Raw genomic sequence first — 72,089 nt, forward strand, 5'->3', positions numbered from 1 at the left:
GTATTGCAGGCCGGCTTCGGGTCGAAGGGTGTGATGACACTGGGTTACTTGATTGTGTGTGTGTGCATGTATGCACTATTTTGAAACTGTTTGTGAAAGTACTTGAAATTACATTTAACTGTGTATGTTTTGCTATCATGATAACACTCAAATGCCACACATCGATATAACATGTATCTACCCTTACTAAGAGGTGTCTCACCCTTGTTGTATATATATATTTTTCAAGTCCTTTGAGTAATCGGAACTAGTGTCCCAGTGTTGGGAGCATAGTGGTCGGTGTATTGCGAGAGGTACTTGGGTAAGTACTATGACTGTATCTGATTGACTTTTGTGGTTATGGTTGTCACTCAGGTTGTGTTGTATTTTTGTGAAGTTTCACTCCTTTGTATAGACTCTGGTATGGTATAGATTGTGTATAGAAAGACTTATCTTCTGCTGTGTTTCTATTGTGTATGTGAATGTGTATAGGGTGCTTGGGAATCCCACGGGGTCGAACCCTCATTCATTGTACTGTATCTTGATTTTGGTGATACAGTGACAGGTTAGGTTACTTTTTCACCCTTGGGTCCAATTGTTGGGTTTGGGGCGTGACTCATGAGCTCTTCCACAAAATTTTATAAAGATAAGCAAGGCATCCCTGTTGATGTGAAATTATATCATGGCATTATTGGTAGTCTCCTATACCTTACATCTAGTCGACTTGATATCATGTTTAGTGTGTGTATGTGTGCTAGGTTTCAGGCCACTCCTAAAGAGTCTCGTTTATTAGCTGTTAAAAGAATACTTAGGTACCTTGTTGGGACTGTCGAGTTAGTTTTGTTGTACCCTAAGTACACATTATTTGAGAATGTGATTTACTCAGATGCTGACTTTGCCGGTTGTAAAGTTGATAAAAAGAGTACTAGTGGAACTTGTCATTATTTAGGACAATCTCTGGTTTCTTGAGTCTCCAAGAAGTAGAACTCAGTTTCCTTATCCACAGCCGAAGTTGAATATATTGTGGCTAGAAGTTGTTTTGCTCAAATGCTTTACATAAAGCAACAACTTATGGATTTTGGATTGCACTACGATACGATTCTAATTAATTGTGATAATACTAGTGCAATCAACATTTCAAGGAATCCTATCTCACATTCACAAACCAAACATATTGAGATTAGACATCATTTCATTCGAGATCATGTGCAGAAAGGGGATGTGGCACTTGAGTTTGTGTACACTACTGAACTGTGGGATGATATTTTCACCAAACCTTTTCAGGAAGATAGGTTAATACAAATTAAACGTGAGTTAGGTCTAATGCATAGTAGAAAGGCCACTTAGAAACATGATTAAGTGCACAAACTTAGGGGGAGCTACTTGTTCTAAAAATCTATGGCACTAAAATTAAATCTTCCTTTGCTTTATACTTTATAAATTTATTTGTGGTTTGCAATGCATGGCTATCATATCTCTTGAATGTTGATATCTATACTTATGTTTTTTCTATTTTGATCCATACTGGACTATTTGAGTTAGTTATTGTGGATAATAGTAATTTTGAACTTAATCAGGTCATTTCTATACAAATATTTGGGGGAAATGCTCTATTTTTAAACGGCACGCTAGAGAATTTTCTAAAAATCTTCCCAAACCATATTTTGTATTTAAATGATTCTTACTCAATGCCTTACCTATATGCTTAAAATTTATCATGCCCTTTTTTTTCTGTTTCCAAAAGGAGGAGAAGTTAAACGAAAATTGGGTACCTTGAGTGTAAATACCTGCTAAAATTCTATTTATTTATATATTAAGTTAACCTGTGCTGATAACCCCTGATGGAATAAAACATCAACCTAAGCAGCGAGAAGCTGAAGTCAAGTATCTACAACCATATACATATACAATAAAATACTAGAGTGCTAAATACTCCCAAAATATAAATACAAAACTGAACTAGGGCTACACAAAAATACCCTCTTCCCCAAAATTGCTCACCCTCCTAGAGGGGTTACATTGTAGCCCCTTTACCTGCGAGCTTGATCTGCTTGCCTAACTAGATTACTTGAAAAGTATCAATTAAATGGGATGATACGACGCTCAATAAAAAGAAACATGCTATTACTAGGGTGTAGCAAATGAGTCATATACTTGGAAAAATATGATCTGAAACAAGATACTATATATAACAAAACAGAGAAAAACCTGAATACTTGTTATCATATAAAACATGCTTATGTAGCTTAACATAAACTGATTATTCAGAATGTTCTATTCATAATACTGATAATACTTATAAGTATAACTGTCGTCTGTAAAATTGATCATAATATATATAAATAATAACTGTGAAAATTCCTTGGATGGATAACTGAAGTCCTGAATTAACCCCTTATGACAGGGTTGTGCGGTCCGAAGGCGGGACCTAACCTGGCTGGCCGACCAGGGTAAGTCAACTAAACTCTGACAGTCAGATCGGTCCCCTCAACCCATATCTGATGGGGAGCCTGTCCACAACATAGGCACGATCGACTTCTGAATACCATCTATTAATTGAATAGGGGTTGCACTCTGAACTTAATATAGCTACGATATCGTGCTGTACTGCTGTATATGGTCCATTAGGGTCTGATACTATATACGTAACTGATATTTCTAAAATACTGTTTTTACCATGATTCTGTAACATCTGAAATAAGCATAACATCATATAGATTGCTGAGTAAACTGTAATAACTAAGTTTTTGAGATATCTGCTTGACTGAATAACTGAAATATCTGATTTACTATATGAACTGAATGTTATGGTTTTGAAATAGATATATTATAATATTCTAAAAATACTGTAAAATACAAGTTTTTGTATATATACTGTAAATCATGGTATTCTGAAAATTATGGAAATCTTATACTAAACTAATAATAAACTCATGCCACACAATTAAATATTGATATTATCAGGCTCTGAAACCACATAAATAATCTAAATAATAACTTGTTGAAAACATATAATTTATACTGAATCATAATAGGTTTGCCTAGCATAGCATATTTCCCTTAACTGATTCGGACTAAAACCCCCTACTGTATCGGGTCCTACACCTGCAAGGTTTCCCACTCAACACCCTGAAAATCATATATCCCAGAACAAAATATTACTATTTCTACGTCTACTGCATTTCTTACAACTGCTGGAAAGCCAAATTTCAACAAAAGGGCATTACCCAAAATCTAGGATGTAATTCAACTTCGTCCCACCGACGATCCGTTCTAGCAAACTTAGGTGAGAACTTCCCCAGGAGTGTCGTGGTGGCTTCAGATCGTCGATCTGGCGGTCGACGGGCCGAAATCGAGGAGAAAAGGATGACGAGCTGTAGAGAAAAGAGAGAGTGAATTTCTGCCATTTCGACATAAAAAAATGAGTTTCACACTATTTATACTGTGACCTTCGTCGACGAGCCACGTCATCTCGTCGATCAGGTCATGAAGAAGATTCGTCGATGAACACCATCTCCTCGTCGACGAATTTCAGAATTTAGAAAATAGCCTCTTGGTATCTTCTTTTCGACGAAACACACCCTCGTTGACGAGACCCTGTGTTATCTTCATCGACAAATCCCTTATTACACCCAAAGTGCAACGTCGTTGATGAATGTGAAGCATTCGTTGACGAAGTCTACTGCCTCCTTCTGTTTCTGTTTTCGTTTCCCTCCCTCTTTATTATTTAAATACCATTATTCTTCGGGTCATTACATTGAGAAAATGTTTGAAATTTTAAAATCTTTAAAATTCTCATTATGTATTTTGTTAAGGGGAGCCTTTCTTGGTTGTACCCACTTTTGCATGATGTATTTTGCATCATCAAAAAAGGGGAGAATGTTGACCTTATAGGTGATACACTATTTTGATTATGAAAAATACTATAGTATATAATTTCTATCAAGTTTGTGTGCAGGATCATATTGGTAAGATTATATGATGACATGAGGTGACTTAAAGAAAATAAAGTCCCAGAATATTAATTTTCTTTGAAATTTATATTCTTTTCAATTTGGGTTTGTAATATTTAAGTATGAACGGTCTGTAATAATTAATGCATTGCATGGATGATAGGATAGATCAGCTTAAAGACCATAAACTAACTTTAGGTCCTCAAACATCGCGTGACAAGGCCCCTATAACTTAGAAATTACAATTATGTGAATAGGAGTGACTTTAAATGTCAATCAAGACTTAAATACACATTTTTGGTGTGTTTGATTAACTAAACCCAAACCTATATAAACTGTTTAGTCCACTGAACCTCCCAAGGTCAACAAAGTTGACTATTTGGTCAACCATTTTTAAAATGAACTTGACTTGTCTAGTCGACCGAATTGGCATGTGGCTGATTCTGAACGCTTTGGTCGACCGAATGTATAGTTAACAAATGACCCAATCGACCGAACCTCCAATTTTGGTCAACCAAACATATCCTGGTCGACCAAAGCTTGGAGAATCCAAAATCGCACAAATACGGTCAACCGAACCTATAGTTCAAAAATGCCTTGGTCGACCAAACTTGGCAATTGGATCGACAGAACTTAAAATACGGCTGACCGAAAATAAAACAGGGTTAATTATTATTAACCTTACTTAAATTTTTCTGAAAATACCAAATGAGTCCTAAACAGTTATACTTTTTGGAGTGTCTATAAATACTCCCTCATTTGGTTTGATTAGAACTTGATTAGAAAACATCAGTAGCAATATTTTCTTTGAAATTCCAAAACCCTATTTTTCACATTCAAGCTCACCACTTCCATTCTTACTCATCCTTCTTGCAAAAATCATTTAGTAAGAGTGTTTTAGAGATTATATTATAAAGCTTACACTCTTAGTGATTGTGTTTGATTAAGATTGATTTTATTTGAGAGTAAGCCTTGAGTTTTTCTTTGAGACTTTGTTAATAAGTCTTCCTTGGGAAAACTCTTTAGAGCTTGTATTGTGTTTTTTTGTGAAATAATTTTTACAAACTGATTTCAAATATCTTTTGTGGTTGATTTTGAGATTTTTTTTTTTTTTTTTGAGATATTTGCATGTGTGCTTAAGATCTTTGTTATTGCACTTTGTATTGATATTATTATCTTGACTCAAAGAATCCTAACACATACACTCTCACGTACTGACTGCCATACTTGCACTATTTTTTAGCATAGACATATAAACTACATTGAGCTTATCATATCCTATCATACTGTAGTGTGTTGATTATACTGGTACAAATCTGCTTATTGGAGAAGCACATATTTTGTACATGAAATTTGTATTGATTGCTTGTTGTATTCCAAGCGTGGCCTGAGAGGGCGTTAATCTAGCTTGCAAGGAATGGTTGTAAAGGTTGAGGCCAACCCTGTGATAATTTGACCTAATTGTATTTTGATGCCGCTTTACCTATGAAGGGAGCCTTAGTGGAATCCTTGTACTTGTGATCCAAGGCGGGGATGTAGGCACATTTGCCGAACCATGGAACATATCTGGTTTTATCTCTCTTTACTTACTTTTCTGTGCATGCATAATTAGCTTACTTGTGTAATTTAATTTCAACTAAATATATTGATTTGTTTGATATCTACACTATATTGACCCTAGGGTTATGTAATACTACTGTTGGATAATTGACCTAGGGGAGAATTTTTAAAATACCAATTCAACCCCCGTATTGGGATTATAGTAAAGCTAATAGATAGTACTCCTACACAACATGGATTATCTATAGGTTAGATCCAATATAGTATATGAATGAAAAACCATCCTTAATAGGACAAGTAGCTTGGTGTATATGTTGTTAATATAGTACAATATCATCTATGTTAGCCAAAAATCCATAAAAGGGAGTGCAATTGTAGAATATCTTGCAGATTGAGCTATTGAGGATTATGAGCCTATGATGTTTAACTTCCTCGATTAATATATAGATGTAGTAGAACATGTAGAGGATGATTCAAAAGAAGAATGGGTCATGCTTTTTTCATGTAGCATAAAATGCTTTGAGACATAGGGTAGGATCAGTTTGATCTCTTAAGAGGATAGATATTACTCAGTGATCGCTAAATTTTTATTTCCTTGTATCAATAACGTGGAAAATATACGACATACATCCTATGTCTCCAAACTGCATTATATAGAAAGGCAAGGAAGTTGAAAGTGAAAGGAGATTTAGCATTGGTAATCTACTAGCCTAAGGGGGGATTAGGAAACTAGAGAATCTAATGTAATGCCTTATCAACAGTGTATCCAAAAGATGGTGAAAGGGTTTAATGAAACAAAATTCAACCATTGGTCCGCCTTAGAAGGATTATTAGATTCCGAATGCTTTGGCTATCTTGGCAGCAATGTTTAAAGTGGAACCAGGGATAGAAATGGATTTGATCCATATTTAAACAAAGGAACAACCAGTACAAATGTAGGAGATCATTCTTTAGCTCGAAAAATATTGAGGGCATGCTATTATTGGCCTACTATGAAGAAGGACAACTTCATTTTTGCTAGAAAATGTCATAAATATCATATCTATGCAAACCAAATTCAAGCACCGCTACACCACCTTCAAGTATTATCCATGCCTTGTCCTTTCTCTGCCAAGTGATAGGAATGATGTGATCCTAAGAGGGGGGGTGAATTGGATATTAAAAAATTCTTCAAAGTTAAGTGTATTGATTTTTAAACCACAACCAGTATTACACTACTTAGGGACTTTGTAAGCAGTCTCAAATCCCCCGAATAATCAAGTATGCTAATGTTTAAAAAAAAAATATGACATTCTCAACACATTCAAAATTAGCATAAAACCACTAGATCATATCCCATTCATATCATAAAGTGTGTACGTATAACTAATTAAACAATAAAAGCAAACATACACGTGGAACATGTCCCATATAAATTAAATGTGTGTATGCAAAATAATTATAATAAGAAAAGAGCAAGCATACACGTGCGGAATTTAAAGTGTATAAAATAAATGAGATAGAGAGAGAGAGAGACACACACACACATATGATTCGTTATGGAGGTTTGGCCAATCCTATCTACATTTTTGCCTTGGGCGAACTCCTCAAGGACTCTACTAACCTGCTCACTTAAATCTGTGGAGCAGAAGCCGTTTACAATACTCCTTACAAGGCACAGTCTCCTCAACTCAATTACGGTGCTGAGCCACAACCAATTCTCTTTATGAGGTGGAGTCACCTCTGCTTAATTACAGGGCCTAGCCACAACCAGTTCTCCTTACGAGGTGGAGTCTCCTCAGTTCACTTACTAAGCGGATCACACCAGATCTCCTTACAAGGCAGAGTTTCCTTAGCTCACCTAACCGGGCTAGAGCCAAACCAGTACACCTTACAGGACGGTGTATTCCTGTTCTGATCACAAGCTGAGAATACAAAAATAATAAAATTTTTGAATATATAAATGCTTCTGAAAACAAGTGGAGATGTACACAATGAAAGCTTTAACATGCACTCTCAAGTGATATGAAATACGCTTAGTAGAGTAAGGGGCTATTTTCTTAAAATAATTTTTGAAATCTTTGAATGAGATATATATGATAAAAGCTTCAATGATTCAAACCTAATAAATATTTCTCCAATGAATATTTTTTCAATAAAAATGTAAGAAAACCTAGGGTTTGCCTTCGAATGATTTTTGCAAACATAAGATTTATATATGAAAGCTCAAATACAATAAGGCTTTTCTAGCATCATATATATTAGTGTAAATATGTGCTTAAGCCTTTCAAAATCAACCCAAGAATATTTTGTAAACTAAGAGGTGAAGAGTAAAAGAGTGTAAATATACTCTTGTTTTTTAAAGGATGAGTGAAAACAATTTTATGCAATAAAAGCTCCTTCAAGAATCTAAGTGTTGTGATATGGATCTTATAATGAAGATGTACAGTGGAATAAACAACAGCAAGTAAATGTAAATAACACACAACTAGAATAAGATCAACACAAAGACTTACATGATTCGGCAAAACCTACATCCACGGAAGCAATGGCACACAAATTTCACTAAGGAAATCAAAATATACACAATACACTTCTCTAATGATCACATCCTCTCTCAAAATATGCCCAAATGACATATATAGAGGTTCCTCGGAGGTTTCCCCCCATTTTCCCCACCACCCAACGTTCAAAAATTCAAAATTCAAAAAAGTTGTCGTAGCCCAAGCGCCTCTCGTCGACGAACACAAGGCTTCGTCAAGGAGACTAAGAAGAACCTTTATCGACGAATATAGGGCTCTTGTCGATGATGCCAGAAGTCTAAAATTTCTTGTTCTAGGTAATTATTCATCGAGGAGCTTTAGAGCCTTCGTCAACAAACCTCTATTGTTCCCTTGTCGACGCGCATAGGCCTTCGTCGATGAGTCCCGCTGTGCTGCCCCCTTCATGTTTTTCTTCCTTCCTTCATTGCTTATTAAAACAGAAGTATAAGAGCCAAAAATAACAATCTCCACCTTGGTGATTATACGCCCCTTAGGAAAATCTCAAAAACATGAACTACTTCACTTTAAACTTAAAAACACTTGGTTGGGTATGTCTCCTTTCTATCAGTTGGAGACATGAAGTAAGTCCAAGCAATGCTTGAACTTTTCTGAAGTAACTGATTTGGTCAGAATATCTACTGCATTATCAAATGTTTGAACTTTCTCCAACACAAGTTCACCCGAAGCAATCAATTCCTAAACTCTATGGAACCTCACATCAATATGCTTCGTCCTAGCATAGTATATATGATTCGTCGCCAAGTAAGTAGCACTTTAACTATCACAATGCAGCACCACACCATCTTGTTGTAACCCCAGCTCTCTAACTAAACTAATAGGCCATAAGGCCTCCTTTGCAACTTTGGCAATTGCTATATTGTTGACCCTATGAGTCATATCCCGGTTTTGATAATGACAAATATTGGTAATTTATAGCTATCAAGTTTGTGTGCAGGTCTATATTCACAGGTACTTTGATGGCACATGAAGAAGAGCATGAAGACCCTAAAGATCATTTTGTGTTGTAATTCATTATTATTCAATTTGGGTCTGTAATAGTAATTAGGGAAAATGGTCTATAATAATCAATGTCTTACTTGCATGATAGGGTAGGTAAGCTCAAATGACTATAAGGAAGCCAAATGACCATAAGGCACCATTTGGTCAACCGATGCTGGATTTTTTTTGGTGTCCTCAAAAAGACCTAGAATGACCCTAAGACACTCATGCATGCTTTAAATATATATGCTCACATGAATAGGGTTTATGTATAAGGGACTTGAATCGAAATGTATGAAAAATACGTGTTCGGTCGACCAAGTTCTGACATGTGTTTGGCCAACCTCCCTATTGACCGAACCACTTAGTTCAAATACACAGGATCGACCGAACCGCGCGAAAATGAAAAATCGCCTTTGGGAACCTTAGTCTCGTTGACCAAACTTCCAGTTCAAATTTACACAGTCGACCGAACTTTGTCCCTAGGTCAACCGAACCTCAAGTTCGGTTAATCGGTGCTATCGGGTTGGACATTTTTTTTTACCGAGGTTAAATTTTTTAAACAGGGTCAACTTTGCTAAAATGATTTAAATTATTCCTAATAATACCCTACATGTCCCTAACGGTCATAATTCTTCCCATGTCTATATGTACCCCCTCATTTGCAAAAATTAGCATGAGATTAGCAATAATAATTAGCAAATATCCTCTGATTTTCAAAAAGCCAAAATCTCATATTCAAGCCATATACTACTCCTCTTAGTCATTCATATTGCAAATACTTCTTTGTAAGAGTATTCTTCTATTTTATTTTCATCAAGTTTAAACTCTCTCTTGCTTGTTCTGATTGAGATTTATTTTTCACAGAGAGTAAGCTTCTAGTTTTTCTAGGGGACTTCGTAAATAAGCCTTCCGTAGAAAATCTTCTTAGAGCTTCTGAGTTTTGCATTTTCATTACAATACTCAAGAGTTTATATTGTACTTTGGTTGTGAAATAATATTTTACAAATCGGTTTAAAATATATTTTGTGGTTTATTTTGACAAAAATATTTGTTGAAGGTATTTGAAGTGTTCTTGAAGATAAATACTATTTTACAAACCGATTTCAACTATCTCTTGTGATTTATCTTGAGAAAAATATTTTGAAATATTTGTTAACGTGCTAAAGATATTTGTTGCTATACCTTTTGATTGAGATTATCATTTTAGTACAAAGATCAAATAAATATTTTACAAACCATTTTTGAATATCTCTCGTGGTTTATATTGAGAAAATTTATTTGTTGAGATATTTGAAGTGTGCTTGTGATCTTTGTTTGTGCATTGTGATTGAAATCATTTTTTAATATAGAGGTCATATTATTTACACTCTCACGCACTGATTACAATATTTGCATACCTAATTGAAAGTAGACACTTAGACTACACTAAACTTATCAACCCTGTTGCTTGTCAAACATGATGCCATATCCCGATGTACCCCGCAAGTATCTAAGTATCCATTTGATGGCTTCCTAATGCTGTGTTCCTGGATTAAAGAGGAACTTGCTCACCACGCCTACCGCATGAGCCAAATCTAGCCTCATACATACCATGGCATACATTAAACTCCCCATAGCACTAGCATAGGGGACCTTTGACATGTCCTAGATTTCCTCATCCGAACTTGAGTAATCTACAGTAGACAACTTGAAATGATTCGCTAAAGGTGTAAACACTGGTCTTGCATCAACCATGCTAAATCTCTCCAACACCTTTTGCATATAACTGCCTTGAGATAGCCATAATCTCCTTGCAGTCCTGTCTCGGCAAATCTCCATCCCAAGTATTTTCTTGGCTGAACTAAGATCCTTCATGTCAAATTCCTTATGCAACAAGCCCTTTAATTGATTCACCTTAGTTAAATCTCTTGTAGTTGTCAACATATCATCGACATACAATAACAAGAAAATAAGTGAGCCATCATCCAGTTTATTCACATATACGCAGTAGTCATACTCACATCATTTGTAGCCAATTTTCATCATATAGGAATCAAGTTGTTTATACCTTTGCCTTGGAGATTGTTTCAGCTCATAAAGACATTTTTTCAACCTGCAAACAAAATTTTATTTTTCTAGTTCAATGAATCTCGCTGTACCATGTATATTTGTTCCTCCAAGTCACCATGAAAAAATGTTGTCTTCGAGTCCATTTGTTCCAAATGAAGATTGAAATGAACTACCAACCCCAACGCAACTCTAATAAAAGTATGTCGGACCACTGGAGAAAAGATCTCATCATAATCTATCTCTTTCTTCTGTGAGTATCCTTTTGCCATCAACCATGCCTTGAACTTCTCACCTTTTTTTTTTTTATATTGTCTCCTTCTTCCTGTACACCCATTTGCATCCAATCAATCTCTTTCCACCTAGAAGCTCCACCAATTCCCAAGTTTTGTTCTTATGTAGTGATTCCATTTCCTCAATCATTGCTTTCATGCACCTATCTTTCTCTTGACCATGCACTACCTCTTGAAAAGAAGTTGGATCGTTGCAACAAGTAAAGAAAGCATAAGATACTAACTCATCAAAACCATACTTTGAAGGAGGCCAAATAGTGCATCGGGATCTTCTTAATGGAATATCGTTGACTTGCTAGCTTTTCAAGTTAAAGCTCCCTGCAACCACGGGACCATGATCATTTCCATTGCCCTAAGCTTCCAATTCCACATACACGATATGTTCATCACTACCCCAACTTTCTGGTTCCTATTTTAGCTCATCAAACTCTTGAGTATGCTTCACCATAGCCTTCTCATCAAAGACTACCTCTTTACTGATCACCACCTTATTTTCCATTAGGTTCTATAGCTTATACCCCTTCAGACCCTCTAGATATCCTAGAAAGATGCAACGACGAGACTTTGGGTCAAGCTTAGACCTCTCCTCACTAGACACGTGGACATAGGTTGGATACTCAAATACCTTCAATTCAGAGTAGTCTACTGCACTTCCTGTCAAAACCTCTTCCGCCACTTTTCCTACTAGTGATGCCCTTGGTGATCGATTAATCAGAAAACAAGCCATACTAACTGCCTCGGTTCAGAAGTTCTTCCATAGCCATGCATTCAATCTGAGACACCAAGCCCTATCAGCAAGAGTCTGGTTCATCCATTCTACCACACCATTTTGTTGAGGTGTCCGACAAACTATAAAATGTCTCTTGATGCCCTGCTCCGCACAAAACTCCATAAATCGAGAATCAGTGTACTCGGTCCCATTATCTGACCTTAAGTATTTGATTCTCTTCCCTGTCAGGTTTTTCACTTCAGTCTTCCAAATATTAAACTTGGAAAACATACTAGATTTATGATGAATGATGTAAATCCAAACCTTCTGTGAGTAATCATCAATGAAACTCATATAGTACACATATCCGCCTTTTAATGCAACTCTTACTAGGCCCCAAACATCTGAATGTAGATGGTCAAGAATTCCTTTCATCTTATGAGTAGCTAAACTAAATTTTGCCCTATTCTGTTTTCCAAGAACAAAAAATCTATAGAATTCCAACTGACATGATTTTAAACCTTTCAACAATTTTCTCTTGTGTAGTTCTTTCATGTCATGTTCTCCCAAATGTCCAAGGCGCATATGCCACAAGATGGTCTCATCTGATTCACCATCCATGGTTGCAACTCCACCTATAACAGTAGTTCCCAGCAACGTGTAAATATTTCCATCCAATTTCTACCCTTTCATCACAGTCCAATTACCTTTCCATACCGTCAAGACTCCACCTTTGGACTTGTAATTGTAACAATTACAATCCAAAGTGTCAAAAGATATTAAACTCTTTCTCAACTCAGGTATATGTCTTACATTACACAATGTTCTTATAGTACCATCAAACATTTTTATCTTTACATTTCCTATGCTAACGATCTTGCAAGAAGCAATATTACTCATAAGAACTGTTCTAGAATTTACTAACCTGTAAGTGCTGAACCACTCCTTGTTTGGAGTCATGTGATAAGAACATGCCGAGTCAAGTATCCAAGAGTCTGTTAGATTATATGACTCCGCTAAAACTAATAGAACATCACCATCCACTAAATCCTCTTCTTGAACAACATTCACAGATTTAGAAATCCCCTCATGCTTATTAGCATTTCCCTTCTTCCAATCCAGACACTCCGGTTTCTCATGCCCTTTTTTACTGCATTTACAACATTGGATTTCCTTCTTCTTCTTGGATTGATTTCAAGATTTTTGATTAGACCCATTTTTAAACTTTCCTTTTCCTCACTCATTACAACCCTTTACCACAAGTCCTTCTCCTTCATCATATATTTTCAACCTTTGATGAAAATTTAACAAAGCACTTGTTACCTCTTCCAAATCAAGTGTTTCTTTTCCCCATGTAAAAGTGGTAACAAGATTTTTGTAGGTATGAGTTGAGGGCAAAGAATTTAATAGCATCAAAGCCTGATCATCCTCATCAAACTTCACATCAACACTCACAAGATCACTTATGATTTGATTAAATGCATTGATTTGTTGATCTAGACTAGATCCTTCTACCATCTTAAGCCACTATAAACACTGCTTAAGAAAAAGTTTTTTATTGAGGGATTTAGACATGTACCGACTTTCTAACTTTCGTCAGATAGCCACTGAAGAATCCTCCTCCATCACCCGATAGAGATTGTCGGCCAAACACAAGCGTATTGTCGACGCTACCTTTGCTTTCAAAACTACCCATATTGTCTCATCCATTCCTTCTAGATGAGTATCAAGAAAAGCCTTAGCCATTCCTTATTACACAAGAATATCTTTCACTCTCCTCTGCCATAAACTAAAGTTTTCGGTTCCATCGAATTTGACAATGTCAAATCTTGCAGAAGACGATCCCGATGCCATAACAACAATCGCTCTAATACCAATTTATTATGATATGGATCGTACAATGAAGATGCACAGCGGAATAAACAACAACAAGTAAATGTAAATAACACACACAACCAGAACAAGATCAACACAAAGATTTACATTGTTTGGCAAAGTCTACATCCACGAAAGCAATGGCACACAAATTTCACTAAGGAAGTCAAAATGTACACAATGCACTTCTCCAATGATCACATCCTCTCTCAAAATATGCCTAGATGACATATATAGAGGTTCCTCAAAGGTTTCACCCCATTTGCCCAACCACCTCATATTCTAAAATTCAAAATTCAAAAAAACAATCGCAGCCCAGGCTCCTCTCGTCAACAAACACAAGGCTTCATCGACGAGACCAAGAAGAACCTTCGTTAACGAATACATGGCTCTTGTCAATGATGCCAAAAGTATGAAATTTCCTGCTCTTGGTAATTATTCATCGATTAGCTTTACAGCCTTCATCAATGAACCTCTAATGTTCCCTCGTTGATGGGCATAGGCCCTTTGTCAACGAGTCCTATTGTGCTGCCCCTTTCATGTTTTTCCTCCTTCCTTCTTTATTTATCAAAATAGAAGTATAAGAGTCACAAATAACACTAAGCTCAATTTTCTCCAAAGAATATTTTCAAAGGAAAGAGTAGGAGAAAAGCTAAACTTTATGCACTCCAAAAAAATATTTGCAATGAAAGAATGAAATAGAGCTTTGTCTTTTGAAATGAAATGCCCAAAATATTTGAGAGAATTTTTTGGCTAATCAAAAGCGCTAATTAAGCTTATGGATGGGCTATTTATAAATTTTCCAAAATCTAACCGTTAAGGGATATGAAGATCTTTTTATAAATTATTTAATTAAAAATTAATCCTAACTAGTGCTGAAAATTTGCCCAAACTTGAGAGGTTTGGTCGACTGACGAGAGTGTCAGTCGGCTGACCTAAGTTAAAAAATCAAAATTTTTATCGGCTCGGTCGGTTGTGTAAGATGCCAATTGGCTAGCCAAGGTGATTGTTAAGAGACCGAGAAATGACCAGTCGAGTGAATAGTGCTCATCAGCCGGGTGTCGGTCGGCTAGGCATTTTTAACACTACAGGTCAGTTGGATGGGCTTCAAGAAATTGGCCAAAAATAAAGGCCGATCGGCTATGGTTCAGACGTTCATTCAGGTACGGTCAACCGAGCATTTGAAAATTACATATTTGCCCAAGTATAAAGGTTGGTCGATTTGAGCGTGTATAACATTCAAGGGTCGGTCGATCAGGGCTAGTTGAAACTTGCAATTTTAGCTCTATTATGACCTACAAACTTACCCTATGTCTATGAGTTTGGATTTTAGAGTAGAGGGTTTTTCATGAAAATGTTGGGTCCCTAAGGTCGTTCTAAGGTCAGTTTTGAGCTTAGCATTCATATCATGCAAATCATGCATTATTACAGACCGAAATCTAAATGCATTTACAATATCAACTAAAAAATGTCTTTCCCTTCAATTATTCATGGAGTACGCCATGTTGTATGTGCTTCAAGTTCCTTCTTGGCCTCTATTTCTCCTTTACCTTGTGTGTGCTGAATTGTAACCTATTCATGGACTGAATATACAGATAAGATTCTTGTGCTTTGGCAGTATCAAAACAGGGATTGGACTCAAAAAGTCAACAACTCCCCCTTTTTGATGATGAAAAACACATAAAAGCAAAATGGGTGCACTCTGAAGAGGATCCCCCTTATGATATGCATAACTTTAAAATAAACTATGAAGCTCCAGCATATTCAAGAAACAAGACATTACAATTTACAATGCATTTAGATTTTGCAGTGAGGCACAAGCATGTAGTATTTAAAGCTTAGACACTCATCCTATTTTAAACATTTAAGAATGCAGGGTGTATGAAGAGATTAACAACATTTTGCTCAAATAATTCTCCCCCATTTGGCATCAGCAATAGGGCTACGCTAAGTATAAAACAATTTGATCATTAAGCAAAGTTTCTTTGCTTAAAATGAGAACTCCACCTATTTGATATAAAACTTGTGCATATGAAAGCATTTTCATTGATGTTTTGGAAGATTTTGCAAGTAAGTAGACAACAACAATATAACTAGTCATTTAAGATAAAACTAAAATGATAATCATTGTCAGACCAGAAACACCCTCAAATCAACATTTCATAGGACCCATGAAAGATTTGAGTTTAAAGTACACGACACATAATAGCAAGTGTAGGTTTGGGCATAAAATTAGTCTAACTAGTTTGGATGCATTTTTATGTTTGATCAATGAACCGGTCATGCAATGCCCCATAAAAATATTTTGAAATTTCATAGCAAAAAATTTTAACTCAAAACTAGCATATGTCGTGAAAGCATTTAAAGCACATATAGGCAAGAGATAAGATATGTCCTAGTTTAAAGATACTTCTTGCCATAAAAGGTATTTTCTCCTTTTGATATTATTAAGAAGTGTTAGGGATGTGAAAAGTAAGGTGAACTCCCAAGAGGGGGGGGGGTGAATTGAGTTTTTAAAATTTCTTTGCTTACTTTGTATTTAAAAATTCCTCAGTTGAATTTCAATCTTAGCAATATATACTTTCAGCAATTAACCAACAACCATAATACTATTAGGTATAACCAATATTCATTCTCAAGTTCCAATCTTTGATATTGATACTCAGCTAATCAAATTCCAAAAAATCATATTAGGATAGTTTAAAAATAAAATTCATATTTCAAATTCAAAACTCAAATTTTATTCCTTTACTCTAATCGATGAAATATAATTTTCAGATATTTTATTTTTGAAAACTTTTAATATAAAATACCTTGCAGCTATTTTAATATTCAAAATCAGAACTTTGATAAATTTATCAAACCAACTAACTAGCTAATGTATGATAAATTTAAATATGCTTCATGTTAGCTTTGGTGTATTCCCAAGAGGGGGGTGAATTGGAAATTTAAAACTTATTCTTAGGTTAAACCAGATATTAGCAGTATTTCACAATCTAGGGTCTTTCTAGGCAATCCTAAAATACGCAGATAAATATAATATGTGGAAATTTAAATTATGCACATCATTCACACTATAACATACACGTGCAGTAATATAAATTGCGAAAATATAAACAAACACACGATATTTTATTGGGGTTCAGCCAATACTACCTACGTCCCCGCCTCTAGCTTGCACGTTTGAGGATTCCACTAATGCTCACTTAACGGGTGGAGCGACACTGGTTACAACTAGGTCAATTCACGGGGCTCATCTCAATCTACACCTTACTAGGATGGTGCACCTAACTTTACTAACCAGGTTTAAGCCAATCCGGGACTATTCAATCGGGCTAGTCTCCCTCTTTAGGCTCGTGCCTGGAATACAACAAATTTAACCAATAATGTGCATACGCGTAAAATGCTTCTTACACTAAGCAAATATGTACCAATAAGCTGAATGGAAAAATGCACTCACGTATGATAGGATATTAAGCTCAAGTGAGATTTTGTTAACTCATGTGTTAACTCTCAACTAAATGTGTATCAATGTATGTGTGAGAGGGTAAGGCTTTTGATATTAAGCAAATATGCTTCTTGTGTGGATGATTAGACAATCATTATAACCCTAAGCAAATATCACATACATATTTCTCAAATGTAAAGCATAGTAGATAATAGGGTTTTATGCTTGCTAAATATTTTTTCGTCAAGGCACAAATCAAACTTATGAAACTTGCAATGAGGATGCAAGATCAAAAGCCACACAAGGGTTTTTCCTAATCAAATATTTATGAATGAAATATTATGGGAAAACCTTAGCTAACTCTCCAAAAAATCAACACATAATCAAATATGAACAAGGGAGAGTTTAGCTTATACAAATGATGCGAACACACTACCTTCTTTCAAAGCAAGTGGCTAGATGAGTACAAAAGGTAGGTTTTTGGCAATAGGATTAAAGAGATATGAAAGTATAAGGATTTTGGACAAAAATATTTTCAGAGAATTTTTCCTAATCTCAAAACCCTAATCAAGCAAATATTTTATCAAATACAATCATAGTAGATACTTAGGGTTTAAGCTTGCAAAAGATTTATCAAATGAAGTATGCAAGCTTTCAAATATTGCAATATAAACGCCAAGACTAGCAAGCTAAAATCAAGATTTTCCCAATCAAATATTTATGAAATAAAATGCTATGAGATAAATCAAATAAGCAAGAACTCTCAAAATGAATTTTTCAAAACGTATGTGTATGTGAGAGTATTTTCCAAAGGAATGATTTGTAAAAGTGTATTCAACAACCACAATAACTTCCCTTGAACCTTGTAATCGATTTGTAAGAGATGGGAACACGTAAAACCAACACTCAATCAAAAATAATGTTTACAAGAAAGTATGAGTGAGAGTTTTCAAATATATGAGCTTGGAATCAAAAGAATGTAGCAAAAGAGTTTGAAAAATTTAAGAGGAAAATTCCCTAATCACTTTTGCCAATGTGTTGCTAATTAAGTCAAATGAAGTGATATATATAGGGACCATTTTAACTTTGACTGGTTGGGACCAATTTGTCATTTTTGGAAAAGTTTAAATGAGGTTAATAAAAAATAACAGTGTTTTAATCTCGGTGAAATTTGCCAACTCGAGAGCACCGATCGATCAAACTTAAGGTTCAGTTGACCAAGTGGCTGGGTTCCGTCGACCGGGAGAAATTTGAACTAGAAGGATGGTTGACCATACTTGTAGGGTTCAAGGGTGATTTTCCGAATCTGCATGGTTTGGTCAACCAAATCAATTTGAACTATGAGGTTCAGTTGACTGGACAGTTGGCATTTCTCACGTGGGGGTTCGGTCGACCAAAGCGTTGCTTATATAATTCTAGTCGGTCGACCGAGTGGTCAACTTGTTCACTCAGGAAGGTTCGGTTAATTAGGGCTAACCAATATACTTCTAGTCGGTCAACCGAGAGATCAACCTATTGACCCGGTGGGAGTTCGGTTGACTCAGGATCTCAATGTAATTGAGTTCGGTAAATCGAACATGCCATTCTTGGGCATTTAGGTCCTTTTCCTCTTATAAAATTTTTCCTATTCATATTATGATTAATGTTAAGACTATAGGGCATATTTTTATGAAGTATAGGGAGTCCTAAGGTCAATCTAGGTTTTTTAAGCATATACCCTAAAAAATGCAGTGTATCCCTAAGGTTCTGTGGCCCCCTATGGTCAGTATATGGTCATCACTAAGCTTTTATGCATATCATGCATGCAATGCATTAATTATTATAGACCATTTCCTATTTACTATTATAGACCCAAAATGATAAATATAAATTATAATAAAAAAATATACCATGGTCTTCAATTTTCTACAAGTTGTTGCATGCCATCAATATAATTTGGTTAGTATCATCTTGCACACAAACTTGAAAGCAATCAAATACAAAGAGTATTTGTCATTATCAAAATCAGGTATAACCCATAGGGTCAACACTTCAGAATCAAGATTCCAGCACTTCCAAAGGTTTAGCAAGATATAAAGATCATACACGCATTTAATATCTTTGCAAAATTTAAAGAGAGTAAGGAGAAGAGCTTAAAACCAGATTTTTACAAGGTTCGGCCTATAGCCTACATCCTTGCCCCATGAAATCGCTGTGAGGATTCCAACTTTTTATTAGGAAGTTACAACCCCTCTCATTCTCAGGTGGAGATTTCTCTATAATAAGAATACCTCTTATTGTTAGCCAACAATTGAACAACCCAGAATCATCAAATTAAAATAACAAGAAAAGAAAAAAATTTATTGTCGTACAATGAACACTTTTAGTTAGAGCAGATTTATACAAGTTAAAAGTACAGTATACTTCAGCAAGTAAACAATATAAAGAGATAAAACTTGAATTAATTATCATCGGTATTCCTTCTTAGATTGTAAAACTCATGTTGGAATTGGTGTGTGGAAGGGGGTGAATTAGAAATTAAAACTTTTCCTAGGTTAAGCTCAAGTCCACAAGCAATAAATCGCAACCTAGGGTCTTTCTATACAATCTCGAATCCCAACAATATTAAAAGCGTATATGTAAAATGATCAAAACAATAAATGTTCAGACATACATATATGGAAATTTAAGTGCCAAAATTAAGATCATTCAGAACAGTTAAAAATAAATATGTAAGTACTAGAATGTAAAGAGAATAGGGAAAGAGTGACACTGAATATGTTATTGGGTTTTGGCCAATACTGCCTATGTCTCCGCCTCAAGCTAACAAGTAAGAGGATTCACCACTAGTGCCCTCTTATGGGTGAGTGGCACCAATTACAAACATCTCCCCTTACTGGGCAAGGGAATACCCCGGGTTACATTCACAGGGCCGACCCTAACCTTTACAATTACACCTTATAGTGCAACAGGTCCTCCTAACCAGGTCTAAACTATCTAGTACATCTTACAAGCCAATTCAAATCTCTTCCGATGATTACACGTCAGGAATACAATAAATAACAATATATTTTGTACAAATACAATGCTTCTACAACAAGAAGATGATGTACAACATTTAAGCACAAAATGCACTATTTGAAATATAAGCTCAATGTGAGTATGTATTTTTATCAAAGTGATTTTATAATCTTTGAACACTGATATATATATATATATATATATATATATATATATATATATATATATATGATAATGCACTTCAAAGATTAATCCCCAATTAAATCTTTCTCCAAAAATATTTTTCAAATAAAGTATAAGAGAACTTGGGGTTGTGCTTGCACAAAGAAGATTATATGATCTTTGACTTTTACCAAAAGAAATATGTAATAAGTGTTTTTTTTTTTTTTTTTTAAGATCTTGAAGACCCAAAAGCTTTCTATTGGCCTTACAAGGCTTAACATCTTGTTTTGATGCTAACAAACAAGTGAAACTTAACATATTTGGTTAAATGATACCATTTCAAGACTCAACTATGAGAAAGTAAGGTCTAGTGTTCAGAAGGATTCATAAAAGCTTATATTTGAAAGAACGATGATCAAATGAAGCATGGATTCAAAGATGATCTAATAAATATTGAAGCTTAAAGGGCTTGAATATTAAAGAGAACTTGATAAAATTTTAAAGTATATTGAAGCTTGAAGACAAGATGGAGCCAAAGAAAAATAAGCATGAAGACTTAAGTGCTTAGAATATCAAAATCTTAAGTCTTTATGTAAGTACTTCAAAAAAATTCAATATGGATGTATGAAGCTCTTAGGATAGTTTCTTGGACCTAGATACCTTTTAAAATACTTGAAAAATATTTTTATAAGGTCAAAAATTATTTCAAAAGGTTAAAATTATTTTTGGAATGAAAAACACCAGAAATAGGATTTTCCAAATGCTGTCATTTTTTATACATCCACATTGATGTGCATTTTTCTCTATAAAAAACTCCTTATTTTAAAAAGTGTTTAACATGAAAGTTGTGGTATTTTCTTTTAGATTTCTGCTAATACCAAGAACGTATAATTTAGATTTGTATAAAAAACGTTATAACCCAACTACTGAAGGGGGATTGAAGCTATGAGGCTACTTAAGATTAAGTTCAATCTTCTAAAGAATTTTCGGATGAATTTCTGAACAGACATAACACCTTCAGACGTCTGAACTGGGATTTCATAAAACTAAACCGTCAGTTCAGTTGTCTGACCTTGTGTCTAGTTCAATTTTTTCAAAACATTAAGGAACTTTAGAAGACTGAACCCTAAAGTTCAGTCATTTGAACACTATTAACAGACATATTTCTTAAAAGTTTTTAATTCAAATTCGTATTTCTTGTGCTCCAAACTTTCTATAAACTTGGAAAACACTCTAAGCACTTAGGGAACACGAAATAGACTTAATTTTTCATTTATAAATAACCCTCAAGGCTAAGGATTAATTACCCCAAGAAAATATAGCAATCAAACTTTCTTACTTTCAAATCTCCCAATTCTCTCAAAACTCTCTTGTGTAATCAATTTTTAAATTTCACTGCTGAGATTTTGCTGATTTAAAGTTCATGGTTCTTGTATTCTTAATTGAGTTTTGCAACTAAGAAAGAACCTTGGTAATATCTTCTTGAGCTTCATCTTTCCATATTGTGATTTTCATTGAAGTATATAGTTTTAAATTGTATTAATCAACTCTGTTGTGAGAGTGTCCTTGTACACCATATTGCTTATTGTTTCTTGTTTCTTTGATGATTCCAGGTTATTGGATCATTAAATGAGTGTGGGGTATCACTTGGAGAGGTGTTGCTCTAGCCTATTGAAGGAGTGACCGAGTGCGAGGTATCACTTGGAGAGGCGTTGCTCTAGCCTACTTAAGGAGTGCTTAAGTGTGGGGTATCACTTGTAAAAGGTTTGTTCTGCTCGAAAAGGAACTATATGGTGGAATCCTTTGGTGGTATTAGCCAAAGGTGAGGACATAGGCTGGGGATAAGCCGAACCTCGTAAAAAACTCGGTCTCACTCTCCTTCCCTTACTCTCTTTATTTTCAGCATATATTAACTGCGTGGATGATTTAAAATTCCTAATCAAAAAAACTACGTGGATTGGAAATTAAATAAACCAAAGTTTAATTTTGATTGGGAGTACGTTGATTGGTTAACACTCAAAGACAAATTAACTAAGAGTTTATTTAAATTCTGAGTTGTTGGGAATTTGAGTTGTGGTTTACATTAAAGAAACAAATTTCATTACTACAAGGCTTAAATCAAATTTATATACACAGAGCTATCAACAAAAGCTGAGAATTGCTATATAGTTTTCTTGATTGAATATTTGATTGATTGAATATATTGTAGTTGAATGGTTTAAAGTTTTGTTGATCAATTTGTTACTTTGTTGGTATATGGTTATGGATAGAATATTGTTTTAAGTATTTTTTGCTTATTGGATAAATCAACAAGAAGTCAAGAATTCATTAAAAGAATTAAAAGAGGTTAAGGATTCTTGAAAAGAAATAAAAGAAATTTTTTAAACCCAATTTAGCCCCCACTTGGGACTACACCTTAGTTTTCACTTCCTTCTAAAAATAAATATTTAAAAATATTGTTAATGAAAGGTAGGGCTAAAAGCTCAAAAAGATTTTGCAATCAAGAATGTAAGCTTTTGAAGTCTTGCAATAAATGTGCAAGATGCACAAGCTATGCAACGTTTGCTCCCAAAGATATTTATCAAATGAAATATATGGGAGAAACAATAAATTTAATCTCAAGAAAGATTTTGAAAAAAGGTAAGCAAAGTGAGAGTAAAAGATCTATGAAATAATTATATGCCCAAAAATAAATTCTCTCCAAAAGGGATTTTCCAAATAGTAAGTGTAGGAGAGTGAAAAAAACATGAATAAGAATAAAAAATATTTTTGGGAGGATTTTCTCTCTGATCTCTTTGTTAAAAATGGAGTACAGAAGAGGTATGTATAGAGTCTAGGGAAAATCTAATGGTTAGGGACATATTAGGAATTTTTAAAATTGTTTAATAAAAATTAAACATGTTTTAAGCACTTAAAATAACTTGAACCCGAGAAATTCGGTCGACCTTCTTAAAAGGTTAATCGGCCGAGCCAAGGCGATATTCCAAACCTTCGTAGGTTCTGTCACTTGCCCTTAAGGTTGGTTTACCGGTTCATGAGGTTCGATCAGCCGAGGATATTTTTAACTTGAAAGTTCGGTAGGCTGGGGCAGGTAGAAAAAGTCAAGTTTGAAGGTTGGTCAACCGTGGAAGACGCATTCAATTTAGGTCGGTCCCCCGAGGCTTGGTCAACTATTTGACTTTTGGCCTTAAATGTGTTCGGTTAGCTAAGGTGATTTGAATTATGCAGGGTCGGTTGATCAAGGCTTTTAATTGAGCCAAAAAAATCCAATATCGGTTGACCAAGTCTTTGTAAGCCCTGTTTTTGACCTTAAATTATTTTGAAAACCTTTGTAAGATCTTATCTATTTAGGAAAAGGTCTTTTATGAAGGTGTAGGGTCTTTAAGCTCTATCTATGGTTGTTAACTTTATGAGTCCAATCATATTTTGATAATGACAAATCACTTGGTATTTGATATATGCACTAAGAATGTGAGTAGGAACATTACTTAGCATGCACAGAAGGTGATGAAGTCATGGAAGCCACGAGGATTAAAGCATACATAACCTGAAATAATCCATAGAACTAAAAGAGTAGAAGAATGAAGATGCAAGCGTCAAGTTCAATATCATCATAGGAATGGGTATTTAGAATTGATGCATGTACATATTTTATATGATATAGCTAGAAGCTGAAAATATGCCCTACACATGCATCTCATGAAAACCTTCTAAGGTTAAACATGGACTTAGAGAACTTATTTTGAACCCCGGAAAATGTTTTATAAGATATTAAAGTAAGAGAGTTCAAATGATTTTGAAAACTAAACTAAAAATTCTAAAGTTAGTCTACCCAGACGAATGATGAGTACCCTCAGAAGTCTGAAGATACAGTCTCATACGACTGAAGTTTACTTTAGACGTCTAAAGAATTTCCTTAGAAGACTGAAGAATTAGTTCAATCATCTGAAGATTTAATTGCTGAAACACTGAAAAGGGACTTCAGTTCAGTCGTCTGAGTTAGGACTTCAAAAGATTGAACCCACTGTTTAGTCGTCCGACCCTGTGTCAAGACTATATTTTTTAGTGCTTTAATGAACATTAGACTTCTGAACCCGGAGCTCAGTCATCCTAACCTGCGGGAGCTTTAAAAATATGAACTTTAGCGAGAGAACACGCGAGTTATTCACTTGATCAAATTCATCAAACAGTCAGGACTTATCCTAAGGCCGAGATTACTTATATAAACAACCTCTAAACCCTAGTGCCTCACTTTTGGTATATGATTCGGAGCCTTGAACGTATACGCAACTCTGAAAATCGTTGAACTCATTGCTAAGCTCTTGTCTACAATTTCAAAGCGTTAACTACACATCTAAGCTTGGGCTACATTGATTTTCAAAAAGGAGTTCCAACAAATATTGTACAAACAACGTGGGTATTGAGGTTTGGTGATTAAACTAATTGTTTGCTTATTCTCAAAGATTTTTTTCAACTCACAAACTATTCTTGAATATTCATTTTTGAGAAATTGATCTTGAGTTATTATTTATATATACATTTTGTGAAAGATTACTACTTGAGAAAATTTTTTTGTTTAAAACTAAAATCTTGAAGAAAGCGTTAAATATATCTTCATTCAAAGATTTGCTATTTGATTAGTGTAAAAAGTATTTGATTGCAAATCCTAAGAGCTTCTAAATACATATTCTTGAGGATATTGTTTTTGAAACATAGTGTTTAAATCTTTTTCATATTCAAAGTTATATTTATTCAAAGATTCAACTTTATAGATTATTGATAAGAACAATATAGATCTGCGCATTATTAAAGATTATTGACTCACTCGAAAAATGAGTAGCTTAGAAGCTATCCCAAGTATAAGAGTGCAGTCGTATAATACTCATCTCAAAGACCAGATCGTCTCCTCAAGGAATGCATTTTAATTCCAAACTCATGTAATTCCAAAAGAAATTAAGAAAAAAAAAATTTTCTGAACATAGTTCAGATTCAGTTTCCTGTGATTTTTGAGGTTTTTACAATAGAATTTAAATTCTAACTAAAAATTAAATATGCATGAAATAACTTAAATAAATACCAAATTCAATGCCAAAATAATGAAAGAACTAAACCCTACAATCATTCAACTAAATAAAAATATTAACTTTAAACGTAAAGCCAAACAAGAATACACTCTAAATAAAAACACCAACTTTAATACTAAAAATACCTAAAGAAAATAATTAAATCTCTATAAAAAACTTTAAGTAAGAAGACAAATTGCAATTAACAATAAAAATGCTCATACAAGAATTTAAATGCAAGAGAGAGAGAGAGAGAGAGAGAGAGAGAGAGAGAGAGAGAGAGAGATTGAGAGAGATTTAAATAGAAATTTATCTAGTAAAAAGAAAGTTCATAAATTAAACAAATAATTTTTAAACAAAAATTAATCCAAACTTTGAATAAATAAAAAACATAACAATAAAATTTATTTTAAAAAAATTGAGTTCAAAGAAAGAGAGATATGAGAGAGTAAGGGAGAAGAGAGAAAAGAAAAGAGAGAATAGAGAGAGAGAAAGGTGAAAATCTGAGAGAGGCTGAGGGTCTTTTGCTGTCCTGCGTGCCTCTGCCTCCTGCTGCTCCCTTTTCCCTCATAAACCCTCCTCTTCCATAAAATATTCTATTCCCCCTCTAATATTTTGCCCTAACAGTGCCTTCTCTTGAGATAGGCGCATGGGCCATTTTTTTGGAGGCCCAAGACTCCTTTTTTCCTTAAGCACTACACACGGCCCAACGCAGCAACTTCACTTTCAAGCCCAATTTTGACCCCATAAACGTTCGAATTAGCAAATGGCTATTTCACATTGAATTGTAGCTATCTTAGTAATATTTTCAATTCCACTTGAATCGCACCAGTACAATGTTAGATGGAAGAGTTATGATTAAAATACCAAAATACGTTCAAGCTATCTCCTAACGAATTTCAAGCTTAGATTGTTGCCCAGTTTTTATTGCATGACACGGATTCATGTGCATAAAACTCATGTAGTCTTCTCACATGGCACCTGATTCTCTTTTATGTCTTCTTTAATTTTGAAAATTATCACATTGCATAGTACAAATTCTTCAATTTTTATGCACGCACACAGCTTCAAACAACTGCGTGCATGGCTCGTCATTTGCAGGCATGTGGCTCACGGTTCGATCTTTGATATTTGGCTTCATACACATGACCTTGATTTGAACTCTAGCTCACGTACACGCATATACATTTTTAATCTTGGCTTTAATGTTCAAAAATTATCCTGCAATAATAAGTCACCAAAAATTCTTAAATTGTCGAGTAATGATCCAAATATTGTAATTTGAGCTCAATGTTAAATTATTGAACATAATTAATTGTTTAATTAAAAAAATATAATGTTTAATGCATGATTTTAAACACATAATTATGCAATTTAGATGTGTAATCACACCCCCAACTATCATTTTCCTAGTCTCTAACAAATAACGTGAATGAAATCTAAGGCAGTATCCACAAATACTAATTCCAAAAAACATGAAATGACCACACATACGACACAACCATACCGTTTTACATACTAGAGTATAACCAAATTTCACACAAGCTCATCATATATAATGCACGCAACTTTGAAGTAAGTCATTCATGCAAGTCTCCTCGTTATATGGTCGTTAAGAACAACATACTCACATGAAGTTATCCAGCAATACAATTTAGAGTTAATGTAGTCATATAAATCTGAGTATAAATAGGCGAAATCTCAAGGTATGTGTAATGTGTATGACTCGTTACACCCTGGATACCAATGGACACCTACAGAACAGTCGTTTTGAGTTGACCTAACTAGTATACCCTAAAAAATACTCTAAAAAGGATAGGTTCACGCATTATATGTGAGGAGGATTGTTGCGATCAAACATCCCACATATTGCAAGGAACAAACACTAAATGCATGGAGTGGACTAGTCTGAAAAGGATCTAGCCTATTTGTGAGGTGTCGGGTCCTTCACTCTAGCATCTTCTCACCCACTCGCCATGTCCAACCAAGACCACCCTAGATCAACTTATTCACAAACTAGGTGTGAATACATCTGAGGCATTAAGCGGTTGAAGAGTCTTCATATGTGGACAACATGTGTCATGTCCATGAATTTTTATGCATTTCTATGGAGCATGTATTAATCTTTCATTTCATGTGCATTTCTAATTTTCTTACTCTTTCTTCTATTCATTCTTCATTTTTTGTCTTTTCTTGGTCAATTTGGACAATCATTACACTTCTTTTGTTGTCTTCATACCACTAATAGGAATTAAGCTCGAACAGTAGTCCATGAACTAAGTCTAGTTCTAGGGTTGGTTCAACCTTCACATCTTCATTAGGCTACAATACCTTGGTTTCTATCTCCCCACTAGATGTCACCTCTAGGCTAGCAAGTCAAAAACATAGACTAGCGTACAAAGAATATCCAGAAGAAAAAAAAAAGGAAATTTAAGTTTCATGAACTATAAGCTGACGTCAAAAACTCAAAAGAACGATAAATGGCTCCACAATACCTCACAAGGTGTCATAGTCATCACAGGCGCTTTCTCAGTGCTTACAAGGAACCTTAAGTGCTACAAGTCACGTGAATGTGTATTTTTAGTCTCATAAGATACCATGTAAATACAAGAGTTTATACAACCATATTAACATGAATGAACTACTAGTCAACCTACATAGAGTTACAATTCCTAGATTAGCCATATAAAGAGAAACTACACATAAATAACCCACTATACAGCTTAAGTGTGAAACTCCTAGGTTATATGCAAGTGTGTAAAGGGTATCAGTCAGTGTTAATCATGGCCTAATCATCCATATTCAAAAAATAAAAAAAAAAATTGAATGTAATTTATCATTCCCCCCCCCCCCAACTAAAGTGGAATATTGTCCTTAATGTGAAAGCATATATGAAATAGAAAAGATGTGCAAAGGGAAAATTGAGTTTACCTAGGTGGAGAAGTAAGGGGAAAGAAAAAATGAAACTAAGGAAAAATGTACGTAAAAATTAACTAAGAATAAAACAAGGTAAAACAAAATGAAAATAAAGGAAATAAAAACATCACAGTCTGTCTGGCGGAGGCTCTGGAGGAATTTCATCTGGTACGTGTAGGTCTATAAATTGAACCAGTGAGTCTCCAAATTTGAGTTGCCAAAATGAATCTATTTTTTTACCTGCACAAAAGTTAGCCTCAAATAAATCAATATGTTCTCAGGTACCAGACAAAACATGTGCAGATTGCCTTCTCTGTTTTAACAAGAAAGGATCTTTATTTAGCATATTTTCCAGGAAATTCACTTCTTTAAGAACCGGTCTTTGAAGCACAGGTGTCAAAACAGTTACCTTTGGTTCATAAGAAGCATTAACATTAAAAGTTTTACCTAAGTCCTTGAAAGTTAAATTCTCACTAGTTTGCTCACCCTCTATATCGGGTGTACCCACTACCGTACCACTGCGGGAATTTGCTTCGACATTGCACTCCTTAACATTTACTCTAGTAGGGAATGATGGTTCCACGGCTGTCAATCTCTAAGGATAAGGTACCATAGGTTGGTACTCTTTACTGGTCTCTAATTGACTTTTTCAATTCTTGGCTCGCTTCCTCTGATTTTTCTTTGACCTCATCTATGCCAGTTGTAACTTCAAGCGTCGGGACAAGTGTTGGTCTGTCGATGAGTATCTTAGGTTGGGAAACTTCTTTTCCACTTCTCAAAGTAGTAATGGTCTCCGCTGTCTCAAGAGAAATATTATGTATTTATTGTTGTTGGTGCTAGTATTCTTGAGGATTAGGCTGAGGTTCTACTGAAAATTCCCTTTTTTCTATGATATTCAACTGCGTGCTTATCTCATTAATGGTATCCCGCAATTCATGTATAGCATGAGTGTAGTGATAGTTAGTTGTGATGTGAATCTGTATGAATTGTTGAAACATATTCGCCATCTACATCACGCTATCATCAGAAGATTTCTTTACTCGAATAGAAGTTAAATTTGGTTGAAATTGCGGACGTGTGTAGCTCTGAGAGACATGTTGTGGCTAATACTACAACTGCTATGGAGGAGCTACATAAAATTGAGGAACTTGCTGGTACCATGAAGAAGATGGACCAGACTGATCATTTCTCCATGAGAGGTTCGGGTAATTTCTCCATCCAGGATTATAAGTGCTTGAGAATGACTGATTTTGGGATTTGTTAACCCAATTTATTGATTGTACCCGATCAGATCTACTCTCCTGCCAAACTGGTAGTTAATGACAATCGTGAATTCTGTGGTCTGAGGTCTCATAGATAGAGCAATCCTTAGCTTTCACTTTTTATGATTCCATAACCTTTAGTTTCTTAAACAAAGCAACAACAAGAGCTTATAGACTAGTTTCCTCTTGACCTTGTATCTGCCTCCACCACTGATCACTCTGAAAGGTTGTGTTGCCATTGGTGCCCGTTCATGTCTAGTGTTCCATTGTTGCGCACTCTCAGCTAAATAATCGAGGAATGATAAAGCCTCATCCAGTTCCTTGCTAAAGAACTCCCTGTTGCACATAGTCTAGACAAACTATTTGCATTCAGGGGTTAAAGCAGCATAAAAATAATTCACTAGCCTCCAAGATTTGAATTCATGATGTTCACATATATTCATCAGGTCCTTGAATCTCTCCCAGCAAGCCTGGAACGTCTCGTCACCTTTTTGCATGAATCGACTAATATGTTCCTACAAAAAATTGAGTTCTCTGTAAGGGAAAAAATTTATGTACAAATTTGTTTTGCATATCAACCTGACTAGAGATAGAATTAGGCCTAAGAGAATTAAACTACATCTTAGCCTTGTTTTTCAATAAAAAATGAAATAGACGCAATCTAATTGTCTGATTAGTAGTAGTCTCATCTATGAATGTAACACATGCAAGCTCAAAATCTCTTATATGTTGATACAAATTTTAACACTCCATCCCATAAAATTGAGGTATTACAGATATCATTCAAGGCTTAATGTAAAAGTTATGTGCATTCTCAGGAAATATGATGCAAGATGGTTGTGTGGTTCGTGTGGGCTACAAAAAATCCATAAGCGTGCGTGGTGCAGGTGCAGCCATATATATATTTTTTTCAAAACTTATTTTTTTTTTTCTATTTCATGAGAAAAATTAAAATAAAGAAAAAAACACTAGTTTGAAACGAAAACTGACATTCCCAGGCAACGGCGCCAAAAACTTGACTCACTCTAAAAATGAGCAGCTCAGAAGTTATCCCAAGTATAGGAGTTCAGTTGTGTAATACTTAACCCAAAGGCCAGATCATCTCCTCAAGGAATACATTTTAATTCAAAACTTGTGTAATTCCAAAATAAATTAAGAAAAAAAAAATTTAATAAACATAGTTCAGATTCAGTTTCCTAGGATTTTTGAGGTTTTTGCAATAGATATTAAATTCTAACTAAAAATTAAATATGCATGAAATAACTTACATAAACACCATATTCAATGCCAAAACAATGAAAGAACTAAACCCTGCAATTATTCAACTAAATAAAAATATTAACATTAAACGTAAACCCAAGTAAGAATACACTCTAAATAAAAACACAAACTTTAATAATAAAAACACCCAAAGAAAATAATTAAATCCCTATAAAAACTTTAAATAAGAAGACAAATTGAAATTAAAAATAATAATGCTCATACAATAATTTAAATGTGAGAGAGAGAGAGAGAGAGAGAGAGAGAGAGAGAGAGAGAGAGAGAGAGAGAGAGAGATTTAAACAAAAATTTAACTAGTAAAAAGAAAGTTCTTAAATTAAACAAACTATTTTTAAACAAAAATTAATCTAAACTTTGAATGAATTAAAAACTTAACAATAAAATTAATTTTATCAAAATTGAGTTCAAAGAAAGAGAGACATAAGAGAGTAAGGGAGAAGGGAGAAGAGAGAAGAGAGAGGGAGATAGTCAAACATCTGAGAGATGCCGAGAGTCTTCTGCTCTCATGCGCACCGCTGCCTCCCACTGCTCCCTTTTTCCCCAAAAACCCTCATTCTCCATAAAATATCCTATTCCCCTCTAATATTTTGCCCTAGCCGTTTCTCTTCTTGAGATAGGCGCATGGGCCCTTTTTTTGGTGGCCTAAGACTCTTTTTTTCTTTAAGCATTGCACATGGCCCAGTGCGGCAACTTCACTTTCAAGCCCAATGTTGACCTAGTAAACGTTCGAATTAGAAAAAGCTTATTTCACATTGAATTGTAGATATCTTAGTAAGATTTCCAATGCCACTTGAATCACACCAATCCAATGTCAAATGAAAGGGTTATGATTACAATACCGAAATACGTCAGGTTGTCTCCTAGCTAATTTCGGACTTAGATTATTGCCCACTTTTCATTGCATGACACGTTCATGTGCATAAAGCCCACATAGTCTTCTCGCACGGTACCCAGTTCTCTTTTATGTCTCCTTTAATTTTGAAAATTATCACATTACATAACACGAAATCTTCAATTTTTACACACACACACGACTTCAAACAACTGCGTGCATGGCTCATCATTTGCAGGCATGTGGCTCACGGTCCGATCTTCGATATTTGGCTTCGTGCATATGACCTTGATTTGAACTCTAGCTCACATGCATGCATGTGCATTTTTAATCTCGGTTTTAATGTCCAAAAATTATCCTACAATAATAAATTACCAAAAATTCTTAAATTATTGAGTAATGATCCAAATATTGTAATTCAAGCTCAATGTTAAATTATTGAACATAATTAAGCATTTAATTAAAAATATAATTTTTAATGCATGATTTTAAACGCCTAATTATGCAATTTTGACACGTAACCAATTATTTTTGAAAGGATCTTATTTTCTAATCTTGCATAAAGTATTTTGAAATCGAACCATATGTTTCTTCAAAGCATTTATTTATAAAATCATTTTTGGGAGATATCAATTTAAAGGATTGATTTGTGAAGCATATTATTCATATAACGATATCATCATTACATACATACTGAACTTCAAGTTTTATCACATGAATATGTGTTAGGATTTCTATTGTACTCATTGGCTTTGTTAGAAGCAATATTGAGTTTTACAAAATTGAAATTTCATATTGTAATCACGGTTCAGGTTATGAACTAGGTGAGGAGGAAGTTGTGCCTCTTATAAGCAGTGGAGTAGGAGGAAGCTGTGTCTCCTATAAGCAGCAAATTGTAAGGGAAGCTCCGTCCCGGTTAAAAGAGCAGGGATTTAGTGAAATCCTTGAGTAGGCTGCTCAAGGCGAGGACGTAGGCTGAGTTGGCCGAATCTCGTAAAATCGTGTTTGCCTTCTCTCTTCCCTTAACTTTTTAATTTTCACTTGCATTTCATTATTAGCTCTTGCGTGTTTGTATGTTGATTAATATTGCATGCACTTGGTAATTAATTGGGTATAATTGAATTTATTGAGATAATAATTTGAATTAATTCAAGGCCTGCAATTATTTTGTTAAATATTGAAATAGGGATTAAGTAGTAAAATAAACTTAAATATTTTTGAAATACCCAATTCATCCCTCCTCTTGGGATAGCACCATAATTCACAATGGTCATTCTGACTTTTCATCCACGTCATGCATGACATGCAATTATTACGGACCAAAACCAAAAATGCAAATTTTAAATTAAAACAAATATGTCTTCTTCTTTTGCTCTTGTGCATGGAATACACCGGATGTTGTGTTCTTTGGGTTTTTCAAGCTTCCATTTCTTCTCTACCTCATGTGTGTGTTGTATTGTAAACTTGTTCACAAACTAGATGCACACGTAAGATCCTTGTGTTTCATCAGCATCAAAACAGATCGAATTCAAAAAATCAACAATCTCCCCTTTTTTGTTGATGACGCACATGCATGAGTAAAATGGGTTCAGCCTGAAAAGGCTCCCCTAAAGAATATGCATATCATAAAACTAAACAATGTAGTTTAGGCATATTCAAGAAAGAAGACATAAAAATGAACAAGCATTTAGTTTTGTCAATGACGCACAATTACATGATGCATTCAGCTGAGATATTGCTCCAATAATTTAACCCCTTTTAGAATATATGTACCCCCTTACAAAAATATTTTCAAGATATATTTCATTTTATTTAGAGACATTCTCCTCCTTTTGTCATCAGAAAAAGGGCTAGGTTATAAAACCATTTTGGAATTAAAAATTCTCCCCCTTTTTAATATAATATTTGGGCAATTTAATAGTTCTTAGTTCAAGAAAACACCCCCTATTTAAAAATAATTTTGGGCATACAATAAACATAACTGTTTTTGAAAAATATGGCAACTGAGTACACAAAACAGTATAACTTGTCACTAAAGATTAAAAACACATGAAAAACATAGTCAGACAAGAAATATCCACAAACTTTTTGCAGTTCAAAAACACATTATGAGACCTATAAAAAAAAAATTGAAGTGAAAAAGGTACGTCATATGATGGCAAAGGCATGTTTGAGCATAAAATTAGTCTAAATAGTTCGCATGCATTTCATATATATGATTATTGAACTAGTTAAGAAAATGATATATATATATATATATATATATATATATATATATATATAATAAGGCAAGAAAAAAATTAGTTTTAAAAATATTTTTTTTTCCATAAAACAAATACATTTCCCCTCCAAGATTTTCAAAAAATTCCAGGGATGTGCTTGCTAGAAAAAAGATTTTCATACCAAGCTCAAGCAAGCAACAATCTTCTAGTTAAACATTTAGGCACTGCTCATAAAATAACTAGAAAGAAACCACCACATAAATCCCAAAGATATCAGAGAGTTTAAAATTGGATTTATATGGCTAATCTAAACAACATGTGGCTAACGACATTATTTCAATGTAAGATATTCAATACAATCATCACTTTTAAGCACATGAGCCACAGTGAGTTCGTCCTAGATTTAAGCTAAAAATGTTGGTAAGCATAACAAGATGGAGATTTAATTTTAGATGCTTCCCCTTTCAATTTGAAACCTAACTTAGATGAAATGAACTGCTTATATTAACCAAAGATTAATTTCACTAATAGTTCCAAGTCATATAAGCACTATCTTTACAGCAACTATATTGGATAAAGTGTTGGCCTAACTAGGCTTTTCAATTAGTTTTGGACATAACAAACAAAAGATATTTTAACTTGGAATGGTTGAGTTTTGATGTTTCAGATTTGACAAGAAAACAAGGATTGTTATGGACCATCAAGCAAAATGAACTAACAAGTGATCTAAAAAGATGCTTAATACAACTCTATACTGATCAAGGAATAGGAATTTAAAACTAGCTCCAGCTATCATCCAAAGGGATTTCAAAGCAAATATGATGTGGATGATTTCAAGTCTTAGAGTATAAGTTTTAGGAAAAACAATGTAAGTACTTCAAAATCAATATCTATTGAAATATCTTTTGAAGCTTCTTTAGGGGGTTATCTGGACTTAGAGACCTATTTTAAAAAACCCCAGAAAAAGTTTTATAAAAGGATAAAGAAAGAAAGCAAATCATATTTTGCATAGGGATTTAAAAAATTCAGAAAACCACAACATCAAAAGACTGAAATTTCTCTTAGAAGTCTGAAGTGGCAACTTCAGATGACTAAACTCCACGTTTGGAGAAAAAGAGAGTTTGGTTAATTTCATTCTTGAAGCTTCAAAGTATATTTCTTTCTTGATATTTGATTTTTGAAGCACATAGATTTGAATTGTACTAATTTGCTATTTGTATGAGCACTCTTTGTACGGATCCTCTTATTGTTTCTCTTGTAGATTTTGGACAATTTCAGGTTGTTGGATCGTTGACCGAATGAGAGTACATCGTTTGGAGAAGGCGGGCCCTTGCCTTAACAAAGGAGTGTTGTAATTGGTGTTGTTCCGCCCGGTAAAAGAACTACAATAGTGGAACCCTTTGGTGGTTTGCCAAGGGCGAGGACGTAGGCTGTGTTGAAGTCGAACCTTCTACACAAAATATTCTTGTGAATACTAAAGTGCGGGTTGCAGGGCTTGAAATTAAAATTAAAGGAAGAATCTTGATATTGAGAAAGTATGTTTTGATTAACCATTTGCGGAAACCCAAAAGGAAGGACATTGGTTAATTTATGGAAATCTTAATCAAGAGAAGCACAAACAAAGATTTCATTCAAAGCTGGTTGCAAAAATCTACAGGGTAGCTGACAAAAGGATTAATAAAACTTACATGTTTGTTTGAATACTTTGGTTAAATTGGTTTGTGTGTTTAAATTTCAGTATCTTGTCGTGTGGTTTTGGTTGTGGTTATTCGTTGATTGATTTATTTTTCTTGTCATTGTATTAAAACAAGTAAGTTGTCAAAAGAGGTCAAAATATTAAAATAAACCAATTCACCCCTCTCTTGGGAAAGCCATTCTAATTTCAATTGGTTTCAGAGCAAAGTTATAGTGATTCCTAACAAGAAGGTATAAAAAGATCAAATATAGGAATAGCACCCTTTGGTGAGGGCCAATCTTCAACCTGTCCACCAACCTTTGTGGACACAACTATACCTTTTGGAAAAAGAGAATGCAACTATATCTCCAACACATGAATTGGAAAGCTTGGGAAGTAGTTATGGATGGATACCTAGTTCCTACTAAGATAGTAGATGGAAAACAAATCCTCAAAGAGAAAAAAGATATGACCGATAAAGACTATAAGATGCTCCAAATAAATTCAAGTGCTATAAATGCCCTATACTGTGCTTTAGATCTAATGAGTTCAATAGGGTCATGGCTTGCAAGACAACTAAAGAAATGTGGGACAAATTAAAAGTGACATATAAAGGAACTATAGATGCTAGGGACAAAAGGATAGATATGTTAACAAGCAAATATGAAGCATTTAAGATGAATTCAGATGAAACAATATCAAGTATGTACCCCAGATTTACCCACATAATCAATTCCTTAAGTGCCTTAGGAAAAACTAATACTACCTACAAAATGATTAGAAAATTTCTAAGAGGTCTTCTCTCCATATGGGAACCAAAGGCTACAGCTATCATAGAAGGTAGAAACCTTAAGAATACCTCTCTAGATGAACTCATTGGTTCACTACTCACTTATGAGATGGCTTTAAAGGAAAGGGATCTTGAACCCAAACATAAAAGATCCATTGCATTGAAAGCTTCTAGTCACAGCTCAAGTGATGAGGAAAGTGAATCAAGCGACTTGAATCAGGATGAATTAGCATTCATCACTAAGAGACTAGGCATGTTCTATAGAAGGAATAAAAGGTTTCCTAGAAAGTTTAATAAAAAGAAACCTGAAAAAGGAGAGAAAAATAGAAAAGAAAATAAAAGGAAAAATGAACCTCCTATATGCTATCATTGCAAGAAACCAGGGCACATCAAGACGAACTGCCCATTGCTCAAGAAAGACAAGAAGAAAAAGAAGGAAGCTATGAAGGCCACATGGGATGATTCAAGCTCCAATGAGATGGAAAATGAATCAAGTGGACAAGAGATGGCAAATATATGCTTCATGACTAATGACGAAGAGGTAAACTCCTACTATTCCTCTACAAAAGCTTACAATGAGTCATGTGATGAGTCATGTGACAGCATGCCCTCCTATAAGGAATTGCAAAACTGAGTTGTTTTCCTTACATAAAAGATTCATAACAATTTCTAGGAGAAATATAACTCTAAAAGATCAAAATAAAGAATTAATTAAGGAACTTGAATCCTTCAAAACCACTAAAAAAGAAAAAGACTTTTGTATGAAAAAGTTAGAAGAAGAAGTAAATGAAATAACTCGAGAATTAGGCAAAACTCATGTAGATGATTTGAATAAAAAGAATTTAGAGATAAATGAACTTAAAAAAACAGTAGAGGATAAGGAGAAAATTATATATAACTTCACTAAAGGAAAAGAAAATTTTGAAAAATTGATTGGACAACAAAGACTAAATGGAAAAAAAAAAAAAAGGGATAGGTTATAATGGAAAAACAAACAAAAGAAATAAAAAAATTATACATGGGATACTTTGTCGAAGAAGCCAAGCACTATGCTAGTACTTCTTCAAACAACAAACATGAACACACCACTTGCTACATGTGCAAGACTAAAGGTCATGTAATGTTCAATTGCCCATTAAAAAGATAATATGTTAAAGTTCAAGGAGAATGGAAAGTCAATAATGGAACTAAAAACAATACAAAGAAAGTTAAAAGAATTTGGGTTCCAAAGAATAACAAAATGAATCCCTCATTGTAGGTATGCTTTAGGACTACACCATTAACGAATAAATGGTACTTGGATAGTGGATGTTCTAGGCACATGGCCAGTGATAGGACCAAGTTCACTACATTGAAACAAAAAGATGGGGGATATGTCACCTTCGGCGACAATGCCAAAGATAAAATTATTGGCATTGGAAAAACAGGTAAAGAACCTTCTCTCACCATTGATAATGTGCTATTAGTATAAGGGTTAAAACACAATCTGTTAAGCATTAGCCAATTAAGTGACAAAGGCTTCGAAATAACTTTTAAGAAAGAAAATTGTGTTATCCAAAATCCTAAGAATAGTGAAACCTTGTTTATAGCTTATAGGATAAATAATGTTTATTGCATAAACCTTGAGAATTTAGTAAATCAAAACGTAACTTGTTTTGTAGTAATGAATGAAATATGTTGGCTACGACATAGGAAATTAGGACATGCCAGCATGGACCTTTTATGTAATGACCCGAAGAATAATGATATTTAAATAATAGAGAGGAAGAGAAATGGAAACAGAAACAGAAGGAGGCAGCTGACTTCGTCGACGATGTTGCACTTTGGGAGTAATAACTGAGGAAATTTATCAGGTCCTCATTGATGAACACAGAGGATTCATTGATGAGGGTACAAAAGGGCCTTACCGAAGAAGCCAAGTTTCATTAACGAGAAGATACTAAGAAGGTTTTTTTGGGCAACCCTGAATTTCTCAACGAAGGGGAGAGTTCGTCGATGAGGAGCCTTCTTGACCTCATTGATGAGGTGACGTGGCTTGTCAACGAATGCCAATGTATAAATAGCCCAAACTTCATTTTCAAGCATAATTTTCGATGCAGAACCCTCTCTCTCTCCTCCCTTTGGTTCTCCACCCTTATCTCTTTGATTTCGGGCTAGATTTCCACCAGTTCGAGAATCTAAGGCCACCACGATGCTTTTGGAGAAGTTCTCTGCATATCTGCCAGAGCGGATCGTCGGTAGAACTCCATTGAAATTCATCCCTGAGTTGAGGTAAAGTTTTTTATGCCAAATTTGATCTTTTCACAGTTATAGGAAATGATACTTATGTAAAAATATTGAAGTTTAGTTTTGTGAGTTGTTGGTTTCAGGATGTTGCTCGGGGAACCCTACGGGTGTAGAATGAGTAGGTTTTTAGGGGGTTTTCTTTTCAGTACCAGGTAAGGGAATAAACTAAAGCAGTTATTTTCCATACAAATTATTATTATTTATCAGTAAATTAATTTTCAGGAAAGTATGTATTATATTTGTATATTATGAAGGAAATACACATTTGGGAAAATACTGCTATTATGTTGAAATGTATATATATACGTATGAGATGTAAGAAATTAAGATTTTAGAATATAATGTATGATTTTATACAGCAAATGTGTGGCATGAATATTCCTTTATGTGAGGGGTATTATGATATGACAATGTTATAAATGAAGCATATTTTCAGGAATATGAAATAATACAGTACAAAATGATGTTGAAAATACATGATAATTGATTTATTATTCAGAATGATATGTATGAGATATTCGGCGCAAGACCATGATTAATAGCCAGCGCGAGGCCATGTTTTACATATGATTTCAGCGCGAGGTCGTATTTATTAAATGTTCGGTGCGAGGCCGTATTTATGAAATGTTGGGCACGAGGCCGTATTTAAGAAATTATAGAAAATGCTATGAATCCATTTATGTTAAACACTATATTATCATGTATTATATGTTATTAGAACCCGAATATTAGTTTAGTTCAGTTTAGGAGCACGGTACTGTAGCTTATAGATCAGATATCTATGTTTAGCTTGGTGCTAACCACCCTACGAGGGGGTCGGAGATGGATAGTCGATGTGGCTTTCGGTGTAGAGTTGTAGACGTCCACCTGGCAGTCCGGACCATAGTGTGGCGGGCCCATCGTACTTACAGAAATTTTTGACTCGGCAGTGGTTGCCCAACCATTGTCGGGTCCAGCCTTCAGGCTACACAACCTGTCATGGGGGGTAATACATGATATCATCTACCTATTCATCCTGGGTATGTTTTCAGTATTATTAGCTATACCATACAGTTATGATTAGTATGATTTATTAGAAATATGAAAGTATACGTTTTTGCAATTATTAAATGATGAATGATTTCTGGTATAAAGATTGTATTGTGTATCTATATTATCATTAAGTATTCATGTTACCACACAATTGTATTTAATTTATTTTCCCTTAATGAGAAGTGTCTCACCCCTGAACATTAAATGATTTTCAGGAAACCCAAAGAGATCGGCAGGCCATGGCTGCCGCTAAGTAAGTTGAGCTTCCCTTCTAGAAGGGTAAGTGTTGATCTAGGATTAGGAGATTTTTGTTGTATGATATTATGTTTATTTTTATGTTTTGTAGATTGTATATAAACACAGTATTTTGGAGATGTTGTAGACTTTGGTATTATGTAATTATTTGTTGATGAATGTGATTTACATTTACTGTTGTCTAGGCTCCGCTATGTATGACAGGTGTCCCCGCTACCCATGGGTTCGGGTCAACTATTTTATTTATTATATTTTATTATATGTTAAGATAGGCAGGACGTTACAGTTTAGTATCTGAGCCTAGGATACTAGATTCTGTAGACTCTAGAGTGCAATAGTAATAATACCAGAGTATAGGGTAGGGGAATTTGAGGTCTGGTTTTGTAGTCTAGATGTAGGACTTCCGTGGTGGTTTGTGTGATTTTCTTGGGGTGACAATTTTAGGAAAGTCCTCGTAAACTATCATCAGGTTGGGTATATAAGTTGTAGGATTGAACCTTGAATTAAGATCAGGAGAGATGAATTAATCAGGAGTATATACTATATTGGTTGGGTGATATGTATAGTAAAAAGGTTCTGAATTAAGTTATTTGCTTTTAGGATGGACCCTGGTGGCAGTAGTGCCCACGCTAGTGGGAATGAAGGTGTTGGACCCTCTGGCACTGCGGGTGGTGGTTCAGATGTAGTTTTGCACAACGTGGCACAGAAAGTTATGGCCGAAATTGCCAGAAGCTCGAGGGAACAGGGGGGTCCATTGGCTGGACATGGTAGTTCGATTGAGAAATTCATAAAGATGAATCCTCTGATTTTCTCAGTGGGAATAGATCCTGCAGTCACTGAAAATTGGGTGTAAGAGATAGAGAAACTATTTGCAGTGCTGTAGTGTTTAGAGGAGCAGCGGGTGCTATTTGCTACCTATAGACTGATTGGGGAGGCCGAGAGATGGTGGTCGGCGGTGAAACTTTTAGAGTAGTAGAGGAAGGTACCTGTGGAGATGACATGGGAGCGATTTAAGGAGACAATCTTCTATAGGTATTTTCCAACTTCGTCCAGGGAAACGAAGATTGAGGAGTTCCTGAATCTGAAGTAGGGATAGTAGACCGCATAGCAGTACGCGGCGAGGCTCATTGAATTATCTCGCTTCGCCCTATAAATCATACGAGATGAAGCAAAGAAGGTACAACAGTTTGAGAGGGGTCTAAGAAGAGAAATTTATAAGCAGGTGTTGATACTGAAGTTGCAGGATTTTGCTGAGCTGGTGGATAGAGCCACTATTGCGAAGATTGGGGAGCAGTTGGAGGCTGAGGAGTCGATATAGAATAAGAGATCTGCACCTTCCGATTCCCAGTAGGGAGTCGGTCGTGGTTTGTGGAAGAGAGGTGGCTAATATAGAGACCGAAGATAGGAGATTGAAAATCGCGATTTTCAGGGTGTGCAGCCATCTCTAGCTTGCCCGTCTTATGGGAAGAGACACCTAGGCGAGTGCCGAACCGGGTGAGGTGTCTGCTACCGGTGTGGGGAGTCAGGGTATATGATAAAGGATTTTCAGACTTAGATTGGTGCTGCTCCTGCTCCTAAATCTGCTCAAGGAGGCTACCAGGCGCCACTTGGAGGTCAACAGCGGAATATGGCCCCAGCCAAGGTTTTTGCTTCGACGCTGGGTGATGTTGAGATAGCCGACGATGTGGTGATGGGTACGATTAATATGTTTTCATTTAAAGTTACTGCACTCTCTGAATCAGGGACCACACACTTATTTGTATCTGTGGAATGTGTTAAATTATGTGATGCTAAAACACAATCACTAGATATTGATTTATTAGTGGCTACACTGACTGGGTTAGCGGTGAGATGTAATAGGATGCTCTGTAGTTGTCAGTTCATGTTCAGGGGAGAGTTTTATCTGCTAATTTGGTGGTGTTGGATATGTATGGGTTTGATATCATTTTCGGCATGGATTGGCTAGTAGCTAATTCTGCCATTATAGATTGCCGAACGAGAGAAGTGATATTCAGACCGCCAAGGAGACTATAATTCAGATATACAGGGTTACAAGTGCAATCTCTACCTCAGATGGTTTCATTTGTTCAAGTGAGGAGACTGCTTTTGAATGGTTGTCAGGGATTCGTGGCCTTCGTGAAGGAAATAACAAGGAATGAAATGAAGCTCACCAATACGCCAGTAGTAAAGGAGTTTACCAATGTGTTTCCAGGTGAATTACCGGGTTTGCCACCTGATCGTGAGGTAGATTTTTCCATTGAACAACTTCTAGGTACAGCGCCAATCTCTAAAGCATCGTTATGAATGGCGCCAGCAGAATTGGCTGAATTAAAAGATCAATTACAGGATTTACTTGATAAGGGTTTCATACGACCTAGTGTATCTCCGTGGGGAGCTCTAGTACTGTTCGTGAAGAAGAAGGATGGGTCTATGAGGATATGCATTGATTATAGGGAGATTAATAAAGTGACAATCAAGAATAAGTATCCTCTACCCTATATCAATGATTTGTTTGACTAGCTCTAGGGTACACGGGTATATTCTAAGTTCGACCTCAGGTCAAGCTACCATCAAGTAAAGGTGAGAGCAGAAGATGTATCGAAAACAGCTTTTAGGACCAGGTATAGGCATTACGAGTTCTTGGTTATGTCATTTGGCCTGACGAATGCTCCTAGGATATTTATGGATTTGATGAATAAGATCTTTCATCCATATTTAGATTAGTTTGTGGTTGTTTTTATTAATGATGTACTGGTCTATTCGAGGAGCTATGAGGAGCACGAGATAAATTTGAGGTAGCTTTTGCAAATGATCAAGGAGAAGAAGTTGTATGCAAAGTTCAGTAAATGTGATTTCTAGCTCGAGAAAGTTGTGTTTTTGGGGCATGTTATCTCAAGAGATGGAATTTCTATAGATCCCAGCAAGATTGAAATGGTAGTGAATTGGGCTAGACCGAGGAACGTCTAGGAGATCAGGAGTTTCATGGGGTTAGCTGGTTATTACCGTCGTTTCGTTAAGGGATTCTCAGCTTTATCAAGACCTCTGACACGACTGACTAGGAAGAATGCCAGATTTGAATGGGACGATAGCTGTGAGTAGAGTTTTTAGGAATTGAAGCAGAGGCTAGTCACAGCGCCAGTATTGATTATTTCATTGGGGGGTGAGGGTTATACTATCTACAGTGATGTGTCCTTGAAGGGACTTGACTATGTATTGAAGCAGCATGGTAGGGTGGTGGCGTATGCGTCCAGACAGTTAAAAGAGTATGAGAAGAACTACCATACCCACGACCTTGAATTGACTACAGTAGTACACACATTGGAAATTTGGAGGCATTACCTATACGGCGAGCAATGTGATATTTTCTCCGATGATAAGAGTTCAAAGTATTTCTTTACTCAGAAGGAATTAAATATGAGATAGAGAAGGTGGTTAGAGTTGATTAAGGATTTTGATTGTACTATTAGTTCATCCCAGAAGTACAAAAATGTATAGGGATCTACGAGAGTTTTATTGGTGGAATAGTATGAAGAGAGAGATTGTCGAGTATGTAGCCCAGCTTGATGTGCCAGTTGGTAAAAGCTGAGCACCAGAGGCCAGCGGGTCAGTTATAGCCGTTATTTATCCCAGAGTGGAAGTTGGATCATATATCCATGGACTTCATGTCAGGGCTGCCATTAACATCGCATGGCCAGAATGCAATTTGGGTGATAGTAGACCGATTGACTAAGACCGCCCATTTCCTCCCTATCAAGATCAGCTATTCCCTTAATCATTTAGCAAAGATTTACATTTAGAAGATAGTTCGTGCTCATGGAGTGCCCGTATCTATTGTGTCAGATTGAGCCACGCATTTTACATCATGGTTCTGGAGAAGCTTGCAGGAAGCTCTAGGGTCTTAGGTATCATTTAGCATGACATTCCATCCTTAGTCAGACGGGCATACTGAAAGGATGATAGAGAAACTAGAAGATATGCTCTGAACATGTGTATTATATTTTTGGGGTAGTTGGACTCAACTCATGCCGCTGGTGGAATTCGCGTATAATAACAGTTTACAAGCCATCATTGGTATGACACCATTTGAGGCACTGTACGGTAGGAGATGTCGATCTCCTTTGTATTGGGACGAGATGGGTAAGTGGCGAGTTGTGGGACCAAAGTTGGTACAGCAGGCGTACGATAAAGTTTGGCTTATTAGGGATAGAATCAATGCAGCTCAGAGCCGATAGAAGAGTTATGCCGACAATCACCACAGGAATTTGGAGTTCGATGTGGGTGATCAATTAGTTTTAAAGATAGCTCCGTTAAAAGGGGTTATGAGGTTTGGTAGGAAGGGTAAACTTAACCCTAGATTCATCGGTCCATTTGAAATTTTAAAGAAAGTGGGACTGGTTGCCTATAGGCTAGCTTTGCCACCTACACTATCCAGGATGCACGATGTATTCCACATATCTTTGTTGAGGAAATACATCCCAGATCCTTCTAAAATTATCAGCTATGGTGAATTAGTGATTCACTCGTCTATGAGGAGGTACAAGTGCAGATTCTAGATAGAAAGGAACAGGAACTACGTAATAAGAAGATTCCTCTAGTAAAGGTTCTATAGAGGAATCATGCAGTAGAAGAGGCTTATTGGGAGCTGTAGGAATAGATCAGATAGAAATACCCGCAATTATTCCAAGAAGTCCATACGTGATTAAGAAATGTGAGTAAATATGTAATGTTTCTTTTGCAGGTACATGTAATGCTTTAGTTAATAAGTGGTATTTTAGTTTTGGGGGAATTTTCTTTTGGTATATGTAATCTCTCAGGATTTGAAATGTGACCACAGTATTCCATCGCCATAAGTGAGAGTAAGTAATAAAATAAGTAGACCATTTTGCCTTTAAGGGATGATGAATTATATGAATAGTAAATTTCGAGGACGAAATTTTATAAGTAGGGGAGAACGTAATGACCCGAAGAATAATGATATTTAAATAAGAGAGAGGAAGGGAAATGGAAATAGAAACAGAAGGAGGCAGCAGACTTTGTCGATGACATTGCACTTTGGGAGTAATAACTGAGGAAATTTATCAAGTCCTCGTCGACAAAACACAGGGGATTCGTTGACGAGGGTACAAGAGGGCCTCTTTGATGAAGCCAAGTTTTGTCAACGAGAAGATACCGAGAAGGGTTTTTTAGGCAAACTTGAATTTGGTCGACGAAGGGAAAAGTTCATTGATGAGGAGCCTTTTTGACCTTGTCGACAAGGTGACGTGGCTCGTTGACGAAGGTTAGTGTATAAATAGCCCGAACTTCATTCTTAAGCATAATTTTCGACGCATAACCCTCTCTCTCTCCTCCTTTTGGTTCTCCACCCTTCTCTCTTCGATTTCGGGCCCGATTCCCACCTGTTCGAGGATCTGAGGCCACCATGATGCTTTTGGAGAAGTTCTCTGCATATCTGCCGGAGCGGATTGTTGGTGGAACTTCGTTGAAATTCATCCCTGAGTTGAGCTAAGGCTTTTTATGCCAAATTTGACCTTTTCGCGATTATATGAAATGATACTTACGTGGAAGTATTGAAGTTTAGTTCTGTGAGTTGTTGGTTTCAGGCTGTTGCTCGAGGAACCCTACGGGTGCAGAACGAGTAGGTTTTTAGGGGGGTTTTCTTTTTAGTACCAGGAAAGGGAATAAACTAAAGCAGTTATTTTCCATTCAAATTATTATTATTTATCAGTAAATTAATTTTCAGGAAAGCATTTATTACATCTGTATATTACGAAGGAAATACACATTTGGGAAAATACTGCTATTATGTTGAAATGTATATATATGTATGAGATGCCAAAAATTATGATTTTAGAATATAATGTATGATTTTATACAAAAAATGTGTGGCATGAATATTCCTTTACGTGAGCCGTAATATGATATGACAATGTTATGAATGAAGCATGTTTTAGAAATATGAAATAATACAGTACTAAATTATGTTGAAAATACATGATAATTGATTTGTTATTCAGAACGATATGTGTGAGATATTCGGCGCAAGGCTATGATTGATAGCCGACGCGAGGCCATGTTTTACGTATAATTTTAGCGCGAGGCCGTATTTGTTAAATGTTCGGTGTGAGGCCATATTTATGAAATGTTCGGCACGAGGCCGTATTTAATAAATTATAGAAACTGCTATGAATCCATTTATGGTAAACACTATATTATCATGTATTATAATGTTATCAGAATCCGAATGTTAGTTTAGTTCAGTTTAGGAGCATAGTACTGTAGCTTATAGATCAGATATCTATGTTTAGATTGGTGCTAACTACCCCAGGAGGGGGTGGGAGATGGATAGTCGATGTGCCTTTCAGTGTAGAGTTATAGACGTCTACCTGGAAGTCTAGACCAAGGTGTGGCGGGTCCATCGTACTTACAGACATTTTTGACTCGGCAGTGGTTGCCCAACCATTGTCGGGTTCTGCTTTCGGGCTGCACAACCCGTCATGGGGGGTAATACATGACATCATCTACCTATTCATCCTGGGTATGTTTTTAGTATTATTAGCTATACCAAACAGTTATGATTAGTATGATTTATTAGAAATATGAAAGTATACATTTTTGCAATTATTAAATGATGAATGATTTTTGGTATAAAGATTGTACTGTGTATCTATATTATCATTAAGTATTCATGTTACCACACAGCTGTATTCAGTTTATTTTCCCCTACTGAGAAGTGTTTCACCCCCGAACATTAAATGATTTTTAGGAAACCTAGAGAGACTGGCAGGCCAGGGCTGCCGCTGAGTGAGTTGAACTTCCCTGCTAGAAGGGTAAGTGTTGATCTAGGATCAGGAGATTTTTGTTGTATGATCGTAGGTTTATTTTGATGTTTTGGAGATTGTATATAAACACAGTATTTTGGAGATGTAGTACACTCTGGTATTATTTTATTATTGGTTGATGAATGTGATTTACATTTACTGCTGCCTAGGTTCCGCTGTGTATGACAGGTGTCCCTTCTACCCACAGGTTTGGGTCGACTATTTTATTTATTATGTTTTATTATATGTTAAGATAAGCAGGACGTTACATTTTATCCAAATTATCTAAGAAAAATCTTGCAAAAGGATTACCAAATACTAAATTCATAAAAGACAAGATGTGTGATGCATGCCAAAAGGGAAAGCAAGTCAAAACAAGTTTCAAAAAGAAAAAAATATACATCTACTAAAAGACCCCTTGAACTCTTGCACCTATACTTATTCGGTCCAATTAGAACCTTAAGCCTAGAAGGTAAACAACATGCTTGTATAATAGTAGATGACTATTCAAGATAAACTTGGGTATTATTCTTAGCAAACAAAGATGAAGCCTATGACATGCATATCACATTATGCAAAAAATTACAAAATAAAAAAGGCTATAATGTAACAAATTTTAGAAGTGATCAAGGTAAGGAGTTTAAAAACCAAGATGTTGAAAAATTCTGTAATGAACATGGAATAAACCATAATTTTTTAGCACCTAGGACCCCACAGCAAAATAGAGTTGTAGAAAGAAAAAAATAGAACCCTCCAAGAAATGGCAAGAACCATGTTAAACGAAAATAATTTACCTAAATACTTTTGGGCAGAAGCTGTGAATACAGCTTGGTACATTATAAATAGAGTATCTATAAGGTCAAGTATAGACAAAACACCATATGAACTATGGAAAGGAAAAAAACCCAACATTTCCTACTTTTATATATTTGGGTGCAAATGCTTTCTTCTTAATACTAAAGATGATCAAGGAAAGTTCGATGCAAAATTGGATAAAGGAATTTTCTTAGGTTACTAAACAATTAGTAAAGCTTATAGGGTTTACAATAAAAGAACTCTTACCATTATTGAATTAGTACACATAACGTTTGATGAATCAAATAATCATGACAACAAAATTAAGATTGATGAAAAAGAAAATATTTCACAAAAAGAAGAAGATCTTGAAATAAAAGAAGAAAATAATAATGAAGCTTCAAATGGAAACACCATTGAAAATCTAGAACTTCCTAAAGACTGGAGATATGCTAAAAGTCACCCAAAAGACCAAATTCTTGGTGAACCATCAAAAGGAATAACCACTAGAGCCTCATTAAAAAATATTTGCAATCATTATGCCTTCTTATCTCAAGATGAACCCAAAAATATTGAAGAAGCCTTAAAAGATGATTCTTAGATTATAGCTATGTAGGAAGAACTTAATCAGTTTGAAAGGAGTCAAGTATGGGAACTTATGCCTAAACCCAAAAAAAATTAATAATAGGAACCAAATGGGTGTTTAAAAATAAGAAGGATGAAAATGGAGTAGTAGTAAGAAACAAAGCTAGGTTAGTAGCACAAGGTTATAATCAAGAAGAAGGTATTGATTATGAAGAAACCTTTGCACCCGTAGCAAGAATGGAAGCAATATGAATGCTCCTAGCCTATGCAACCAATAAAAACTTTAAATTATATCAAATGGATGTAAAGAGTGCATTCCTAAATGGATATATAAATGAAGAAGTATATGTTAAACAACCTCCAGGTTTTGAAGATTCAAGATATCCAAATCATGTATTTAAGTTAACAAAGTAAACCTATAGGAACCCCAATGAATACTTCAACAAACCTTACTAGAGATGAAAAAGGAAAACAAGCTGACATAAAACACTATAGAGGAATAATTGGTAGTTTACTATATCTAATTGCTAGTAGACTTGATATTATGTTTAGTGTATGTATGTGTGCTAGGTTTCAATCATCACCTAAGGAATCACATCTAACAGCAGTTAAAAGGATATTTAGGCACTTGCTAGGAACACTAGATCTAGGTCAATGGTATCTAAAGGATACTGATTTAGATATGATAAGTTATTCTGATGCTGATTATGTTGGATGTAAGATTGATAGAAAGAGTACACGTGGCACATGTCACTTCCTAGGATAATCCTTAGTATCATGGTTCTCAAAGAAACAAAACTCCATAGCCTTATCAACCGCCGAAGCTGAATATGTAATAGTCGGAAGTTGTTGCGCACAAATTCTATACATGAAACAACAATTAAAATACTTTAATCTAGATTATAAGACAATACCAATAAAGTGTGATAACACGAGTGCTATAAATATATCCAAAAACCCAATTTCACACTCTAGAACCAAACATATAGACATAAGGCATCATTTTTTAAGAGATCATGTCCAAAAAGAGGATATAATACTTGAGTTCATTAATACAAATGACCAATGGGTAGATATATTTACGAAAACCTTAAGTAAAGAAAGATTTATAATTATTAGGAGAGAACTTGGGTTAATTCATAGCAGATAAGTAAGTTAAAAATGAAATTATAATATCTCTATAATCTTCGGTCGTCTGAACTAAAAACTTCATATGACTTAACACCGTAGTAGACAGGTTCAGATGACTGAACCTTGACCTTTAGATGACTCAGAAGTTACTGACTCATCACATTCCAGATCTAAAAATCTTCAGACGACTGAAGATAATCTTCAGTCATCTGAAGTCACAGGATTTAAATATAACAACTATCCTTAAAACCCCAATTTCAGCCTTCTGAAGTTTGTTGTTCTACTCGTCCAAACCTATCTCTCTCTATTCCTCTTCATCCTCACCCAAAAATCGCTCAATCCGAACCTTGATTCTCTCTTTTAAGGTTCATTCCACGAAACATAGGGTTTCTGCAATCAGGCTTCATCATCGAATATGCCTCGAATTAAGCAAACAGCCAATCTTGGCTCTTCGTCTGGCAGGGATGAGCAAAATCTTGATAAATGGCTTGTTGCTCCTCAAGCCAAGCTTTGTTACCATTCTTCCATCAACAACATAGATCCTATTCTTGGAAAGGTATTGGATATCTCATTCCTAAATACTGAATTTTCAGAAATCCTTCCTTTATTCAGAAATATAGGATGGTTTGATTTTGTTACCCAGCAACCAAAAGGAAATTTCCCTCATCTTATTGAAATATTTTATGCCAATATAACTTATGAAAATGGGATTTTCTCTTCTGAAGTAAAAGTGAAGAAAATCTTGCTAAATTCTGAAATTTTATCTCCCATTTTCAAAATTACTCCAGGCGAATTTGATTGTCCTATGTTTGCTCAATCCTGGATTTTAGAACAAGGGTTTACCCCCAAAACTTTTCTCTCGTTAATCATGGAAAGTGAACCTATTTATTTTGGGCATCCTCATTTGTACAAGCAACTTTGTTTGAAAGCTCAAATTTTGCATAAAATCGTTGCCAATAACATCCTACCCAAACAAGGTTCGTTTGATCATCTTTCGTATATTGAGTGCTTTGTTCTTTGGTGTCTACTCAAAAGGAAGAAACTAGATTTGGCTAGTTTAATTATCAAATGGATGTGGGCCAAACTAGAGTCCTCCCGAGTTGTTTTTCCATATGGAGGTGTACTCACTCTTCTTTTCTCCCACCTTCATGTCTCCACTAGCTCTGAATTCTTCATAAAGAGAACCCGTTATGATTTTTTTAACGTGACCTCTCTAAAGCAAATGGGTTATGAAAAAATAAGTTTAGGTTGGTACTTGAAATCAAGCAGAACTTTGTGTGCCCTAACAGCTATCGCCTTAGCCTCAGTCCCTGCCTCAGCAGCGGCATCTTCTTCTCCCACTCAGGATTTAAGATCCTCTCACGATGCACCTTCATGGTTTTTATCATTTCAAAAGGACTTCTCTAGTTTCTCATATGAAGTACGCACTGGGCTTAGAAGCATCAACGAAAAAATTACATCTCTTGATCAGCATGTCACTCAAATTGAGAAGTATCAGGCTAGCTTTTCTTGAGGAGGTGATCCCATGGATATCAGCTCAGCCCCTCGAAGTGATGATGATGGTTTTGATTATGAAGCAGGTTCTGAAGAAGAAGAGGGATAATAGGAAGAAGAAGAAGGAACTGAGGAGGAAGGAAGCCAAGAAGAAGAAGGAGAAGGCCAAGAAGAAGAAGAAGCAAGAGGTACGGAGGAAGAAGAAGAAGGATAAGATGAAGAAGAAGATCGTTAGGCAGCATCTAGTGTCGAAAACTTGTTAAAATTGATTTTTGCATGTAATCCAGTATCTAATTAGCATTTAGCTCAAAAGTTGTACTGTGTTGGTACTATGCAATTTTTGTAACACCTTGTTTTGCAAACACTTCCTCGATGATTATAAAAATGACTTGCCTTCTTATTACTTTTGTTTTTTGAATAATGACAAAGGGGGGGGGGGGGCAGAGTGATGTTTAGAAAAGATAAATACAAAATACAGAAATGAATTTAACAACTGAAAAATGAAATGCAAAAGTAATATAAGCATTGAACTTAAAACAATATGTGGAACTTCAAAAGCTTATATTAACATGCTTAAATGATATGCTACTATGATATGTTTTTTTTGTTTACTAAATGGTTATCGAATGCTTATAGTAAGGGGGAGTATTTTTTATAAGAACCATTATCTTTGCTTCTTGTTTGTCATCATCAAGAAGGGGGAGATTGTTGGCCTAACTAGGCTTTTCAATCAGTTTTGGTGATAACAAACAAAAGATATCTTAACTTGGAATGGTTGAGTTTTGATGTTTCAAGTTTGACAAGAAAACAAGGATTGTTATGGACCATCAAGCTAACTGAACTAACAAGTGATCCACAAAGATGCTTAATACAAATCTATACTGATCAAGGCATGGGAAGTTAAAACTAGCTCAAGCTATCATCCAAAGGGATTTCAAAGCAAATATGATGTGGATGATTTCAAGGCTTAGAGTATAAGTTTTAGGAAAAACAATATAAGTACTTCAAAATCAATATCTATTGAAATATCTTTCAAAGCTTCTTTAGGGGGTTATCTGGACTTAAAGACCTATATTAAAAAACCCCAAAATTTTTTTTTTAAATGATAAAGAAAGAATGCAAATAATATTTTGCATAGGGATTAAAAAAATTCAGAAAACCTGAACATCAAAAGACTGAAATTTCTCTTAGAAGTCTGAAGTGGCAACTTCAGATGACTGAACTCCACATTCGGTTAACTGAAGAATTACTTCAAACATGTGAAGAATAAGCTCAGTCGTATAAAGAATTGTTTGAGAAAAATTCTAAACTTAACTCTTCGGTCATCTAAACTTAACTCTTCGGTCGTCTGAACTTGACACTTCGGTCATCTGACCTTGACTTTGAACATCTGACCTTGTATCCAGTTCATTTTTTTTAAAAGGATTAGGAACTTTAGATGACTGAAATCAAGTGTTCATAACCCTAAGAATATTCCATATCTATATATGGAGCTTTAAGTGTTGCATATGATGTGTAGGGATTTTAGAAGAGCCTCAATATTCAAAAAGCTAAACATGATGCATATGACTCTTTTGTGTTCTTTCTCTAGGGAAAAAGCTCAGCTCTCCTAAGTATTTGATGATTATGTAAGGATGAAATTAAATATTTTAGTTTTCACTCTTCCTTTCAAAATAATTTTAACATTTAATTTATCATTATCATCTTTGTACATCGTTTTATTTTTGGGAAAATTATGGCAAAATTTCGGCACCATGTCATTTGTAAATTGGACATTTTCCCATAAAACTTGTGCCTAGATCTGGTTGTTTTCAACAAATTATCCATATAAAGCACGCAACAACCTAAAATCTACTACCAGCATGCAATTCACACCACTGCATTTGTCATGCAGGAGGCATTCAATATAAACATGCAATCAGGTAGCTCAAATACAATTCTTGTAAAATAAAACTATCCAACAATTTCTATCATTTAGTACACTATGGATAGCAATATGCAATTCAGTTCTCATGAAGGCATATGAGCATTAAATATGATATAAGATCAAGAGAGCATTTAAATTATACATACATGGAAAAAGAAATGCTCCCCCTAATTTATGTGCTCTATTTATTTCCATCTTATGCCTTGATCTTTTAATAACTTAGCCAAGTGCTTTAGTTTTTGTTTTTTTTTTTTTTTCTTTTCTATGATTTAAGCTTGGCTATGAATTCATAATATTAGAGGATCAAAAAGTCATAACCAATATTTCTTCAGTGTCATAAGCCTACCTTGCCTCTTTTCTTATGAATTTTCAACGCGTGACAGGCACAAGTTCGAATGACTTTAGATTTTTACTGTTTGTGCATAGGTTCCCCAATAATTTGCATTTTCATTTATGTTGAAACCTATAACAATCATTTTAGCCATTGATCACAATTCTAAGAATATGAAGCTCCAAATGATTTGATTTTTATTTGAGAGCTTATAAAACGAATTTGAATAAACACTCTTAGCAATTAAATTACTATTAAATTTGAAGATGAAGACTAAGGTGTAGTCCCAAAAGGGGGGGTTGAATTGGGTTTTTAAAAGTTTCTTTTAAATATTTTTACAAATTCACAACCTTTTGTAAATTTAGCAAACACACGAGAACGTTTTTTCTTTTTAATACTTGATTAAACCAATCACAATCCACACTCAATATCAACACAAACTAAATACTTTCAACAATGACAATTGGTCAACCAATCAACCAATCAATCAAACACAAGATACTTAACCAATATATGAGCTACAACACCTCCAAGATTCATCGTTTGCAAAACTCAGCATAAAGTTTGATTAGGCCATGTATTTATGGATCTTATGCACTTCCTTTTAACCAAGGGTTTCCACAAACGATTGATAAACGTACCCCTTTTGAGGTTTCCGCAAAAGATCAAACAATGTACTTCCTTAAATAAAAAGTTTTTCTCAATCTCAATTGTTTCAACTTCCTGCACTCAAATACACAATCACATAATTTATATATGCTAAAAACTAAAAGAGTAAGGGTTGAGAGTGAGACTGAGTTTTTATGAGGTTCGTCTTATACCAGCCTACATCCTCATCTTAGGCAATACCACCTAAGGATTCCACTATAATGTTCCTTTACGGGTGAAACAAAATGTTACAATCCCTCATTCAATTAGGGTGGAGCTCCCTCTCCAAGCAATACCCTACGCTCCGTACAACGATCCAAAACCCTGAACCATCAAGAAAACAAAGAGACAAGAAAGAATTCTTTTGTACAAGAAGTGCTCTCAGATAGAGCTAGTTAGTAAAAAATTAAGCACAGCTAATACTTCAAAGTAAATATCAAATAAAGTGAAATTTGAAGCTTAACAATGTAACCGGGTTACTTCCTTTTGATTTGTATCAAACCTCAAAAGTTTGTTTTCATATCAGTGATTAGTGACTAAGTTTATCCCAGAAAATTCTCTGCAAGAATATGTGAGCAAGAGGACTTTAAGAGAGAGTGAGCAGTATAGCTTGAAAACTGTTTTTCAATTCTTGGTAATTAATTTGATTTGAGAAACCATATATTTATAGGCTCAACAAGAAATAAATTCGTGTTGCCCAAGTTACTTGGAGTGTTTCCCAAGCTTTTAGAAAGATTGGGGCACAAGCAACTCGAATTTGTAATTTAAAAACCTTTTAAAGAACTAGCCGTTTACGAGGGTCAGTTGCCTGAACCCTTCGTGGTCAATCGCCAAACCTTTGATCATAGTGTAATTTTTCAGTTCAAAACAAGGTCTGTCGTCTGAGGTGCCAGGGGTCAGTCGCCTAATCCTTCACTATCTTTTCAGAATTAATTCAGTAAAATGTCAGTCGCGTGATGAAACACAAGTCAGTTGCGTGAAAAGTTATAAATTCTGTTTTCAGCTTAGTTTCCAAAACTCTTAGCCATCTTGCTTTGTTACATTAAAAAGAATTTTTTGGGGTTTTCAAAGTAAGGTCTCAAAGTCTATATTAACCCCTAATGAGCTTCAAATCATTCAAATTGATATTTAAAGTGAATTACTTACATAAGACTTCTTAAAAACTTTAAAACTTTCTCAAACTTGAAGTCGTCATGAATTTCTTTGCTTTGAGTCATCTTTTCTTTGAGCTTGAGTATTCTTTAAGCTTCATATATCTTGACCATCTTGGATCTCTTTGAGCTTTCACTTGATCACCTTGTGAATGAAGTATAGCTTTATGATTCTTGTGATCTTTGGGCTTTCATTTCTTGAACCTTTTGAACTTGTTATATTAGGTTTCCTAAAATATCATCACTTAAACCATAACTTTTTAAATTATCCTTTATTTGTTATTATCAAAACAAGATTGGAAAGTCATGTTAGGCTAACAATCTCCCCCTTTTTGATGATGACAAATAAGGAGTAAAGATGACAGAACCTTGATAAGGCTCCCCCTTACAATAAGCATATACTTAACAATATATATCAAAATGATGATTTTAAATATAAGTTCAAAAAAATCATTATATCATAATCAAATGAAAGTGCATTATAGCTCATTTCCGCATACTAGTATTAAGATCATATTTCAAGTCTATGCTCATTTGTGCTTTCTCCCCCATGCTATATCTCATGTCAAGATTATGTGTTTCACATGTTGGCCATGCTCTCATGTTCTCATGTTTTCTTCTCTAAGAAACTCATGTTCTCATGTTTGCTCTCTATGATATCTCTCCCCCTTTGACATCAATCAAAAAGAAACAAGGAGCATAGGCACAAGGAGTCTTAGGATAGAACATAATAAGCATAGTCATATAGTCATCAAAGAGTACAAAAAGTCATAAGCAAGGTAGTTACAAGCCAAACTAAAAGAGAAAAAATAAAACAAGCAAAAGAAAGCAACACAAGGGCAAAGCCAATACATAGAAAATACTGCAATGCAACAAAAAATGACAAATAGATCAATCATCATCAGAAGCATTTTCATCATCAGCTGCTTCATCGCCTTCTTTAGTACCCACTTCACTTCCTTCTTTAGATTCTTCATCAGATGAATCATCACTGTGAGGAATAGAGCTGGTATCCATGGGATCCAAACTCCGAGATGAGCTAGCCTTATACTGCTCTACGCGAGTAAGGCGCTGGTCAAGTGACGAGCAAGGAGTGTGGACTGAGGATACATTCTTTTGAAGTGACTGGAGACCTAAACTCATATCTCTACTGAATGTAGTGAACTCATGGTGAAAGGGTACAAACCAAGAAGGAGTATTAGATGGAGGTCCTTGTTCTTGTTTTGGGGGAGGAGGTACAACTGTTGTCCTTTGTGGTCGTCCTCCTTTCAAAAACCAGCCCTACTCATGGCTTTCGTATCCCATTTACTTTAGGGTTGTAGAGTTGAAAAGGTCGTACTATGCACACTTTATGAACAATTCAGTAGGGGTAGTGGCATTGAGATGAGCAAAGGGAAGGTTTAAAGCACCACCATATGAAAGAGTGACTCGTCTAGCTTCTAATTTTGCACACATGCACTTCAGAATTAAACTAGATAGATTGAGTTTCTTCCCTTTCAGAAAACACCATAACAAAAAACAATCTATGTAGGAGATGTGATCATATGATCCATCTTGGGGTAGGATATTGTTTGTGATAATTTTCTAGAGAATTTGAGCTTTTAAGGTCAGCTATTTATACAATGGAGGATGGCCAAAGTATATCAGTTTTTCTACCATAATCAGTGGCAAAAATTCCTTGGGAGTGAAACCTTGCTCCATAATCCAAGTTTAAGCAAGAGCTATACATTCAAATTCTCCCAGTCTGATATGCAAGATAGAAGCCAAAGTGTTTAATGTTAAGACTATCTTCTTTCCCCTAACCTCAGTGGTTAGTACATTTTCTATATGTATCATATTAGTATAGAAGATCTTCACCAAGTTTGGATACAGCCATTTTGATTGGTAAACTACAAAATTCTTCCAATCAATTTCTTGAAACATTGGTAGAATTTTGGGAAATTTAGAATGAAAGAAGGAGGTATTAAGAATTTTACCAAAGATAGGTTTTGTAGAATGAAGATAAATTCGGTAGGGATGCTTCGATTAAGGAGTTATGAGCCATTTTTTAATATTATTATCATCTCTCCTTGAAGAAGCACCTCGGTTTGTCGTAGTTTTGGTGTGAGGCATCGTGATATTGAGAAATCAGCTGAACAGCCAAGTGAAGCCCTAGAAAACATGGGAAAAGATGCAGGAGAGTGATTGTGAGAATTTGATTTGAGGGATTTTGAGCTAAGAATCACGGGAAACCAAGAGTAGGAGCCTCGAGTGAGTGATGGAAAAGAGGTCAGTAGCCTGGAGTTTGAAAAGTTAGGCTTTTTCGCGCTTAAAATATATAGGATCCGCAAGCTCAGACACTTGAACATTTGGGCTCAATCGCCTAATAGTTTATAGAAATTAAATTTCGGCAGGCAGTGCTACATCAGTCGCCTGAGGTCAAATGGCTCAGGTTCCTAACCCTCTAATTTGCACTGCTCGATCGACCGAGCTTTTGAGCTCAGTCGCCTGACCCCCCCCCCCTCCTTAATCTTTTAAATTTTCTCTTTTCACTTAGCATGAATTCTTCTTAAACAACATCCCTACTATGTAGTAAACCTAGTTCTCTTCTAATTGATATAAATCTCTCTTCGAGAAGGGGTTTTGTGAAAATATCCGCCCATTGGTCGTTTGTGTTTATGAATTCAAGTAATATGTCTTCTTTTGGTATGTGATCTCTTAGAAAATGATGTCTTATATCAATATGCTTTGTTCTTTGAGTATGATATCGGATTTTTTGAAATGTTCATTGCACTTGTATTATCACACTTAATTGGTATGACTGAGTACTCTAAACTAAAGTCCTTTAATTGTTATTTCATATAGAGTGTTTGTGCACAACAACTACATGCTACCACATACTCAGCTTTAGCAGTTGATAAAGTTATGGAATCTTATTTCTTAGAAAACCAAGAGATAAGAGACCATCCTAGAAAGTGACAAGTCTCACTTGTACTTTTCCTATCAATCTTACAACCAGCATAATCAATATCCGAATAACTAATCATTTCAAATCCGGTGTCCTTAGGGTACCAAAGTCTTAAATAAATAGTTCCTATCAAGTATCTTAGAATTCTTTTCACAACTATTTGATGAGATTCCTTAGAAGCTGATTGAAACCAAGCGCACATACATACGCTAAACATTATGTCTAGCCTACTAGCTGTCAAATATAACAAACTTCCTATCATACCTCGATAGTACTTCATATATACTGATTTTCCTTTTTCATATTTATCTAGGCTTGTATAGGTACTCATGGTAGTTCCTATTGGCTTACTTCGTTCCATGTCAAACTTTTTAAGCATATCCCTTGTCTATTTTGATTGATTTATAAATGTTCCATTTTTAGCTTGCTTGATTTGTAAACCGAGGAAGTAATTTATTTTTCCCATCATACTCATCTCAAACTCATCTTGCATACACTTTGAAAATTCCTTACATACTTCATCATTTGTAGCACCAAACATATTATCATCAACATAGATTTGTATGATTAGCATGTCTTTATTTTTGGTTTCAATGAATAAGGTGTTATCCACCTTTACTCTTGAGAAGTCATTCTCTAGTAAGAATCTGCTTAATGTCTCATACCAAGCTCTAGGAGCTTGTTTTAACCCATTCAATGCTTTTGTTAATCTAAATACATGATCAGGATTGTTTATGTCCTCAAAACCATGAGATTGTTATACATTAACTTCTTCATTTATAAAACCATTTAGAAAAGCATTTTTTACATCCATTTGTTATAGTTTGGATTCTTTATGAGATGCATATGCTAACAACATTCTAATAGCTTCCATTCTTGCTATGGGAGCAAAAGTCTCACTGTAGTTTATTCCTTCTTCTTGATTGTATCCTTGAACTACAAGTCTTACTTTATTTCTTACAACTACGCCATTTTCATCCTTTTTATTCCCAAATACCCATTTAGTTCCAATTATTGAGTGGTCATCGGGTCTAGGAACTAATTTCCAAACTCTGTTTCTTTCAAATTGATTCAATTCTTCTTGCATAACTATTGTCCAAGAGTCATTACTTAAAGCTTCATCAATGTTTTTAGGTTCTTCTTGTGATAGAAATGCATATTGATTACATAAGTTCTTCAATGATGATCTAGTAGTTACTCCTCTTGTAGGTTCCCCTATGATTTGATCTTTAGGGTGATTTCTTATATATTTCCATTACTTTGGTAACTCCGAATTTTCTATAGGATCATCATTTTGAGTTTCTTCAATTTCCTCTTCTTTTTCTTTTTTGATTTCTAGATCTTCTAATTTTTGTCAAGTATCATATTTTTCTTCATTCTCAATTTCTTTTGTAAAAGGGTTTGATTCATCAAAGGTTACATGGATTGATTCAATAATTGTTAGTGTTCTATTATTATAGATTCTAAAAGCTTTACAATTTGTTGGATATCCTAGAAAGATATCCTCATCTGACTTAGCATCAAATTTCCCTAAGTCATCTTTGTGATTAAGTACAAAAATCTTGCATCCAAAAACATGAAAGTAAGCTATGTTAGGTCTTTTTCCATTCCATGATTCATAGGGAGTTTTATTTAGGCTTGATCTAATGGATATTCTATTTATTACATAACATGCAGTGTTAATCGCTTCAGCCCAAAGTACTTAAGTAGTTTTTTTTCATTTAACATTGTCCTAGCCATTTCTTAAAGGGTTCTATTCTTTCTTTCAACAACTCCATTTTATTGTGGAGTTCTAGGTGTTGAGAAGTTATGTCTAATTCCATGTTCATTGCAAAATTTTTCAACATCTTTATTATTAAATTCTTTTCCTTGATCGCTTCTAATATTTAAGACACCATAGCCCTTTTCATTTTGAAGTCTTTTACACAAGTGTATCACGGTGTTACATGCTTCATCTTTTGAGGCTAGGAAGAGTACCCACATAAACCTGGAGTAGTCATCGACAATGATGAAAGCATATTGTTTTCCTTCTATACTTTGAATCCTAGTGGGACCAAATATGTCTAAGTGAATAAGCTCTAAGGGCTTCCTAGTGGAGATATATTTCCTCTTCTTAAAGTTGGTCCTAGTTTGTTTTCCTAATTGACAAGCATCACAAATTTTATCTTTAACAATATTTATACTTCGTAGCCTCTAACTAGGTTCTTTTTAACTATTTTTGATAGTAAGTCCATATTTGCATGACTTAGCCTTCTATGCCATAACCAACTTGCCTCATTCATAGTTGCTAAGCATGTGATGTTTTGAGATTTTAACTTTTCAAAGTTTATGAAATATACATTATCAATTCTTCTAGCGGTGAATAGAATATTTTGTTTTTCTCAATTTTAAACAATACATATGTCTTGCTTAAACATTACATCAAATCCTATGTCACTTAATTGACTTATGCTCAATAGGTTATGTTTTAATCCTTCTACCAATAACACGTCATCAATGGTGAGGGAAGATTCTTTACCTATCTTACCGATCCCAATGATTTTTCCTTTGGCATTGTCTCCAAATATAACGTATCCACCATCTTATAGCCTTAATGAGGTGAATTTGGATTTATCCTCGATCATGTGCCTAGTGCACAGGCTATCCAAGTACCATTTGTCTTTAGATGAGGTTGTCCTAAGGCAGACCTACAAGAAGGGTTCAATATGTTACTCTTAGGTAGCCAAACTTTCTTAGATTTCTTTATTTCAAATTTGTTTTCTTTAATTTTCCAAACCTTCTTGATTTTCACATTCTTTCTTTTAAATGGACAATCAAATTTTATGTGTCCCTTTTTCTTACATAAGAAGCACATAGTATGTTGATAGATATTAGATGAAGATGTGCTTGCACAATACTTTGATTTCTTAACAAAGTATCCCATATAAAGATTCTTCTTCTTTTTGTTCTCAAATCATTTAAATCCTATTCCTTCTTTATCTAATGACATTTTTTGTTTTCCAAGCATTTTTTCAAAGTTTTCCTCTCCTTTAGTAAAATTGTAAATGATTTTCTCCTTGTATTCAATTTTACTTTTAAGGTCTTTTATTTCTAAGTCTTTCTTGTTTTCACCATTTACTTGTAATTTAACTAAATCTTGAGATATGCCATTTATTTTCTTCATAAGTTCATCAATGTGTGAGTCTTTTTCCTTTTCAGCTGCTTTTGATGCATCTAGTTCATTTTTAAGTGATTCATTTTGTTCTATTAAAACAATGTGCCTTTTAATTACTTTTATGAACCTATTGTGTAAGGAAAATAATTTAGCTGAATTTCTTTGTATGACGACGTACTATCACATGAATCACTACATGATTCATCACTTGATTCTTTGTAAGAACTATAATAGGAATTTACCTCACCCTTATGAGTCATGAACCATACGTTGGCCATCTCTTGTTCACTTCATTCATTCTCCAATTCGCTTGAGCTTGTATCATCCCATGTAGCTTTCATTGCCTTTTTTTTCTTCTTATTGTCTTTCTTCAGTTGTGGACAATCAGGTTTAATATGTCCAACCTTTTTTGCTGGTGTTAGCTTTGGTGTAATCCCAAGAGGGGGGGGGGTGAATTAGTATTTAAAAATTATCACCTAAGTCAATCAGTCTAACAACAGTATTACACAACCTAGGGGCAGTCTAAGTATATATGAATACCCCAACAAAATAATACTGAGCAAATATATGAAACGAATGTAGTAGACTCATTATTTCCCAATCAATTTAAAATATTTTAAACATGCACAACATTCATATAACAATTTAAATATAAACATACATGTGCATAAATTAAATTGCGGAAATATAAAGAGTATAAGGAAAGAAAGAGCCGACAGAGGATATGTTATTGGGGTTCGACAACTGTGCCTACGTCCCTGCCTCTAACTCGCAAGCCCAAGGATTCCACTAATGGCTCACTTAACGAGTGAAGTGGCACCACTTACAACTAGGTCAATTTAAGGGGCTGACCTCAACCAACATGCCTTACCAGGATTGCGCACCTAGCTTTCCTAATCGGGTCTAAGTCATTCCAGGACTATTTACTAGGGCTAGTCTCCCTCTTTAGGCCCATGCCTAGAATACAATAGATTTATAATATAAATTTCATGTACAATTTCAGTGCTTCTCCAACAAAAAGATTTGAACCACTACGCATAGTCACTAAACAATGCACATCAACACGATAGGAACTATAAGCTCAGTGATGTAAATGTGTGCAATCTACACTCACTACAATGTGTGTTCTCAAATAAGCACAAGAGTGTATACTAGAACTATCTTTGAAACTATATATCAATATATCTCAATCATAAGTCTGGGGTTTCAAAGATTTCTATCAAGAGTATTCTAAATATCTCAAAACAATATTTCCTTAATATTCAAGCACAAGGAGATATTTAAAAATAATCTAGTAAAATTTTTTTTGCACACACAAAATACAAGCCAAAATGAGTCTTGCAATAACAATGCAAAGACCCACATAGCTATAGTGTTTTTCCCACGCAAGATTTATCAAATTAAATTGTTAGAAAAATCCTTACTTAACCTTCAATATGAAAATCAAATATCTCAAACAAGATTTTCAAAAGCTCAAGCACAAGAGATATTTTGTGAAAAACTAGTTTTGTCAAAATATTTTTCTTCACAACACAAGACAAGCTTTTGAGTCTTGCAATAAGAATGCAAAGACACACAAGCTTACGAAGCTTTCCCACAAATGAATTTATGAATTAAATTATTGGGAATACCTCTAGGTTTACTCTCACTAAAATAAAAAATCAATGCACTTATATGAGAGTATAAGCAGGTAGGAATTATATGGAACAACTCAAAATATTCTTTCTCAAAAGGGTTTTTCAATAAAATGATCAATGGAAAAGTATATGGCTTTCAGTATGAAGAATATGGAAGTAGGGAAGATTCTGGGCAATAAAATTTTTGGATAATTTTTTGCTTATCTAAAGCCCTAATCACACCTTAATTTTGCAAATGAAAGGCTATGTATAGAAATGGGAAGAGTTATAGTCGTTGGGACATATAGGGTATTATTAGAATTGTTTTAAACCATTTTAACACAATTAACCCCATTTAAAAACTTTAACCGTAGTAAAAATAATATGGCAACCCGAGAGCACCGGTCGACCAAACGCGAGGTTCGATTGACCAAGTGACGAGGTTCGGCCGATCGAGTAAAATTTGAACTGAAAGTTTGGTTGACCGAACTTAGTGTGCCAAGGGCAATTTTCCATTTCCTCGTAATTCAGTCAACCAGGTGATTTTGAACTATGAAGTTCGATCGACGAGGGCATTGGATTTTCCCACGTGGGGGTTTAGCCGACCAGGGCGTTGCCCATTTAAATTTGGTCGGTCGACCAAAGAGTCAAAGGTTGACTCAGTGGGAGTTCTGTCGACCAAGTCATATGAACTTGGTACAGTATGGTCGACCGAGCTATGGTCAAAATGTTGACTGCTTGACCGGTTCGGTCGAATGAATGATTTACACTGTGAAAGTTCGATCGACCGAACATGCATTTTTAATGCATTTTGGTTCCAACTCTCTTATACATTCACCCTATTTATATAAGCAAATATATTTAAGCATGCATGTGGATCCTAAGGTCATTCTAGGTCTTTTCTAGGACACCGAAAAAATCTGGCGTCAGTCGATCGAAGGGTGATTCCTAAGGTCTTTCTAAGGTCATGATTTTGTGTAGTGACCTAGAGTCGTTCTATGGTCTTTGAGCTTGTAGTTCCTACATGCATGATATGCATTAAATATTACAGACCTTTTTCCTATTTACTTTTACAAACCCGAATTAAATGATAATATAAATTACAACATCAACTAATCTTCAGGGTCTTCAAGCTTCAAGCTTTCATGTGCCATCAAATATGAATTTTCTAATAAGAACTTGCACGCAAACTTGAAAGCCATCAAATACAAAGAGTATTTGTCATTATCAAAACTAGGAATGACCTATAGGGTCAACAGGTGGAATTGGTGTATTCCCAAGAAGGGGGGTAAATTGGAAATTTAAAACTTTTCCCTATGTCAATTCATTTTCTTCAACCAGTATTCCACAAACATAGGATCTTTCTATTTAATCATAAACTCAATCAAGTATTGAAACAATTAACCACAAACATTTAAGTGCTAAAGTTTAAAATGTGAAAATTAAAAGAAGGCACAAGAAATGTTATCGGGGTTTGGCCAATACTACCTACGTCCCCGCCTCAGCTCGTAAGCCCGAGGATTACCACTATTGCTCATTTAACGGGTGGAGCAGCATCGATTACAACCAGGTCAAATTACACCAGGATGACCTCAACCTTTACAAAATCTCCTTACAGGACAAAGAAAGCCCTACCGATCCTTACGGGTTAGATCAACGCCCACTTAGGCCTCGCTTGGCATACAACAGATGATAAAAATTTGTGCATACAATTCAAAAGCTTCTACATAAGCAGATATGTACCAATATGCTTAATACAATTACAAATTACACTTCCGTATGATATGAAAGTATAAGCTCAGTGAAGTCTAAATGTGACTACTTTCAAGATAATGTCAACATTATCAAGCAATATGTGAGAGTGATGTGAGTATATCTTTGTGTTAAAAATGGGTATATCAATCACAAGCAATAACCACAAAGAATTCTAGAAAAAACTCAAATATCTCTAGAGCAAATATTAAGTGTAAGGTATAGGATATATTTGAAATTAAGCTTGTTTTAAAAAATATTTCACAAAGCACAAGAACAAGCCTTTGAATACTTACAACAATAATGTTGGCCTTACAAGGTTTAAAACCTTGTTATCTTGTTTTGATGCTAACAAACAAGTGAAATTTGATGTATTTGTGTGAGTAATGATATTTTAGGGCTCATATATGAGAAAGAAAAGGTCAAAGTGCTCAAGAGGATCAAATGATGCTTAAAAGAGTCCAAGCATGGATTTAAAGATAATATATTAAACCTTGAAGAATATGAAGACATGAATGAGTTGTTGAAAGCCAAGGAATATTAAAAGATCCAAAGAAAGGCAAAGTGATAAAGCTCAAAGAATATGAAAGCTTGAAGAAAAGATGGAAGCTTGAAGAAACAAAACATAGAGACTTAAGAATGAGAAAAGCTTTAGAAGTTTTCATGTAAGTACTTTTAATGTTTAAAATATCGTTTGAAATATTTTGAAGCTCTTAGGTTAACTTAGACCTAGATACTTTTTAAAATACCTAGAAAATATTTTTATAAGGTCAAAAATTATTTTAAAAGGATTAGAATCATTTTTGGAATAAAAAGCACCAAAAAGGGTATTTCCATTTGCTGTCAGTTTTTATACAGCTGTATTCAGGTGTATTTTTAGCTATCAAAACTTCATTATTTTTAAAAGTGATGAACATGAAAGTTTTATTATTTTCTTAGATTTCTTTTGACACTAAGAAAACCTAATTTTGAGTTATACATAAAAAGTTATGGCTAAAACACTGAAGCGGGGTCACTGCTATCAGTCAGCTGAACACTGTTCACGGGAGGGACTTCAGATGACTGAACAATTGACTTCAGTCAACTGAAGAATAAGTTTAGCTGAATGACGTATTTCCAGAATAGGCGTAAAGTTGCAGCAGTGAGTTCAGTCGACTGAAATTGTGACTTCAGTCAACTGAACACTTTTCAACGGGCAAAAATTTTAAAACTTTTGTTTTTAAAATATAGCCATTTGAGCTCTAAACTTTCTAAAATTTTGGAAAACTCTCAAAGGAAACCTTTGAAACATGGAAACAAGTTTGAAAGCCTATAAATACATGGTTTTGCAAATCAAAACTTATCCAAGAATTGAAAAATCTGCTTGTAAAGCTGAAAGTATTCTTGTTCTTCCAAAGCTCTCTTGTTCACTCATTGAAAAAATATTTTACTGAGAATTCTGAAGTACTGATCCTTCTTTCTCTGAGTTCCTACTATTAATCCTCTTCCAAGAAGGATATTGGTGAATTCTACACTTGAGCTTCATTGTATTTCATATTGATATTTTACATTCAAAGTATATAGTGCTGAAATTGTACTAACTTGCTCTTTGAGAGAGTGTACTTGTATGCAAATCTTATCTTGTGTTTCTTATAGTTCTTTGATGTTCCAAGGGTCGTTTGGATCATTGGCTAAGCAATGGGACATTACTTAGAGAGGCGGAATTTAGCCTATGTAAGGAGTGACCGAATGAGGGAATATTGTTTGGAGAAGGCGAGCTTTAGCCTTAACCAAGGAGTGTTGTAATTGGTATTGTTCCACCCATCAACAGAACTGAACTAGTGAATCCTTTGGTGGTTTGCCAAAGGCGAGGACGTAGGATGGGTATAAGCCGAACCTCGTAAAAAATTTCCGTCTCATTCTCTCCTTCCCTTACTCTTTATTTTTAGCAAATTTAAATTTTGTGGATGGTTTTAAATTTGAAAATCATATAAACTACATATATTTGGAAATCAAATTAACTTAAGGTTTAATTTTGGTTTGGGTTGCGGAAACTGAAAGGGAGTACTATGGTTACACCATATCTTGCAGAAACCTTACGGGAGTACGTTACTTGGTTAACATCCCAAAGATAAATATACCAAGAGTTTATTTGAGTTCTAAATATTTGGAAAGAGTGATTTGATTCATCTATACAAGACTTTACATCAGCAAGCATAAATTTGCATTCATTACAGGGCTTGGTTCAAATTTGGAAAATATAAACAAACAACCATCTTGAGTTGTTATATTACCAAAGTGCTGAATATCTTATATCTTGGTGTGGTTTTTTGTTGTTTAACTTGTACTTGGCAAGTAAATTGGTTGTTTGACTTGAAGATATTGTTTAATTAATTGGTTGTTTAATTGTGTTATTGATTGGATAAACGAACTAAGTTCTTGATTGATTAAAGAATTAAACAAATAAGTCAAGAATTGGTTAAAAGAAATAAAGGAAGTTTAAGGTATTTTAAAAGGAATTAAAAGAAATTTTTAAAAGCCAATTCACCCCCCTCTTGGGAAGCTATTCCTAATTTCAAATAATGCAAGATTCACAAGCTCTGGAGAGTATTCCCACTGAAGATTTATGAATTAAATCACAAAGGACTCTTAAGTTCACTCTCAAAAAATCAACATCAAACAAATACAATGAGAGTGTGATCTAATATGAACAATCTTAATAATACTCTTACCAAAGAATTTTAGCAAGTAGGATAAGTAAGAGATGGATTTTTGGCTTGTATATGAAAAATAAGGATTTTGAAATTCAGAGAGTTTTGGCTAATGATTTTTGTTAATCCCCTATTAATCTTTCTAAATGAACTGGTATATATAGACATTCATAAAAAAATATAATCGTTGGGGTACATAGATGGAATTTTAGAAAGGATTAATGAAGGTTAATTAAAATTAACCTTATTTAATCATAGTTAAAAAATTTTAGCCTAAGAATTTCAGTCGCCCAAACCATAGGTTCGGTCAACCAAATAGACACATACAGAAAAGTTGATTTTTAGGTTCGGGTGCCCGATGAGAACTCCGAGTGGCTGAACCAAAGCGATTTCCAAACTGCTTGAGGTTTGGTAACCTGGTTCAAAGTTCGGTCGACCAAACATGAGGATTTGGTTGCCTGAGGTTAATTTGAACATAAGGTTTGGGCACCCAGGGAAGGTGGAAAAGTTAGGGCCAAGGTTCGGTCGACCGTGGACGTTTATTTCAAATTAATTAGGTCGCCCGAGCTATAGTCAACATATTGACTTTTCAACTATTTGGTCGATCGAGGCATTTTTAATGCACACTGTTTAGTCGCCCAAAGCCCTTTCAAACTTAAGATTTTGGTCCTATTTGAGTCAAAATTTAAGTGCAGGGACCTAGGGTTAGACTACGACCAAGGCATTTTAATTTAGCCTAAAAAATCTAGCATCGATCGACCTAATCTTTTCTATGGTCTTTTGAGCTTATACATCCTATCATGCATGCAATGCAATTATTACAATCCATAATATTACAGACCCAAAATATAAAACAAAATGCATTACAATACAACACAAAAATGTCGTCATTCTTTTTGCCTCCTATTAAGCCATCATGAAGTATGATCTTTGTAGTCCTTATGGCTTCCTTGTGACCTTACCATCCGTGCATGTAAAGAGTTAACCTTGTTCATAAGATCAGTGCATAGGTAAGATACTTTTACTTTGTCAGCATCAAAACAAGGATTGGACTCAAAAAGTCTAACATTTTTGCAATTATAACAAGGGGTTCATTCTTATTCTTATTTTCCTTTTTACTTGTATCTTCTTTTTCAGTTTTTGAGCCTCTAAACTTTCTAGTAAACTTCTTATTTCTTTTAAAGAATTTACCTACTCTTTTAGTAATGAAGGCTAGTTCTTCATCATCTAATTCACTTGCATCTTCCTCTTTTTCACTCGAGCTATCTTTGGAAACCTTAAGGGCTATAGATTTCTTGTTTTTGTTTCTAACATTCCTTTTAATCATAGTCATCTCATAAGTGAGAAGGGATCCAATTAGTTCATCTAGTGAAGTATTTTTAAAGTTTCTTCCTTTAGTTATAGCTATGGCTTTGGGTTCCCTAATGGGTAGAAGACCTGTAAGGATTTTTCAGATCATCTCATAAGTAGAGTAAGTTTTCCCTAAAGCATTAATGGGGTTTATGACATGAGTGAATCTAGTGTGCATATTTGTAATAGATTCATCCTAAAAACTTCATTTTTGCTATTAAGCATGTTAATTCTATTATCTCTTACATCAATGGTACCTTCATAGGTTACCTCTAGTTTGTCCTAAATTTCTTTTATTGTTTTGTATGCCATGACCCTATTGAATTCATTTATGTCAAGAGCACAATATAAAACATTTATAGCACTTGAGTTAACTTGCAACATCTTATGGTCGTTTTCAGTCATGTCTTTTTCTTCTTTGGGAACTTCTATTCCATTTACAAGTTTGGTAGGGATAGGATCACCATGTGTGACAACCGTCCATGCTTTCTAGTCCATAGTTTGAAGGTAAATTTTCATTCTTTGTTTCCAAAAAGTATAGCTAAGTTCGCAAATGATCGGAGGTATGGTTGAGGATTGACCCTCTCCAAAGCAAGTTACACCTATGTGTGTCATTTAGATCTTTATATAGCTTCTAATTAAGATTTTCTATAACCCCACTCTGATACCAATTGAAAACTACGGTGTAGTTTCAAGGGGGGGGGGTGATTTCGGTTTTTGAAAGTTTTTTTTTAAATATTTTTACAATTTCAAAACCTTTTGTAAATTTAGCAAACACACAATAATGTTTTTATTTTTAATACTTAATTAAACCAATCACAATCCACACTCAATATCAACACAAACTAAATAATTTCAACAATGACAATCAATTAATCGATCAACCACTCAACCAATCAATCAAACACAAGATATTTAACCAACATAAGAGCTGCAACACCTCCAAGATTTAGTGTTTGCAAAACTCAGCTTAGAGTTTGATCAAAGCCCTATAATGATGGATCTTATGCACTTCCTTTTAACCAAGGTTTTCAAAAACAATTGATCAATGTACTCCCTTTGAGATTTCCACAAAAGGTCAATCAACGTACTTCCTTGAATTAAAAGTTTTTCTCAATCTTAGTTGTTTCAACTTCTTACACTCAAATACACAACCACGCAATTTATATATGCTGAAAAATAAAAGAGTAAGGGTTGAGAGTGAGACCGAGTTCTTTACGAGGTTCAACTTATACTAGCCTACGTCCTCGCCTTAGGCAAGACCACCTAAGGATTCCACTATAATGTTCCTTTACAAGCGAAACAATATGTTACAATCCCTCCTTCAATTAGGGTGGAACCCCCTTTCCAAGCGATACCTCACTCACAGTACAACGATCCAATAACCTTGAACCGTCAAGAAAACAAAGAGGCAAGAAAGAATTCTTGTGTACAAGAAATGCTCTCAGATAGAGTAGCTTAAAACTAAATTAAGCACAAGTAATACTTCAAAGTAAATATCAAATAGAATGAAATTTGAAGCTCAAGAATGTCACCAGATTACTTCCTTTTGATTTGTATCAAACCTGAGAAGTTTGTTTTCAGATCAGTGATCAGAGACTCAGTTTATCTCAGAAAATTATCTGCAATAATATGTGAGAAAGAGGGCTTTGAGAGAGAGTGAGCAATATAGTTTGAAAACTAATTTTCAATTCTTGGTAATTAATTTGATTTAAGAAACCATGTATTTATAGGCTCAAAAAGCAATAAATTCATGTTGCCCAAGTTACTTGGAGTGTTTCCCAAGTTTTTAGAAAGATTGGGGCACAAGCAACTCGAAGTTGTAATTTAAAACCTTTTAAAAAACTAGTTGTTTACGAGGGTTAGTCGCCTGAACCCTTTGTGGTTAGTCACCAGACCTTTGAACATAATACAATTTTTCAGTTCAAAACAAGGTCAGTCGCCTGAGGTGCCAGGGGTCAGTCGCCTAATCCTTCACTACCTATTCAAAATTAATTTAGGTAAAATGTTAGCCGCCTAACCAAACATAGGTCAGTCACCTGAACAGTTATAAATTCTATTTTTCAGGTTAGTTTCCTAAACTCTTATCCATCTTGCTTTGTTACATAAAATGCATTTTTCGGGGTTTTAAAAGTAAGGTCTCAAAGTCCATATTAACCCATAATGAGCTTCAAAGCATTCAAAATGATATTTAAAGTGAAGTGCTTACATAAGACTTCCTAAAGACTTTAAAACTTTCTTAAAATTGAAGTCTTCATGAATTTCTTTGCTTTGAGTCATCTATGCTTTGAGCTTGAGTATTATTTAAGCTTCATTTGTCTTGACCATCTTGGATCTCTTTGAACTTTATTTGATCACCTTTTGAATGAAATATAGCTTTATGATTCTTGTGATCTTTGGACTTTCATTTCTTAAACCTTTTGAACTTGTTATATTAGGTTTCCCAAAATATCTTCACTTAAACCATAACTTGTTAAATTATCCTTTATTTGTTATCATCAAAACAAATTCGAAAGCCATGTTAGGCCAACATAAGAGTATTCATTACAAGTGGACATGATTAAAAGTATCTTCATGGAAGTGAATATATCCGACTGCTTAGGCAAAGAGCTTTTAAGAGTGTGAATTTCTTTGAATACATCTCTTTGGTGATTTCAGATATTCTACAACTAGGAGGTACCCTACAAAAATGTTCTAAATTTTATAGCAAGGGTACGATCCATGGAACAGGAGAGCCTTTACCGAATGTGATCGTGGTTTGGTAAAGAATTCCTATGGAGGAGATGAATCAAGAATTAGAGAATTTTATACATTAAGCACATAGAGAATCTATTATGATTCAATAAATAGTTTGAATCCCTTTGAGGATGCCCCTAGTTTTGATTTTGAGGAAGGCTGTCTTTTAAATAAGCACCTAATATATTACAGATTTAATAAGATCAATGCTTATACCTAGAGTGAAGACTAAATTTTGATTTAGGCTTTTGAGACCATAAATGAGTTTAGGGTAAAATGATGTATAGTATGACACAGATCCCTAAAGCTCAATTTTTTGGAATGGACAATAGTTTCTTAACTTAAGATGTTTATATTTAAGCATGAGTTAAGCATTTAGAATTATTTACCTAGAAAAAATGCCTTGTCCATTTGGAAGTGGATGCATATACCAAGAATTTTCATTTTAAGCACACACCACATCCTAAGCCACTTAGTCATTACTACCTCTAATTCTAGAAGCTAAGGAACGATTAAGATATTATATAATTTCTATTGGAGCTCATTCTTCCTTAGGACTTATGGGATTTGCTTTCATGATCACTTATATCATTTCTTTTTCCATGCCTCTGGCACGTCTAGCTGAACAAGCGTATTTAATGTGCCCTTTCTAACCAATGAATAAGCAAGTTTTATATGCACATGAAAGATTATGCTTATTTATCCTACTTTTACTCAAGGAGGCAAAATTATGGGATTTGTAGGACGATTTCGAACTATTTTTTAAATTTTTTTTTTTTTTAAATTTCAAAAGGTTTAACA

Source organism: Malania oleifera, chromosome 5, assembly GCF_029873635.1.
Source record: "Malania oleifera isolate guangnan ecotype guangnan chromosome 5, ASM2987363v1, whole genome shotgun sequence".
NCBI lineage: Eukaryota > Viridiplantae > Streptophyta > Magnoliopsida > Santalales > Ximeniaceae > Malania > Malania oleifera.